Consider the following 71,074-nt stretch of genomic DNA (forward strand, 5'->3'; position numbering starts at 1 on the left):
CGTCGGTTCATTTATTTTGATTACTGTCTAAAAATATAAAAAAAATATTCCGTCTCTTCTTTTCACTCTGGATTTTGAGTTGAAAACTAGACTTCGACTGAGAAGTTTTTGAGCTCGCTGCTGCTCGAGAAGCTGCCTTTTGAAGTGCAGATTTTTCTTTGTCATTGTTGAAGCTGTTGTATCTGCATAGCTGAATTCTCTCTGATTTTTCTGACCTTTATTTGGTCCAATTTCAGCTGTGTTCTGCTCATAGATCTGCAGGTTCAAAGAGCTATTTGGTTTTCTGTTGATTTTGTTGGTTAATCCCTGGGTTTTTAAGAAAGATTAAACTCTCAAATCGGTGTCGACTGTTGCTGGACACGTTTGCTTCAAGTTACTGAGTTTCATTTCTACAATTTCAGACCTTTATTTGGTTGAGTTCATTCATTTTCTACTATTTAGGTATGTGGATTTTCATCTGTTATCCTTCATTTCGAGTTTGGAAATAAAACATTAGTTGTTCATATTCAGTGGGTGATTGATCTTTTAGATCTGATCTGTTTAGTTTCCAAATCTGCCTAAGTTTCCTTCTTTGATGAATATCTGATGATGTAATACATGTTTCAATTAAATGTCAAAATTGTTAAGTAATGGTTGATTAAATTGATACGGTTTGTTGACAGAACCCGCTTCCTAAAAGTAGTGATTCATGCTTAAGATGAACTTACAGGATTAAACTTATTCCAAGTGATTTCTGTTTTGAGCTGTATGATTAATGATAGTTACCTCCTTGTGAATTGTGAATCTGTTAGGGAAATAGAAAGACAGAAGTTGTAATTGCTTCTGTAGCTAGTTAGAACGTGAAGTTTGAATTACTTATTTGGTTATTGTGATGGGTTTATTTCATCTACAAAGTTATTCATAAGTGTTAAGAACAAAATAAAAGGGATTGGGTTCCAAAATGTTTAGTGCTCATCCGTCAGGAATAGGCCATTAGTATCGTTAATTGAAAGAATGCAATTTTTGTTAAATCCAAATAGTTAAAATTATACATCTTCTCCACAACCAATCCAATATTCATGACTCTTGATCTTACAATATTCTCAAACCTTAGAAAAAAATAAATAATTCATGAACAATCGTAGTATGCTTTAGGTGCGATTAATAATAAATCATCGTGACTATGGGTACGGTTCCCGTGACATAGAGATCATCGAGGCTATGGGTACGGTTCCCGTGGTATGGTCACGATAAGTAAATCCAAATTCGGGTGTGCATTTCATGTGACCCGAACGTAACTTCTCATATTAATAAAAGTAAACATGTCGTCAACCGCAGAGTGCATTTCATGTGGTGCGGTTTGTAATGTGTACCAAAACGACAAGTGTATGACATCGTGACTTGTTCCAAAAATAATTTCATAAATATTAAATGCGGTTCATAAGTAAAAAACACACAATAGGTTTCAAACATGCAATAAATCAGATAATTAGGCCAATTATTAATAGTTGAGCGACCGTGCTAAAACTACGGAACTCGGGAGTGCCTCACACCTTCTCCCGGGTTAACAGAATTCCTTACCCGGTCTTCTAGTTTCGCGGACTTTAAAACATAGTCAAATTTTCCTCGATTTGGGATTTAAAATAAACCGGTGACTTGGGACACCATAAATTATTTCAAGTGGCGACTCTGAATAAATAAATAATCTCATTTCGAATATTGTCACTTTAATTGGAAAAACTCTCATATCCCCATACCTCTTCGGAAAAAAGGAGGTGTGACAATTATGACTCAGTGGATTCTGTGGTACTGTGTAGTTACCAAATCTTGTTTCTATCTATAAAATATCTACGTGCTAGAGTAATTGAATTGTAATTCAGGTTAGAAACTATGTTTAGGCTATATGATTATTCTATTGGGACTCACTGAGGTCATTTGTGTTGTTGAGATACTTGCTTAAATTGTAATTTCATACTTAGTCATATTCATTCATTTGTATATCATATCCCAGTCTCTATTATCATTTGTTGTTACATCATGTATCATTGTTTAGGCTGATTGACATGAGATTTGTGAGCCCAAAAGACTGAAGAGATTGATGACCAAGTTGAGGCCGAGAGCCTAATTATGAATGATATTTATGGGACCGGATTGCACGCCGCAATAGGCTTTATTGATTCATGATAGGATCAGGATGCACGTCGCAGCAGGCCATGTTGGATTATATTAGCGCTTGGGCAGGATCTGTCCCTCCGGAGTCTGACATACCAGTAGTGAGTGCAGGTACCGAGTGTCGAGTGACGAGTGATTGAGTGTACCTTGTGATGGAGTGTACCAATTGATTGAGTGTGGGACAGTGAGATTGAGTACTCTGAGAGTGTGAGTACATGAGCTCACCACTGTGATGCATTACATTTGACATGCATACTTAACATGTAGGCATAGAGATGCATTTCCTCAATGCTACATGATTTTGTGACATTCATGACTTCATAACTTCACATCTGAGAATGAAATATCTTATCTGTTGTTGAAAGTTTTTTTGGAAAAAATCACAGTTTTTTGATTTACTCATATTTTGGTAATTTCAGTGAAAGATTTGGGTTTTACTGTTATATCTGAAAAGCATGCCTATTTTTCGTAACTATGAATGAGTTTATCAGCATCATATCTTTGAGTTATTGCTTGTACTGCTTTTATTATATTATTACGAGTTGTTCTTGGCTATTGGTGTTGAACTCTGACCGTTGTCCAAGTTCGCCATTGCTTTCAACCCAAGGTTAGGTTTCTTACTTATTGAGTACATGGGGTCGGTTGTACTAATACTACACTTCTATACCTTGCGTGCAAATTTTAGAGTTGATGTTGCTGCGAGTGGCGGGAGCTGGCATTGAAGATATACATGTGTTCCGGTTATAGCTGCCTCTTGTTCTTGGTAGCTTTAGATTTATAAATCTGTTTATGTACGTTTCGAACAGATGATGTATTTATTTCATATCACCTTTTGTAAACTCTAAATCTTAGAAGCTCATGATTTGTTCTACCAGTCCTTCGGGAGTTGTATAAAATTCAGTTATTTTATTTTTGACTCTTATCATTATTATTATATTGTATTTTTTTTGTTAATTGGCTTACCTAGCGAGTTGGGTTAGGTGTCATCACAACTACTTGGATTTTGGGTCGTGACATAAACTTTATTGTATCGTATCGTTAAATCCATTGTTATGTAACGACAAAAAGTACCACTTTATGGAACGACGGATTTGGTGTGGTGGCGTCTTTTCCTTGCTTTTTTCTCTCATCTTCCCCTTCTTTATTATTAAATAATTATATTTTATCATTTACCCTACCTTTTTATATAATAATTTTACTCCATATCCTATTTTTTTCTTAGTAATGTTGCAAGTTTATTATTCGTATTGTTGGTGCATGATATCATGAAACGACGGCAAACGATACAATCTATCAAATGATCATTATATTCATCAAACAATACAATATAATATAGTACAATACAATACGATATATCATGAAACGTCACATAACAACAATCCAAAAAGCTGTTAGTAGATCTCTATATGACTATATGTTTAAATTTTGGTGAGGATGCATATTTCTTCAACGACCATTTGTCTGAATTGTAGTAAGTTAATCGATTACGCCATGCATCCAATAGCTCAAATTAAAAATAGTCGAACGAATGTATAATATATCTATAATTATGTATAATTTATATATACTTACTAAAAAGATAAACAGTAAATTCCACCAATATTTATAAAAAAAATCCCTACAATAAACAAGGTTGGTAGGGAGGATGGTTTGGCTACACTTTCAAGTCGTGGAGGCCAATGTCATAGAAGGTTATCCTAAGACTAAAGACCAAGTCAAGACTGGAGAAATTTCTCTTTGCACGAGTCAAATAAGTACTAAACATACATCTGACTTTGGCGGCGAATTGGTTGCTGACATGCTACACATGCAAGGCAATGTTGCTGTCACCACCGCTACAACAATAATAACCCAATATAATCTCACTAGTGGAGTCTGAAGAGGATAGTGTGTACGCAGACATTACCCCTATCCTGGGATAGATTAACTATTTTTAATAGACCCTCGGCATCATTCCCTTCAAGAACTCCCACCTTACTTTTGAGGTGACTCGAACTCACAACTTCTTGGTTGGAAGCAGAGGACGCTTACCATCACTTGCTGTCACCACTAATGATAAGAAAACAAGGGAGGAACGTCCAATTTTTAAACAAAAAACAAGAAGCAGGCAGGAAAAAGTTTTGGATTTTTGCTTGTAATTTCATACTTATTTGATCCTTCGCTTAAGGTGTATACTAAATTTTTTTGATAATATCAAATAAAAGTAACGAGGGGAGTCTTAGAGCAATGATAAATTATTTCTGTGTGACTTATAAGTTACGGGTTCGAGTCTTAAAAACAGCTCTAGTACTTATATTAAGGTAGGCGTCTATATCACAACCCTTAAAGTGCGATTCTTCTATGGACAAAACACTTCTTGGGATGCGGTCATTTTCCGAACCCTATGTTAATATACGTACGAAATACTCTTTGCATCGAGTAGTAGATGCAAATGATCCAAAATTTTGATTGTCATACTTCAAATAGAAATCGTAGAGGAAGAGATGAATGCACACTTTGACCAATAGGTGTAGGCACGCCACAGTCTTTGACGTTAAGCATGTATCCTTTTTTAGACAAAATAGTAGTATAATTTTTTCTCTAAATTCTTATAAAGAAATTTTAGGTACAATGATAATATGGTATCAATCATCATGTATCTACTTGATATTTTCTTTAAAACAAGTGGAAAAAAATTATCAGAAATATTTTCAACATACATCACAGAAGGCTTTTGCAAAAACTTAAAAACTACTTTACATGTATTTTACAATTTTTGCAAAAAAAATGAAAAACTATTCTCTAATTTTGTTGGTTGAGAAAATATTAAAAAAACAAAAACATCTTTTTTATTTTGAAAGTAAGCGTCACCAAATCTTGAATCCACACTAAGAAGAGGGTCAACTTTGTCCTCCTTGTTTTTCAGTTTGCGTTGAAGATAATCTACTTAGGTTAAAAATAATTATTAAGCAAATGTCAGGACGCTGAATGAGAAAAATCAAAATCCATTCAAAGCTCTGATGAATCATCTAATTTTAGTGGCTGATTCTGAAAAATTGTACTGTAGAAGCTGTTGGATGGGAGATATTTATGAAACATAATGTTGGCTAAATCAATCCAAAGATACTCTTAACATGGTGTGATATTGTTCGTTTTCGGTCAAGCTCGCACGATTTTTTCCAAAAGGTCTTACACATTTAAGAGATCCATACACCTTACATGTAGACTTCCAATCTTTTCAGTTAACAATACGGGACTTTGTTCGCAAACCCAACACATAAGTTTAATGCGGGGCATCATTTGTAGATAACGCAATATGCACTGATATTTTATACTTCAATACCACACAATAGGGGGAGTGATTTGTGTGGTGTCTTCGCGTGCACTGGATTATCGAAGGACCTGGTTTTTCTATGCATTCCTTACACTACGATTGCGAAATTAATAATGTAGAAAGTAAAGAACACAATATTTTTACGTGGAAAATACCCGACTCAAAAGGTGAAAAACCACGACCTACTACCCAGTAAGATTTTTTTCAAACACTTCACTACAACTCTGAGCCAACAACAAAGTTTACAATCCCTTGCAAACCTAAGGATTAACTCTATCCCTTATAGTAACCAGCCAGAAGCTGTTGCGACTACTTCAAGTTATCTCTAACTTGAAAGATACAACTCGAGTTTACAATCTCTTGCAAACCTAAGGATTAACTCTAACCCTTGTAGCAACACGCCACATGCTGTTGGCACTACTTCAAGTTAATTATTACTTGAAAGATACAACTCGAGTTTATAACCTCTTGTAAACCTAAGGATTAACTTTAACCCTTTAAGCAACACGCCACAAGTTGTTGCGACTATTTCAAGTTAACTCTAATTTGAATGATACTACTCAGGTACCTAGTACAATTTGCTTCTAAGAAAGCTGAAAGGTACAACTCAAAACGCCTACTATACTTTGAACTAGAAATAAAGACAGACACATAAAACTCTTTATGGAACTGGTTCTTCTATCTGGTTCGTGTACCTTCAAGATCACACTCTTGAATCTCACAGAAATTGCTCACAAAATGCTTTGCTATTTTGCTCTCAATTCTGCTATTGCTCACAAAATGCATTGCTATTTTGCTTTCAATTCTTGCTTAACTACAGTATATGTGCGTCATCTTTAAAAGTAAACAACACTGATATTTATAGAGTTAGTAAATAAAGAGTAACTAGAAGTCTAATGCTTTACTCTTCCTTGGTGGAAGAGTTTTAGTTAACTTCAACTTCTAACTCTTTTCTTATCTTTGATAGAGTTATCTTCGAGTAACGAGTCCTGCTCCTTATCAAATTTACAATATTTTTGTTCAGGGACTATCAGAAATAGTCACTTATACTTAACCTTTACAATTGCATGTCTTTTACTTAATTTTGGTCGTAACTTGTGTGCAGTGTCCATGGACCTGATTCATGCATGTGTTCCTTTATCAATCATCAAAATCAAAACCGCTCCGGTTAACATGCACAATAAGTGGCACTACCTATTCCACTTTACTATTTATTGAGTATAATATTGATTAGCACTATTGATCAGTCGTTAGTGGTGTACATAAAATTTTGTGTAAATAGTGTCAATCAAATGTCACAATTTTATTAGTACATACGTATTCATGTTTGGAGCTTTAAGGTTTTAGTTCTTATCATAGATTATTGTTTACTTTATATTATATTTTAGGGGTATCAATCAAATATTGTGTGTATATGAAATATTTTAGAAAAATATTACCTACATAAATATATATTTTGTTTTTTGGTAACTAATTTTTTTTCCCACTTGTGAGATGATACTGAGTTTATTATTATTATTGTTGTTGGTAACTAATTTTTCCTATGAATCACCACAATAATCTTTACAAAATCATAGCTTAATTAGCTAAACTCAGCCAGCTACCTCAAAACAATACTATTAACCTTAAGAATCAGCAAATTAATGTATATATATATATCTCATTAACTATGGTTGAGTGTTGAAAAATGAATGATAACAAGTTAAACTAAAAACAATAGATTAGCGCATAAATCGTAAAATGAGAACTTACTTGTTCTTCGTGAAGCGGAAGCGAAAATGTGAAAAGAAACGCGGCTGGAATCACTGGTCGGTGGTGATTGTCACGATGTGACGGATCAACCCCCTAAATCACAATCTAAACTCTAATGATATGTGGTAGAGAATAGGATGCGTTGAGAGTCTGTCTCTTTGCTATATTCAATTATACACTTTAGATGTACTTAAATAGGAAATAATTAAGGTTAAGCTAATTATCCTAATGGGTCTTAGAGCACCCCTTATGGGTGAATCCGTAATTTTCTATAATATATATATATATTCATTAGTTTGGTATAAATACGACTAAATTTTTACTCCAATATGCCTCCATAATAATGTTGCTTGTTGCTCAAGCCAAGTAAATAGGATCTCGTGATCTTATAATAATGCCAAAGAGTTTGCTTGTAATCCGCTCCACCTGCTTAATTATGCATTTTCCTTAGCAACAAAACTTGTTCGGGCCTTTTCACCAACTACTCATGTTGTTTTTTAGCATGCTGGGAACACAATAGCTTTACGTATAAAAAGAAATAATCCGTGTGTGTCCTGAAAATAGTATAACTTGATCGAGGGGTAATAATCAACAATGGCGGATGTAGCGTAGTATCAATGGATTCAATTAAATTCATAACTTTTGATGCAGAGTAAATTTTTATATGTAAAAATTCACTAAAATTATAAAAATAGTAGATATGGACTCATAACTTTAAAATATAATGGGTTAAATACTAAAAATTTTAAAAGTTAAACCCATAGAATTTAAATCTTGAATCCACCTCTAATAATCAATGTGAATGATCGATGCGAGAAAAAAAAAAGAAGGAAAGTAGTAATCAATATGATAGTGCAGAAACAAAGTATTGTCTTTTACGTTTCGAAAGTATGAAATCAATCCATTTGTTATTATATGTTGTATTGGTAAATATTTATTAATATTTATATCACATCAAATAAAATAACTTTAATAGTTAAAACTTAAAGTGATAATACCTAACTTACCTTCATTAGTTTGATGCGAACATGAAAGTAAAAATTTATCCCACCCACGGTGTTCAAACTCTAGAAATTATTTTTGAAATTTGTGTGACTATTTCCTAACTACTTTTTTGCACTTCTTGTATATGCTAATTAGCAGCCCTCATAGTGGCTACCTAGCATCATTTCACCATTATTAGTCACAGTATGACCTTTTTAGGCCTTTTTTCAAGCCATGTTAGTCTATAGGGCTAAAGTTTGCCTTTAAAAGTAATTGGATGAATTATTCTTTTTATAGACAAAAATTACAGAAATATGATACTTTTTGGGATGAATTTTTAATTTTTAACCTCCACTTACCTTATGGACATAACTTAAAGGTTAAAAATTGGAAGTGTTGCTCATGAGCTTGGTGGGATATATATTATTAGTCATGGATTTAGTTTGGATATAGTACTTATTATGGAATAATTATTTATTTAATTTTAATAAAGTTTTAAAATAGACCATATATTCTCCTGTGTCTTTTACTTATATAGTAGATGATTTAGTGTATAGAGTTTAGTTTATACATGGAAGATTAAATAATCGGTTCTTATAAGTATCAAGATTATGTTCACAATCTAATGATAGAATTGGACAAATCATCAGGAATGATTGTAGCACAAGATTAAATATAATTTATCTTGATTATGAGAATGGTTTAATTCCGACTTCTTGTGCTAGTACATTTTGTATGTATTAAACAGACCAAGTAGAGATAAGTATTTTATACTGACTTAATAAAATAACTTCTCTAGCCACTAAACATACTTATACTCTTAATATTAATATAATTATTATTAGTTGTGTATATTATTTATTGTTTTGATTTATTAAAATGCGAGATTCCTTTGTGGGTCAATATGCCTGGTAAATTGGACAATGATGATATACATTAGCGTAGTAATAGTTAGTTGATGAAATTCATGTCTCGGTCTAGAGGTTGATGATACACCTTTATGAAAGCTTATAGGTTTTGATGTGTAAACCCTGCAGGTGGATTTTGTATTCGTCACATGAAATAAGTTAAGCGAAAGTCTAAAGAAAATAATCAATGAATTAAACTATCAGTAATTTAATTTATTTAATTAGTATATGAATCTTAACATGGAGAGTTAAATAAGGTTTAATGGAAGAATTTCGAAATTGAATTGAGCAGTGCAGTTATAAAATTTTTAGTGAAATAATTCATAATTTATTATGGTAGTATTAATTCGAATATTTTGAATTAAGTCCATAATAGGAAGTCTCGTTAATTAAATATTGTGGTCCCTGCTGTGACTGAATAATTAGGAATTAAATAGAATCATATTTCTTGGTGGAAAAAGAAGACCCAACATATTTAGGAAAAAGTTTTAAATCCTAAAACATGTGGCTATACAAAGAGATCTTATTCCATAAGGAGGCTATGGTTTTTACTACACGGTTTTTCTAGGAGAAACTCGCCCACGCGAGTTTCGCTAATTCAGGACATTATTCGGGTTCTAGTGGTGAGCACCCTCCACTTCCAACCAAGAGGTTGTGAGTTCGAGTCACCCCAAGAGCAAGGTGGGGAGTTCTTGGAGAGAGGGAGCCGAGGGTCTATCGGAAACAGCCTCTCTGCCTTAGGGTAGGGGTAAGGTCTGCACATAAACTACCCTCCCCATACCTCCACTAGTGGGATTATACTGGGTTGTTGTTGTTGTTATTGTTATTGTTGTTGTTATTGTTGTTGTTGTTGTATTCGGGTCACACAACAGAAGACCGTGGAACTGGAGAATGATCTCGTAGATGGTTTTTCTCATGCTTGAATGTCTTTTCGCAATCGCAGTCAGATTTCAAGAGATAAGTATCGATTTTATGTTCGATTAAACCCGTGATTATGTATTGTCTATATTACATGCAAGTGATCCTGGCTATTTGTTTCCGATGTTTATACATGTTTTTCATCAAGGCCAAGCAAGACACAACAATTGTTAAATTTAAAGTTCTTTCTATAGGGCAAGTGAGAACAAAAAATTAAAACCATCAACTTTGAGAGCTATTTATATACCCGCAAAATTCAGGTCATTGGACTAATGAGACAAAATTTAATTAGTGGCTTCCAAAAAAGCCATTTTTTAAAATGTCCCATGTTTCTTCCGTCGAGATGAACAAGTCAATTTAAATTTTTAATGTAATCCACTCAAATTTAAATATAAATGGACGTAATGTATTTCCATGAATTATCAATTCTTTCTGGTCCCAAATTTAATAAATTTGAGATATAGTTTACCCGAAAAACGGATAGAGTTGAATTTATACGTAGTTCTAAGGGTACGTGGTATAACTTGGCACAAATCAGAAAAGTAAGTAGATATATATCGAATATTGACTATAAAGAATGAAATACGAACCAATATTGAATAGAAAGCGATTTTATGAACAAACAAGATGAATCAATGTATAATGCTCACAAAAGGATAATCTCTACTGTATTTCTCTGTGAATGGTAATATTTGAATATGAGAGTGTATGTATGCCTTAATGTTGGATCCTCTTACACAGAAGTAATAGACATCCTTCTTATAGTAGAGGGATCCTACTTTGGATATAATTAAAAATACATAGTGGGGAACCTATGATAGATTAGCTTTTCCCTAATTCCCGCCGAGATTCTCTCCCTTAGTGCGGCTGTAACGGCTCTTGTCCCTTGGCTCGATCTTGATCAGACTTGATTTTGGTTGGTTTTCAGATTTAGAGCCTGATATTGACTCGAGCTCGATTTTGACTCGGGGCCCGGTATTGACTTGGGCTCGGTATTGGTCGATCTCTGGCTCTCAAGCTCGATAACGCCGCTTCGCATCATAGTTAGATTTGGATTCGAGCTCGATAATGACTTCGAGCTCGGTATTTGATCGGTCCCAGAAATTTGAGCTCGGTAACCTGGCTTCAGATCTCATACTCGATATTATAAAGATGACCTTCGGTCTATTATGTTCCAATCTTGACTAATCATACGAAGGTCGAAATCGGTTTTGACCATATATAGACAGTCCTCTCGTTTCTCGGGAAGAATGTAACAAGAAACGACATGATTTTCCAACGGTATGACTTGATACAAACTGACGTTTGCATCGAGCCCGACTACGACGTACATGATAGATGTCCCGCCGGTTCAGTTTACCAACGCTTTAAATGCGTGTTAGACGATGGTCGGCCATTGCTGACATTGAACCGTCATTGCCAACCCTATAAATAGCCCCTATTTTTACAACTTTTTACTTTTACATCTCCAAATCTTCTAAATTCCCTTTCGCATCTTCTGAGTTCTTCATATGTAAATTTGTGATTTTTACTGCAAAATCCCTCTTTTAAAACACCGAATCTTGTCATCTTCCTCTATCTTCAATCTTTAAATCCTAAAGGCGAAAACGTCAAAAACCGTTACTAAAAAAAAAGCTTTTTCTTCGCGGCCCGCCGGCGATAAAACGCCGGTGGAACCACGACCTGAGGAGTGTGTTCCCGGGGTGTGTGTTCTTACCTCCGATTTTAAGATCAACAAAGCTTCGTCGATCCCCGGTCGATGCGAGCCAGTATCGAGGTATATGTGCTCGATAACCGAGGGCCATCTTAAACAGTTAAGGAAAGATTGAAATTGGGAGGACAAAGAAGTGATAATCCCAACTCCCGGAGAAGATATTACTACTCCTGTGAAAGGGTTTTTAAGTGTTTATACTTACCATTTCACGTTAGGCCCACTTGACCCAGTTGTCATCGATTTTTATCACCAATACCAAATAACCCTCGGCCAAATCCATCCTTCTTTTTGGCGGATCATTATTCTGATCCTCTTCTTTGTGAACAAAGTCTAGGGGATATCTTTCACCCTCGACCACCTCATTAGATTGTACAAACCCCCACCTCTATCGAGGTGGGTTAATAAAACTCCAGCGTCGGGCTACCAAAGTGTTGTTCTCGAGCATAGACGAGGACAAGGATCGAGGCTGGATGGGCAGGTTCATTCGAGTGAAGACTTTTGACTTAATCTCGGCCGAGAAGATGTCGTTTCTCGAGGAATGGAACACGAAGCGTAAGTATAATTTCTATTGTTTTGCTACTTTATTTCTTTCTCACCGATATCCTTTTCCGTGATATAGTGGTTGCTTGGATGCCTGGTGTTATTCCTAACCTTAAGAGCTAGGTACATGACCTGGCTTCGACCTCTACATATGCTGAGCGTTCATGGGGCGACTTATCAAAGGGCCGATGGGAAGCTAAAAATCATGGTAAGCCTCTTTCCCATGTCTTTGATGATTCGAACAAAATGATTTTCCTATACTTAATTAATTTTCTTGTGTGTAGGCCTGGGAAAAGATGCGGTCATGAGGCCCCCGTCTGGTGAGGAAGCGACTTCGGCCCCAGTTCCGAAACCGGCGAAGGATAATAAGAGAAAAAGGGCCTCTACTTCCGAGGATCCAGAACTTAAGACAAGGACAACTCGTAAGCCGAGAAAGAATACCATCCCTCTGACCGAAGAATTAGTTTGGTGCCTAAGGGATGAAGACAAAGAAGAAGAAGAAGATGATGACTCCGGGCTAGTGTCCCGAGTGAAAATGAGCGCCGAGGCTCCAAAGGCTACTGAATCGATGAAGGCCGCAAAGGTTCAATTTTGTGATGAGGGAATCTCGGGAAGAGAATTGGTCAAAGTCCCCGAGTCATCGAGGATTGAGACTACCTCCCACCATGATGAGCCAATGGTGGGTACGACTGTGTGGGCTGGTCTCGAGGCCTCTCGATATGGATAGAATGTCCCAAGTGATTCACTTGGGGCAATAGAAATTGAAGGCTCCCCGTTGCTCCCCTCGTTTTCCGAGGAAATGATTCGAGAGGCTCGGGCCTTGAATACCCTTTCTGTCGAAGGAGGCCACGGAAGGTAAGATCCCTTTCGTGATTATTTTACTGGGGTCAAAGATTCTACCGGCCTAAGCGATTTGGACGTCTCGAGGAAGGACTTGGGTGAGGCATCAGGCCTTTTTAACAAAGTGTTACGAGCTCTAAATCGGGTAAGCTTTAACTCTCTTGGTTGGTATTATCTCTATGTTTGTTTTCCCCTTCTAACTTCTTTTCTTTATGCGTAGGCCTCAACGCTTCATCGGGAAGCATGTTCTCGGTCCCGAGCTGAACTGAGACGGTATGAGGCTGACCTCTGAAGGCTCATGGAGGAGAGAAATGCCCTCAAACTTCTTTGTGAGAAAAGAGAAAAGGAGACTAAGGACCTCTAAGTCAAGTTGACCAGGGCTCACCAAGATCAGAACGATCTGACCGAGCAGGTAATGAAAATCTTAAAAACACATGGGCTTGATTCGGGATCGGAGGCTAATATTTCAATCTTGCAGCTGCAGGAGAAGCTCGAGATGATCAGGCAGCTCCGTGAGGAGGTTGATATAATAAAAGCGGAGACCTTGGAGTGGAAAGAAGGTATGTACCACCTTGCTGTAGAGAAAGAGGCTGCTCGAACCCAATTATCATCAGTCGAAAGTCAACTTCAAGGCATGAAGGAGAGGAACTCGGTTCAAGCAAGAAAAATAGAGGAGCTCGAGGCTCGGTTGGCTTTCGAACTTGCCAAGGCCAAATCTGAAGCTGAAAAGCAATGGCCGAGGCGGATGCATTCGTGGTCGTCTATTGTGTTGATGCTGAAGCCGCTCAAGTACAAGTGAGAGAGGCAGTCGAGACCGCTCAAACTCGAGCATATTGGGTTGTTGAACTCGCCAAATGCCAATCTCGGAGGAAAACCCTGGAGGAAATCCATGCTTCAGGTTTCTATCTTACTGAAGAGATAAAAAAGGCTAAAGATCTTGAAGTCGATGTTGGAGCCCTCACTTCTAATGATGAAGATGAGAGCAAGAGCGGGCCTGAGAGCGGGGAGGAGCTCTATGGAGAAGAGAATACTCTCGGAGATAATCAGGAACCTTAGGGTTTTTTATTTTTGATCTTTTTGTGTAGGGTCCTGATCGGACCTTGTAAATACTCATATATACAGAGATCTTTTACTTTCCAGACGTGTCTTTGTTTCATTTTCTGCCTTGTGAAAATTTTATTTTATTTATGCCTTATGAAAGTTATCATAAGTTCGAGGCTTTAGGAAATTTGATCGAAGTCGGACCTTGTAGTTTTTATAACTGAGTGAGTGCTTGCTCAAACTTGAATTAAAAATAGCCCTTAGGCTTTAACGTCGAGTGAGTGTTTGCTCGAACTCGAAGTAGTGTAGCCCGTAGATTTTAATAGTCGAGTGAGTGTTTGCTCGAACTCTAAGTAAGAGTAGCCTTTAGGTTTTATGGTCGAATGAGTGATTGCTCGAACTCGAAATAAGATTATCCCTTATGCTTATTAGTCGAGTGAGTGCTTGCTCAAACTCGAAGTAATGTAGCCCATAGACTTTATAAGATAGCCCTTAGTCTTTAAGGTCGAGTGAGTATTTGTTCGAACTCAAAGTAATGTAGCCCGTAGGCTTTAATAGTCGAGTGAGTGTTTGCTCGAACTCGAAGTAAGAGTAGCCCTTAGGCTTTAAGGTTGAGTGAGTGTTTGCTCAAACTCGAAGTAATGTAGCCCATAGGCTTTATAAGGTAGCCCTTAGGATTTAAGTTCGAGTGAGTATTTGCTCAAACTCGAAGTAATGTAGCCCGTAGGCTTTAATAGTCGAGTGAGTATTTGCTCGAACTCGAAGTAAGAGTAGCCCTTAGGCTTTAAAGTCGAGTGAGTGTTTGCTCGAACTCGAAGTAATGTAGCTCGTAGGTTTTATAAGGTAGCCCTTAGGTTTTAAGATCGAGTGAGTGTTTACTCGAACTCAAAGTAATGTAGCCCGTAGGCTTTAATAGTCGAGTGAGTGTGTGCTCGAACTCGAAATAAGATTAGCCCTTAGGCTTAGTAGTCGAGTGAGTGCTTGCTCAAACTCGAAGTAATGTAGCCCGTAGACTTTATAAGGTAGCCCTTAGGCTTATATGGGGCTTGATCTTGTTGATTTTTCGGTTGGCAGTCCATGATTTAAGGGGTAATGGTCGGCCCTTCAGTCTATTTGCATAATAGATCACGAAATATATGATGGATTCTGAGATATGAGATATCGGTAAAAGAGAAAAATTTTATTTATGTCAATATACATGTGTTCATGTTTTGTACCAGGGATCGAGCAAACTACATGAGCATGGTTCGTTTTGACCATTTGGCTCTTACAATTTTTCCTATCGAAACCCTGTTGTCATGAAGTAACTTCCTTGCTTCGAACTTGATATATTCGACGGTAATGCCCCCAGTATTGGAGGTTGATTATAAAGAGGCCTTGGATACTGTTGAATTGTTCTAGTTTAGCACGATTAATGGTTGTATCATTAAAAACCTTGCCGAAAAGTGCATTTGGGATAAAACCGGTCTAAGGAAAAAATAGTGCAACGCGTGCTTTCAGGCCTAAAGGCTTCGGGTTGAATAATCCATCCTTGTTCCTGGTCGAACTCCTTCAAGGGTTAGTTTCAAAATATAAATGAACATGGGGGGATCGTACCTTAGCAGTAGTATTGTTTTTGGTGCTACACATTCCAATTGCTTGGTAGTTGTTTGTCGTTTATCACACCGGGCTTGTAGGATCCTTTACCTACGATTTCGAGAACCTAATACGGTCCTTCCCAGTTAGGACTCAGTTTTCCTTAATTTGGATTTCGGGTGTTGAGTATGACTTTCCTTAGCACTAAGTCCCCGATTTTAAAATGGCGAAGATTGGCTCTTCGATTATAGTATCTTTCGATCCGCTGTTTTTGGGCGGCCAATCGGACGAGAGCTGCTTCTCGTTTTTCGTCCAATAATTCAAGGCTCGTGTTCATTGTTTCGTTATTCGACTCATTTGTCGCATACCAAAATCTAACTCTAGGTTCTCCGACCTCAACAGGGATAAGGGCTTCGGTGCCATAAACCAACGAGAATGGTGTTGCTCCGATACTGGATTTCGATGTTGTTAGGTATGCCCATAAGACCTCGGGTAGTATTTCTCTCCATTTTACTTTAGCATCGGTTAATCTTTTCTTTAGATTTTGGATGATGGTTTTGTTTGTCGATTCAACATGTCCGTTCCTGCTGGGATGATAAGGTGTTGATAGGATCCTTTTTGATTTTGTGGTCCTCGAGAAATTTAGTTACCTTGTTGCCGATGAATTGCTTTCCATTAGCACATACAATCTCGGAAGGCATCCCGAACTGACATATGATGTGGTCCCAAATGAAGTCTATTACTTCCTTTTCTCTGACTTTCTCGAAAGCATGTGCTTCAACCCATTAACACAAATAATCAGTCATAAACAAAATAAACTGAGCCTTACCTGGGGCCGATGGGAGCAGGAGATGATGTTCATCCCCAATTTCATGAAAAGCCATGGAGATTGGACCAAGTGGAGAAGTTCCCCGGGTTGATGAATCATGGACGCATGCCTTTGGCATTTGTCACATTTTTTTACGAACTTCTTTGCATCCTTGTTCATATCGGTCCAATAATACCTTGCTCTGATTATTTTGTGGACCAACGAATCAGCACCTGAATGATTTCCACAAGTGCCTTCATGAATTTCATGTAAGATGTAATCGGTGTCTCCCGGTCCCAAACATATTGCCAGTGGACCATCAAGCGTCCTCCTAAATAGCGTTCCGTCTTCAGACAAGGTGAATCGTGATGCCTTTGTGCGTAGAGACCTCGATTCTTTTGGATCTGATGGAAGCTTCCTATTTTTGTGGCCTTCTTCGATTACTGATTTCATGAGTTGTACGACAGTCCCCGAGTTGAGTTCGTCATCCTCTACCGACGAACCTAAGTTTGCAAGAGCGTTGGCCTTGCTGTTCTGCTCTCGAAGTACATGTTGCAAAGTACAGTCCTTAAATCGATATAGGGTCACTTATAATTTATCCAAGTACCTCCGCATTCGCTCTTCTCGGACCTCAAAAGTCCCGTTGACTTGATTTACCACGAGGAGGGAATCATATTTAGCTTCCACGATCTCGGCTCCAAACTTCTAGCTAGTTCGATACCTGCAATCACGGCCTCATCCTCGGCCTCATTGTTAGTAAATTTTGTAGTTTTAATAGACTATCTAACTACATTACCTGTGGGTGATTTTAGTACGATGCCCAGTCCGGACCCCTTTGCATTCGAGGCACCGTCCGTAAAGAGGGTCCAGACTCCCGAAGAGGTACCCGATTTTATTAGTAATTCTTTTTCAATCTTGGGTACGAAGTCCGGTGTAAATTTAGCCACGAAGTCTGCTAAGATTTGAGATATGATAGCGGTTCGAGGTCGATACTCGATGTCGTACCCGCCGATATCTATGGCCCATTTGGCCAATCGACCTAAAAGCTTAGGTTTGTGTAAAATATTTTGTAAATGATAAGTTGTTACAACATGTATCGGATGACACTGGAAATATGGTTTTAGTTTCCTAGAGGCACTTATTAAAGCAAGTGCTAATTTTTCTAAGTGTGGATATCTAGTTTCGGCCTCACCTAAAGCTTGACTGACATAATAAATAGGGAATTGTGTACCTTGCTCTTATCGAATTAGGACTCAACTTACCGCTATCTCCGAGACAGCTAGATACAGATAAAGTTATTCGTCTACCTTCGGGGTATGAAGCAATGAAAATCTCGATAAATACCGTTTTAGCTCTTCCAAAGCCTGTTGACATTCCGGAGTCCATAAAAAATTGCTTTTCTTTTTAAGCAGGGAGAAACATCGATGGCTCCTATCTGGGGATCTTGAAAGGAATCGTCCCAAGGCGGCTATTTGTCCCGTTAGACTTTATACGGCCTTTACATTATCTACCACTATGATGTCCTCGATAACTTTGATTTTATCGGGGTTAATCTCGATTCCTCGATTGGACACCATGAAACCGAGAAACTTACCCGAGCCAACTCCGAATGCACATTTTTCAAGATTGAGCTTCATATTGTATTCCCTTAGTATGTCGAATATTTCCTGTAAATGCTTTAAATGGTCCTCTGCTCGCAGAGATTTAACTAACATGTCATCAATATAAACCTCCATTGATTTTTCTTTTTTTTTCTTCAAACATTCGGTTTACTAGGCGTTGATAAGTTGCACCAGTATTTTTTAAACTGAATGGCATTACATTATAACAATAAGTCTCATACTTAGTGTTCTACGAGGTCTTTTTCTGATACTCCGGATTCATCTGTATTTAGTTGTACCCGGAATAGGCATCGAGAAAACTGAGAGTCTTGTGGCCGGTCATGGCATCGATCATACGATCGATATTAGGCAAAGGAAAAGAATCCTTAGGGCATACTTTATTCAGGTCTTTATAATCTATACACATTCTAAGTTTGTTCCCCTTTTTAGGGACTACCACCACATTTGCTAGCCATTCGGGATATCTTACTTCTCGAATGGACCCTATTTTATGAAATTTGGTTACCTCGTCTTTGATGAAGGCATGTTTGACCTCAGACTGGGGCCTTTTTTTTTTGTTTTACCGGGTGGAACTTTGGGTCCAAGCTTAGCTTATGAGTGGTAATTCCCGGTGGGATCCCTGTCATGTCAAGATGGGACCAAGCGAAACAGTCTATGTTAGCTATACGAAATTGAATAAGCTTTCTCCTAAGCTCGGGATCTAACCCCATGCCCTGGTATACCTTTCGTTCGGGTAGATATTCGATTAGTATGACTTGCTCTAGTTCTTCGACCGTTAATTGGGTAGCGTCGAAATCATCGGGAACTATGAAGGATCGAGGGACCCCATGTTCATCATCTTCGTCAGTCTTTTGATTCTTTAATTGGGTCGAAGCTGACGTTTGTGATTGCTATTTGGTATTTCGTTCCTCCTTCGAATCTGATCCTTTTGCTGATGATAATGATGATATCAGAATCACTTCATCGACGACAAACATTTTTTTAGTGGTCGGTTGCTCCCCGTAAACCGTTTTGATTCCCTCCGATGTTGGGAACTTCAAAACCTAGTGGAGGGTCGAGGGTAGAACCCTCATATTGTGGATCCATGGTCTTCCGAACAGGGAATTGTATCTCATATTGCCTTCGATCACGTGCAACTTCATTTCTTGGATGGTCCGGCCAAGTTAACTGGTAGGATTATTTCGCCCTTAGCAGTTTCATATGCCATATTGAATCCGTTTAGTACCAAGGTTGCGGGCACGACCTGGTCCTGTAGACCGAGTTGCTCTACGATCCTCGATCGAATGATGTTGGCTGAACTACCTGGATCAATTAACACATGTTTAACTTGAGTTTTATTCATAAGTACAGATATTACCACTGCATCGCTATGTGGTTGCGTGATTCCTTTCGCGTCTTCATTATTAAAGGACATGGTTCCTACAGGTGCGTAATCCTGAGCTCGAGATCGCTTCTCTTTTATAACTGATGTCTTAGTGCGTTTAAGCGTCGGCCCCTAAGGGATATCGATCCCACCAATGATCATGTGGATGATGTGTTGTGGCTCTTCCTCTTTGTTTTTCCTATTGAAATCCCTATTTTTGAAATGGTTTTTGGCCCTGTCACTTAAAAATTCTCGAAGGTGTCCTTTATTAAATAACCGGCTACCTCTTCTCTCAGTTGCCTGCAATCTTCCATTTTGTGGCCATGAGTGCCATGATATTCGCACATTTGATTGGGATTCCTCTGGACAGGATCAGTCTGCAGAGGTCGAGGCCATTTAGTATCTTTGGTGCATCCGATAGTCGACACGATAGTGTATGCATCGATGCTGAAGTTATACTCCGATAACTATGGTGCTTCCTTAGGTCTGGTATGCCTGTCGAACCTATTTCTGTTCATCAGCCCCCGAGACCCTTGGCCTCGATCACTTATTTTATTTCCTTGTACGGGATTATGTCTTGGTTCGTTCCCCCTATGGTCTCCACTATATGGTCGATATCGGTCCCTAATCGGCATTGGTTCTCGATTGATGTCCCTTTTAACCACGGGCCCAGAACCCAACTGGGTCATCTTCGACTCTTATTTTGGATTGATACCGATTGTGCACATCGGCCCAAGTAATAGCTGGGTACTCGATCAGGTTATGCTTCAGCCTCCGTGAAGCCATTGAGCTTCGTTCGTTTAGACCTTGAGTGAAAGCTTGAACAGTCCAATCATCTGTGATTTGTGGTAGGTCCATTTGGAAACGAGATACGAATACTCTTAGCATCTCCTTATCTTTTTGTCTTACCTGGAACAAGTATGACTTCCTGGTCTCAACCTTTATGGCCCCAATATGTGCTTTTACGAAATAATCTGCAAGCATAGCAAAGAATCGATAGAGTTAGATGGTAAATTATGATACCATATCATTGCTCCTTTTGACAGGGTTTCACCAAATATTTTCAATAATACAGGTTCGATCTCATCGTCCTCTAGATCGTTCCCTTTAATGGCACATGTGTAAGAGGTGACATGTTTGTTGGGGTCGGTCGTTCCATTATATTTAGGAATTTTGGGCATGCTAAACTTTTTTGGGATCGGTTTAGGAGCCTCGCTCGGGGGGAAAGGCTTTTGTACTAATTTTTTGGAATCTAAGACCTTTAATATCGGTGGTGCCCCCGGGATCTGATCAACCCTGGAGTTATACGTTTCCACTTTTTTGTCGTTTGCCTCGATCCTTCTTTCTCCTGACTCTATTCGTTTTGTCAAGTCTTCGAACATCTTAACAATTTCGGGATTAGTCCTCGATTCTTGCTCATTTGGTCTTACTATAGCTGGGCCCGTTTTGTGGGTGACTTCTTGGGGTGGACTGGGCTCGAATCTGGTTGGTGCCTATGTTTGGATCTGCAACTGGGCTATCGCTACTTGTTGAGCTTGCAATATTTCGAAAATCATACGCAAACTGATTTCGTTTTCCTCGGCATTTTGGGTATTCCGAGCTACAGACCGAGTTCCACCTTGAATGCTATTTTCAGGGTCGGAACGTTGGTTCGCCTCGATGGCCACATGTGAATTAATGTCTATTGGCTCTTCGACCCAAGCTCTAATGGGATCAACGAGTGGCCTTCCACCCCCGGGGGTAAAGTTGTTGTTCTCATCTTGAAGGCATGCTTCGTTGTCGATAGGTATGGCCATTAATTGAGAGATCATTGTTTCTAACCTGAAATTAAAGACACTTCCGAGAGCAAGCGTAAAAAGGTATCTTTTGTAGAGATTCATACCAAACAACCACTGTTATCCTTAGCCCCACAGTGGACGCCAAATTGTTTACCCGAAAAATAGATAAAGTTGAATTTATACGTAGTTCTAAGGGTACGTGGTATAACTTGGCACAAATCAGAAAAGTAAGTAGAAATATATCGGATATTGACTATAAAGAATGAAATACAAACCAATATTGAATAGAAAGCGATTTTATGAACAAGCAAGATGAATCAATGTATAAAGCTTACAAGAGGTTAATCTCTACTGTATTTCTCTGTGAATGGTAATATCTGAATATGAGAGTGTATGCATGCCTTAATGTTGGATCCTCTTACAAAAGTAGTAGTCATCCCTCTTATAGCGGAGGGATCCTACTTTGGATATAATTAAAAATACATAGTGAGGAACCTATGATAGATTAGTTTTTCCCTAATTCCCGTCGAGATTATCTCCCATAGTGTAGCTGTAACGACTATTGTCCCTTGGCTCGATCTTGATCGGACTTGGTTTTGGTTAGTTTTCAGATTTAGAACCCGATATTGACTCGAGCTTGATTTTGACTCAGGGCCCGGTATTGACTTGGGCTCGGTATTGGTCAGCCTCTGGCTCTCAAGCTCGATAACGCCGCTTCGCATCATAGTTCGATTTGGATTCGAGCTCGGTATTTGATCGGTCCTAGAAATTTGAACTCGGTAACCTGGCTTCAGATCTCATACTCGATATTATGAAGATGACCTTCGGTCTATTATGTTCCAATCTTGACTAATCATACGAAGGTCGAAACCGGTTTTGACCGTATACAGACACAATTGCCATCTCACTTGTTTAAAGAATATCAATAGCCTCTGTCGCTGTTATAACTTTAAGAAAATTAATTTAAATAGTTATCCACCAATTGTTAAATTAAAAATGATTGACGGTATGTATAGTATATGTATAATTCATATATAATATGTGTAATAACTATATATAATCTATGTGCACCAACTATAAAAAATAAACAGTGAATTCATGTGACAATTTGTGTAAAATTCTCAACTTATAACGTGATAGAACGAAATAAAATAATGCAACATAATTGCATAATTAGCACATGATATCTAAATTATTAACCAAATAACTTCATAGTTCGTAGTACCTTTTAAGCAATAGTTTATAACACAAACATCCGTTGAGGTATTTCTTTTCTCTTCATATAATATTCATCTTCCAATAAGGACTATTATCTCAATGAAGTTGTGGGGACTTCAGTTATGTTTTTGAAATATCAACCTTTCATTTTCTTAATTTTTCAAATTGAACCAACGCCAAATCTTCATCTACTAGTACGATTTTCTTTCAAAAAATGTACGCTGTTTGCGCTGTCTCTCTCTCTCTCTCTCCAACACGACAATATCATGATCAAGAAAACCCGCTCCTCCTATTTCTATTTTATATTATAATCTATACATACACATCGGTTACATCAATTATATACGCCACAAAGCACTAATAATATTCTTTTCTTTTTAGCTTGTTAAACAATGATGATGTTTTTTTCATATTTATAAGTAATTTAATTTTAAAGTTTATATTTTATTTTTAATGAGATAATTTATATATATAAAAATATTTATTACTACTTTCGTTCTCACAAAAAATTTGTGAGGTAAAATATGTCATAACGTTTGTATGACTAAAGAATTTTGTGTATCCAATGAACCCATAATTTTCAGTTTAGACCATTTATATGTATTAAAAAAATTTGAAAAGTATAAAGTTAATTTTTCTTTTGAAATTTAAAGTGTATCATTATTTTAGAATAAATTAAAAAGAAAAATATACCAAAAAAAAATATTATTTTTAAACTCCGTACTCAACCGAGCATAATCACATAAGGGGTCGCGGTGTATAGGAATAGTAGTAAATAGGGTGTATTAGTAATGATGTGATTAGTAACGCGAAAATTAATTATGCTAGGATTATTTATTATCGACTATTTGATTTAGTGTATTAAAAATAATATGCATTACGTAAAAAAAAATTAAAAATATCTGTTTATAAAAATACCCTCCATATCTTTTGAAAAGGATTTGGAAAAGGTTTTGAAAGGTTGCTTCTCTCTTTATATATACTTATCTATATATTCGTTATACATTGATAAAAAAAATACTACCAAACAAGAGATTAATAATATTAATTAATATATATATATATATATATATATAAAACACGTATTATTTTCCTTAATACATCCTACCAAATGATCTCTTATGAGTCAATCTAGCCAAACACCATAACATAAGATTGAACTGAGTAAATAATAATGTGTACTTATTTGATTAGATAGGTAGTTTAAGAAGAAAAAAAGACTTTTGAAATTATGGCGTAAAATAAAACATATATATTTATGTGGTTATAAATTATTGCATTAAGGTAAATTGTTTCTAAATACGAAAAGAAATTTCTTTTTTGTACGGATTAAACAACAACAACAACAATAACGATCCAGGAAAATCACACAAGTGGAGTTTGAGGAGGGTAATGTGTATGCAGACCTTACCTCTTCCCCGATGGGGCAGAGAGGTTGTTTCCGATAAACCCTCGGCTCAGAAAAACGGGAATAAAATAAGAAGAGACAATTCATTAGTAACGTCAACAGAAATCATAAAAATAGTAGCAGAAATATAAAAACCAAAAAATAGATGACATGCAATAATAGTAACCAGTAATAAAGGCCCCGGGCTAAGAAAAACACGGATTAAAAAGAAACATAAATTGAAACGGAAGAATAATTACTACTATATATATATATATATATATATATATATATATATATATATATATATAATCAACACTAATATTTTTTTCCAACATTTACAAGTCCGAGCTCCGAGAGGTGATGTTTGTTCACCCGCTCTTCAAACTCCACTCCATGACTCATCGTTTTCAAATCAACCATTCTCTCATCTTTTCTTCAACTGTCTCTTCCTTACCTTCTCTTTACATTTTTCTTAAATTAAACCAAAACCCAGAAAACAAAAGCAATAAACAGAAATGAAATGCTTCTATTTTACAAAGGACGAAGAAGAAGAAGGGGCAACATTAAGTTCGAGGGAATCAAAAGTTTCATGGGTTCGTTCATTGAGCGTAGCATCGAGCAGTGCCACCGTTGATACGCGGAGGTCACGGTCCGAGTTGGACTCGGACTCGAGGGATTATACTGACTCGTTCGAGTTTTATGAGTTCTTAACTCAGCGACGAGCTAATGATCTGCGAGTTTTCGGATTTTATGAGCTGAAATTAGCGACGAAAGGCTTCAGTAGAGGTTTAATGATCGGAGAAGGAGGATTTGGGTCTGTGTATAGAGGAGTTGTTGGTGAAATGGAAGTTGCTGTTAAACGATTGAATCGCTATGGATTCCAGGCATGCTTTTCTCCTTTATATTAAATAAAATTAAGTTATATATACAAAGATCATTTTTTTTACTGTTGTTTACCCACAATATTTATACAGTCAAGTTACTTATATACTCCGTATAAGGTAATTAATAGTAAATTAAAATCTTGAAAATAAGGCATGTCGCCTGCCATAATATGTAAATGTGACCTGATAGTGTAAAAAAGTTTTGAGCCGTCCATGGATATTAGTTAAATTCTAATTGGTAACCTGTTAAAAATGGTTTGATATGCAATTACAGGCTAAAATTCACGTAAAAAGCTTTACATCATTAGCACATATAACTTAAAAATCTTTTTTAATCAGATTACCAATTAATGTTTATCATAGAAATATATGTTTACCTTGAATTATCTTATAAGGTACATGATTGTGGAAATATTTCTTACATTGTTAGGACTTAGATTCTATTGAATATTTTAGCTATTATGCTTATGGATGTTTTTTAGATAAAATTTTGAGTAAGGTGATTGGAGTGATTTAATTTGCAGAAATTTGATTTTGAGGAGAAAAAAAAAGATAATAAATTCATTATATGCTTATAATGTGAATAATTATTGGGGCTGATAAGCTAAGTGAATTTTGTCTTACATTATTATCATTTTGTCATTTGGATATACCTTGTGGAATAATCGATGTGCACGACAGCTGGCCCGGAGACCTCCATAAAAAAAGGAAATGGCATAAAGTATCTTTTTTTAATTTTATAAAAGATATTAATGTAATGCGGTTAATTCTGAAATTGATCAAAATAACCGTTGAAAAGTGTTAAATTGAAAGGGAATGATGATGATGATGTATTGTGGTTGTTGTTCGTTCTTGTTCTTGTTCTTGTTGTTCTTATTGTTATTATTATTAGGATGGGAGGTAAAACAAACTATTCAAGAAAAAGACCGATTGTTTTTTATAATCTGCCAGAAAAAAATTTAATTTGGGAAAAAAACTGGTGATTCAAAAACTAGGACCTCGGGATCATCAACTCGGATATGATAGTTTTGGTCTTCTAGTTTATTTCTTTACCTATCACCTCTCAGCTCAGTTATCTTATATATTTCATAAGATAATGCTGAGTTTCTCTACAATCATCTTATGTGTTTCATTTTTCTGTGGTCTAGTATTCAGGGGCATAAGGAGTGGATTAATGAAGTAAACTTTCTAGGTGTAGTGAAGCACCCAAATCTAGTGAAGTTAATCGGCTATTGTGCAGAGGATGATGAAAGAGGGATGCAACGTCTTTTAGTCTATGAACTCATGTGTAACAAAAGCTTGGAGGACCATCTGTTGGCCCGATCACGAGCTCCCCTCTCCTGGACTTTGAGATTAAAAATTGCCCAAGATGCAGCTCGTGGATTAGCATATCTGCATGAAGAAATGGATTTTCAGGTGATTTAGACTTCTTTCTTCAGAATCCATTACGTGTTTTCTCAATTGGTAGTTCATGCGTTTTACTTAATGACCTCACCCTGTTTCTTTCTTCAAGATTTCCTTACTAAAGAAAAAGCTTCGCACGTTACTGTAGTAGAAATTCAGTTCAAGGAAGAGGGTTGAAATCATCCCATTAATTTCTTGTCTTTCAGTCCCTTGATATTGAGTAAATGCAACGACTTAATCCTTTGAATCATGTTGGAAAGGTGAACTAGCTTACCGAATATTTTCCTGATTCTTATCAAAATGAAAAGTAATTCGCTTAGCTGAATCGTCAGTGATGTTAAAAACAGATTTACTAATATTTTGAGAAAGGTAACAAAAGGACAGATGTAGATTAATTCTTTATTGATCATCAACTGGAGGATAGTAGAATACATGAGATGAATAGAAGCAAAAAGGAACTTGGAAGACGAGCAAATGAGATAGGGTGGGATGACAAATAAAAGAGGGCATCCCAGAGCACTAAGCTCCCGCTATGCGTGGGGATCCGGGGAAGGGCTGGATGCCTGGACCACAAGGATCTATTGTATGCGGCCTTACCCTACATTTCTGCAAGAGTATGTTTCTACAGTTTGAACCCATGACCTCCTAGTCACATGGCAACAACTTTACTAGTTACGCCAAGGCTTCCCTTTTGGGATGACAGATAAGAAGCCAATACAGAAAATCATTTGGCTGGATTTTTTTAAACAAGACAAATCTGATGTTTATCCAAGCTTTTTATGTTTATCCAAGCTTAAAGCAGTCCCTTTCTTCAAACTGCTTCATATACCTAATTCGCCATTTATTTACATGGTTTTTGAACAAGTTACCAAAAGATAAGTCGTCTCACTAAGAAAAAATGGCTTAATGGATATGGAGCACTGCACGTTCTGACAATTCTGAAATTTGGATGGTAATTGCATTAGTGCTTCTACGGTTAGTCAAAGTTATGTCTTCTAGGATGAAATCAGATAGTTTTAAGTTTGTTGATTACAGAGTGAACTCACTAAAACTTTCTTATATATGTGTTTGTAAACTCCTATGAAAAAACATGACATTGTTGGTGCATGGAAGCCCAAGTCAAACTTCATTTTGACTATTAACAGAGATAGCAGCATAACTTGATATTGTCCGCCGTCCTTTGATATATTCAGGATTGCAGCCTCTTATCAGCACTACCAACTACTAACCTTTGATATTTCTGGTTCTAGAAGTTGTCCTTATGTTATTTTTCCGCTACTGTCTTTGGTTCAGTTGATATTTCGAGACTTCAAGCCATCAAATATTCTTCTGGATGAAGATTTTAATGCAAAGCTTTCAGACTTTGGACTGGCTCGGCAAGGTCCAGCTGCAGGACTAAGCCATATCTCAACATCAGTAAGTTTTTTGGCGTCAGTGGGTCTCAATCTGGAATTAATAAGTTTTTCTTTTCGTACTCCCACACTTTCCTTTTTAGTCTGTCCTAAATATAATGGCATTTTTCCTTTATTTAAAAATAATTTGAACTTAAAACTTCCCATTAATGTCTATGACTTGTGTTAGACCACAGGTTTCAAAAGTCTTGTCTTTTAAACCCGTGCCTACTCAAACAACGTCACATATGCTGGGATGGAGGGAGTATAAAACTTCAAGCAGAAAGATCATGATATTATAAGAACTGTGATTCATGTCTTTGATAATGTACAGTAGATATTGTCTCTTTGTGCAATGCCTGACATAGCAGTTCCTCAGGTTGTAGGTACGGTAGGCTATGCGGCCCCTGAATATGTCCAGACTGGAAGACTCACTGCTAAAAGTGATGTTTGGAGCTTCGGAGTTGTCCTTTATGAACTTATCACAGGAAGGAGAGTGTTGGAACGAAACCTTCCTCGAGCTGAGCAAAAACTACTGGAATGGGTGAGACCCTACGTTTCAGACTCAAAGAAGTTTCATTTTATTCTCGACCCTCGACTTGAAGGCCATGATTGTGTCAAGTCTGCTCAAAGACTTGCATCACTGGCCAACAAATGTCTCACGAAGAATCCAAGATCTCGCCCTAAAATGAGTGAGGTCGTTGATATACTCGGGAATATCATAACTGATGCAGCAGCTCAAGCTGAAGCAGTGCCTGAGACTGCGAAAGAAGCAGTAGATGAAAACGAAGAAGCTGCAGAAGAAGGTGTCGACACAAAGGAAGAAGGAAGAGAGGAAGTTGAATCAGGAAAACTGGAAAGCAATAATCAAAAGTGGAGTTTCGATTTCAAAGAAATGGTCAGCTTTAGGAACAAATCTATTGGTAAGTTAGATTGGAGGAATTGGACAGCAGGTTTAGTCAAAACATCATAACATACTGCCCCTCGTGTTCTGCGGACTCTGGCTAATGGAGCATTTTTGTTTTTTAAGAAAGGAGATATCGGCAGCTTTGCTACATATTTTCTGCAAAGAGGTGTAAATTTAGTAGGAGCATCTTCTCTTGTACAACAGAGAATGCAGGTACGTTTTCCCAATCTTGTATTTGGCCTAGGAAGTGTTAGTTCACAATTGGAATGTATTTTCACTTGTAGTTTGTATATACTGAACAATCCTCTTCTCTTTTAAGTGTAATCCTCCACAGAGGCAACTTCTTAGATCAACACATCCAGTTTCACCAAGTCACAGCAATGGTTGAGAGCTACTTAGAGGGCAATATGTTCTATGAACTTAGTTTGCTAGATTGTGTTCAACCCTTAAATTAATGAAAGAGGCTCCTTCTTCTTTTTCCTGCATTTTTCTTCAAGCCAACATCCAGTTTTAATTCATAAAGCCGCGGTCAAGGGGTGTCGAGCCTCGCTTTCCATGATGCTCCCCCTGCCAGTGTGTTGGCGTCGATGAAGGTTTAAAGTCTCTTTCCTTTTTAACCAAAAAGTTAGTAATTTAATATCTGCTTGAAGGAAACGAGAGTTTTTTTGCCTCCAAAGAGTATAAAGAAGCGGAGTTTCATCCCAACAAATTAGACTCACGTATCAAGGCGTTATCCCAACGAGCGACATTTGCTGGAATTCAAATTGTAGTGTCATTGTTGTCTAGCCGGGTCTTTTCTCGTTTCCAGTTAATTATGTGAAAAAAAGGAATTAGCTGAACATCTGACGGTAAATACTTATAGTTAGTCTGTGTTTACACCTTAATCATTTAACATTAAGAATCAACAAACTAAAGTGAAAATGTACATCACTTAACCATGGCTAAGTATAAAAAAAAGTATATATGTAAGACAACTTACACTCATTAACTTGGTGTAAACACTCGTTGCATGTAACAGCTTGTTTGGATGGTTGTTTTGTGTCATTTCATAATGTATCGTATTGTATTGTACTGTATCGTTTTGATGTATACAATATTTGGATAGATTATATTATTTTTCAGTTATTTCATGATATCATGCACTAACAATATGAAGAATAAACTTGTAATATTATAAAGAAAAAGTAAGGTACAAGGTAAAATTATTATTTAAAAAAGATAGGATAAAGGATAAAGGATAAAATACGATTATTTAATAATATGGAAGGGTAAGATGAGAAAAAAATAAGGTAACTATGCGACCGCTACGTAACGACGGATTTAACGATACAATACATTTAAATAGCAATCAAAACATATATTGTATTTAAAGACAATACGATATAATACAACAGATAACAACCATCCAAACAAGCTGTAAGTTTCTACCAACATGTAACTATGCCGCATCCAATCTTAGTTTGAGCTTTCCTCCTTATTTTTGTTGAAATATAATTGGTCCAATTGAATTACATACCACAATTAACTTAATGCAAGTACTTGATATGTTCAGGGGCGGAGTTAGAGATCGAGGTGTGGTTTCGGTCGAACCCAGTAGCTTTGATGCAAACTCTGTATTTATCTTTAAAAATTCATTTAATATGTATAAATTATTAATTTAGAACTCAGTAACTTAAAAGTCCTAGAATTCGAAACCCATAAGTTTCAAATCCTACCTACGTCTCATATGTTGGAGGCTTCGAAAGTGTTGTTGATAACCAAGAATTCTTCAACAAAAGCTACTCTTGTGAATAACGGAATAGAAGAATTAACCTAAATAGCTGCCCATTCAATCATTGAATTTATAAATAATCTTCGTAATGTGTATAATATATATATATATACATAATTGTATATAATAATTATATAATCTATGTATAAGAATATGCGACCGATTAGCCTTCTAACATTCTTAAAATTTGGCCCAGTGTGAATGGACAACGTTACCTGATTTCTGAAGCAATCTTCTTCCAGTGGCGGCCCTTTTATCAAATGTGGTTCCAGATAACACACCTTCTTTGACCAAGCAAAACGCACATGGTTTGAAGTCATGATGAATAGAACTACTACTCCCGGGCCTCGCACTAAAAGGGTAGTATACCAGATTCATATTATTTAAAGAAATTTTCATAAAGTACTATAGTTTAGAACCTAGTAATTATAGTTTGCCTAATTGTCATTCGTAATTATTGTTCAATTGTTACCAGCTTGTATTGCTTGTGTTCAAACGCACAACGAATACAACATGTGTCAACTGTATTCGTTCGTGCAACGATACAATCTGTATCAACTGTATTCGTTTGTGCAACGAATACAACATGTATCAACTGTAACCAAGGTGAAATACAAGGGCGTATACAAAGGATACAACCTGTATTGATTGTATTCGTTGACAAAGCGAAATATAGAAATACAGGGGGAAAAATACTCTTTTTGAGAGTCGAATTAACTAAGCGGGCGCTCTAACCAATTGATCTATGAGAGCTTGTTGCTATCTTGTTTCAGTTCAAAACAATTAATCTCTTATTTTATGAATTTTCTATAAAATTCAAATATAGCTACGAATAGTAAATTTATTGAAAGTATAGCTACGAATGATAAATATAGTGTATATGTTTGACGTATCACATAGTTTTTATTTATCTTTTGCACTCTTTATGAAAAGATACTCCATCCGTTTACTTCTACTTGTACGCAATAAATATTGTACTCTCCTTAAGAAATAATAAATGAAGTACATGGTCAAATGGTTTTGTGGGTCTTTACAAACTCGTTTTTAGTTCTATGACCCTACCTCTCTTTTTACACATAAAAAATTTACTTTTACACATAAGAGATCTACTTTTTACACATAAAAAAATCTAAAAAAGACACTTTCTTAATTTTAACATTGTAAATGACCATGAAGACCCATTTTCTTTAATTTACCATAATACATATAATAGTGATAGCACTTTAAATAATCTTGGGAAAATGATTTGAAAAGTAGTAGTTAATGATAAGGATAGAATAAATTTTTTTAAAGTAACAATGAACTTTAAAAAAAAATAAATGCAATAAATGCTTTTTTGAAAATGTCAAATATTTTGACATAAATTCGATTTTTCAAAATGACTCATCTCCCGTGGCTTCTTGATATGCAAAAATCTTGCGTTTCGACCCGGAAAAGTCCCAAATATTGATGGAAACTTTACATAACTGTCACAATTTAAAAGAAATATAATAAATTATTAGCATGAAATCCAATATTACAGTTGTGGCAGGAAAATATTTATATTTGTAGCACACATTTCCATTAAAATTGGAATATTAATTATTAATCTCTAAACATAAGCAATTTGAATGGAAAGTCAATAATTCTTTATACAAAAATCATGCCTTTTTTTCTCTTTATCTATTAGCTTTCCTTCTTTTTCTTCATCTTCTTAATTTTGTTTTCTGCCGAAGGCAATATATTTTCTAAATTCGTTCCATTCGTTTTCTTTTTAATTATCTTTCTTAAGTTTTTCTCATTCCTTCTTTCTTCCTTTCTTAATATAAAGATCTTACTTCGATAATAATATACGTTTATTAACATAAAGATCTTACTTCGATAATAATATACGTTAATATATACAAAACGTATATAAAAAAATATATATTGAATTAACACATATAAAATATACAAAACATATACATAAAAAATACATCTTCAATTAAGATGACACTTGGACATGTGAAATATACATAAAAAAATATATCTTAAATTTAATTAAGATGGCATATAAATATACAAAAAACATATATATAAAAAATACATCCTGAATTAAAATGGCACTTGACATATAAAATATATTTGAAATATACATTAAAAATACATCTTAAAATAAGATGGCACTTCACAAATAAATATACAAAATTATATACATAAAAATATATTTTAAATTAAAGTGATACTTGATATACAAAGTATAAAAGACGTATAAATCAATACATCTTGAATTTAAGTGGCATTCACATATGCATCAGATTTTAAAAAATGGAGTGAAGAAGATGAATGTTGGGCTTAATTTTTGTAATATGATAATAATGAAAAAAAGTGCTCTTTATGGAATAAACAATAAATGTTGCTATTTTTAAAAAAAATAATAGTTAAAAAAGGATCAAGTGCGTAAAAAAAACTCAATATTTTAGTATTAAAGATGTCTTCACTCTACAATCCATTTTCATACCTAAACTAGGCTTATAATCCAAATTTGTGTAAGAAAAGGTACATTATATCTCAAAAGGGAGGAAGAGTCCCCCATTAGTTATTGATTAAAAACAACCTCCTCTTCGCTTTGTAAAGAGTCATTCTTTTGGTTGGTTATTAAAGAGCTAGTAAATGGATTGGGATTTGCAGTGCATGAGAAACTATCACGACCCAAAATCCTAGCCAATAAGGGTCGTGATGGCGTCTAACATCGCTCGCTAGGCAAGCCAACACAATAAATAATACAAAGAGAAAAGCAATAAATATTTGATAGTTGGACAAATAACATAACGTAAAAATAATTTTGTGATAACATAATAAGTTCTAAAATCAATAACTAATGTAAAACCACCAAAAGATTTGGGGTCACGAGTACATGAGCTTCTAAATCCAACTAAATACAAGGTTCTAAAAAAAATATAACATTGTCCAAAACAAAATGGAAACGGTTCAACAAAAATAGGAAAGTGACTCCAAGGCCTGCGAACGTGTTAGCATAGATGGCCCAATTGATAAACTTGCTGAAGGCCCAACATAGTAGCAGGCCTAATATTTATTTGATTGTACTCATTTTGTATAAGGACCGGATATTTTCTCCTCTTAGATATTTCTCTCTCTCTCTCTCTCTCTCGAACATTCTAGGGTTTGTCCAAACTGAAATTCTTCAATTTTTCTCGTTCCATTTATAAATCTCACATGGTATCACATCAAACCTGGTTGGTTTCATCATTTTCTACGATTCTATCGGTTTAATTTTTTGATTTTGAAGGATTTTCACATCGGTGATTCTTCGTGTTCTTCGGGTTTTGGTTATCGATGTTGATTCCTTGGTGATCGAGCAATTTCAGCCACAGATTTGGAGTTTGTATATACGATTTGAGGTAGCGATTCATTGGTTGTTGGTCTTTCGCAATATTACTACAATCTAGGGTTTCCTTTCTCATATTTTGTGGTATTTCTCTCTACTTTGTTAATTTGCATTATTTTTTGGTACAATTTCGATTGTTCATTTGCATCATCTTTGATTCGAATAACTATGGTTGTTGATTCTGCCATTCCCACTACTTCTGAGTCTCCATAAATTAGTCCTAACTTTAGTGTTGATCCTTTCCATCCCATGTACCTTCACCCCTCTGATACTCCATAGACAGTATTGGTTTCAGTCCCATTCGCTGGTATAGAATATGGTGAATGGAGAGAGGGAATAATCGTATCTCTTTTTACAAAGAATAAACTACTCATAAATGTATCTTTCCCCAAACCTGACTCCAATTCTAGGCTTTACCCTCAGTAAGAGAGGTGTAACAATATGGTGAAAGCTTGGATTATGAATGCCCTTTCCAAGGAAATATCTAAAATTGCCCTCTATTACAAAACAACCAAGGTAGCTTGGGATAACCTAGAAGAACGTTATGGAGTTGCCAATACTTCTAAAAACTATAGCATCCAAAGGGCTATAACTACCACTACTCTGGGGTCTTCTAACATAGCTACCTATTTCACAAGGTTGAAAGGCTACTGGGATGAGCTTGGTACTTGCACATTTGGCAAACTATGCACATGTGGTTCTCTTCTTGAGTTTATTGAAGGCCAACAACTCATTCAGTTTCTTTCTAGGTTAAGTGATACATACTCTACTGTTCGAAGTAACATTCTAATGGTGATTCTTGTACCATCTATTGGAAAGGCATATTCTCTGCTGATTAGGGATGAGAAACAAAGAGAGATTAAGTCTGATGCTCCAATTTTTTCTTCTGATTCATCTTCCTTCCTTGCCAATTCACAATCTGCTCATGCACCTCCACAATATAATAATCCTAGAAATTACACTCAATGAGTTAATTTGATCCTAAGAAGTCCCTAATATCTTGCAAGTATTGTAAAAAGACTGGACATACAGTGCACAAATGCTACAAACTCCATGGGTTTCCTCCAGATTTCAAATTCACCAAAAACAGGCCTCCACATGAAAGCAAAGTTGTTGTTTGTGCACAACTGGAAACATCTTCTGAGATCTCCATGGGTCCTGATACTCAGAATGTTGATGTCTCTCCACATGGCTTCTCAAAGGAGTAGTATGCTCACCCCTTATCCATTTTCCAGCAGGCACAACTTACCTCTCATCCACAGTCTTCATCCTCAACTGCTTATGCCAACTTTGTAGGTCTGGTCAACAGTACTGTTTTTAATAAAGATGGTTCTTTTGCATGCAATGCTTCTAAAATAGATTTAGTTTCTTGGATTTTGGATTTTGGATTTTGGATTCTGGTGCCACTAATCACATGATACCACATAAATACCTATTGCACAATATTCAACCTCTGTTGACACCTTCTCTCATTACATTACCTAATGGTTACAAGGTTAAAGTCACATATGTTTATTCTCTTTCACTGTCTTCTACTATCATTTTAACCAATGTCTTATTAGTGCCTTCCTTTCAGTTCAATTTGATTTCTATACATCAACTCCTTACTCAACTCAATTGTTATGCTATTCTTACTACTGTATCTCTTTTCCTACAAGGCCCTTCTCTGAAGAGGCTATTGAAAATTGGTAAAGTGGATCATAGTCTCTACATTCTTCACATGCCTTTCACTACATCTATTTCTGCCCCCGTTTCTCTTTATCATTTAGTAACTACTGTAGCACCTATTGTTTTTGCTTTTCCATCAGTTTCTCTTATTGTTTCAAATAATGATGTGTCACCTAGTGCATGTTCTTTACACACTAGTGTTGATGATGTTTCTTCATCTTCTGTGTTTCCAACCTCATGTAATTCTATAACTATTAATAAAAATGATGTTTTGAGGCATCAACGAATGTGTCACATTCCTTTTGTGAAAATAATTTCTATTCCACATCTGTCTTTTAAGTTTTTAGCAAAATAATATTTTACTTGTCCAATATGTCCCAAGGCAAGACAACAGAGAACTCTTTTCCCTGATAGAACCACTCATTCTTCCAAAAATTTTCAACTAGTTCACATTGACTTGTGGGGACCTTACCATACTGCTACCTACAATGATTTTTAATATTTTCTAACCATTGTAGATGACTACAGTAGGGTAACCTAGACTCATTTACTCTCACGTAAAGGAAATACCTTTTCCCTTATCAAGGCTTTCATAAACATGGTCTCCACTCATTATGGTACCACTGTCCAGACTATAAGAACAGATAATACTTTTGAACTAGGATCGTATACTTCCTATGTTGAATACCTTTATTCCATTGGAGTTTCTCACCAAACTACTTGATCACACACTCTACAATAAAATGGTGTTATGGAATGGAAACACAAGCACTTATTGGAAACTGCTAGAGCCCACTGCCCACCAAATACTGGGGATAGTGTATTCTTACTACCACTTACCTAGTTAACAGATTTTTCTCTACTGTTATTTCTAATAAAACTCCATATGAAGTGTTAAATGGTCAACCTCCTTCTTATGATCATCTCCGATCTTTTGGTTGTTTGGCCTATGCTTCTGTTCCTATTTCTCACAAGGATACGTTACAGTCCAGAGTTATCCCTTACATAATTTTGGTATATCCCTCTGGGAACAAAGGATATAAACTACTCCACTTATATACCAAATCCATTTTCTATTCCAGAGATGTCTCTTTTGTTGAGCACATCTTTCCTTCCACTTCTTCTCCTTCTGTGTATTTCCCGACTTCCTCTCAACCTTCATCTGAATCTTTTGATATCACTTCCTTCACTTTTCCTTCTCCTTCTTCACCCACTACTTCTTCCTCTCCTACTCTCCATGTTCCCGCTTCACCCATTGTTGCCCATTCACCTTATCCTTCTTTCCTGCCTCCTCTTAGAAGATCTTCTAGGCCTTCTAATCCTCCAGTGCAATTAAAGGAGTGCAACTCTATTCCACACTTTGTCACTTCTTTACCCTATCTTCCTTCATCCAGTTCCAAGAATTCTACTGCAGCATGTATGCAAGAACCTCAACATTATTAATAGGATGTATGCTCAAGGATTTTCAAGCCCTTGAGGCTAATTAGACTTGGGACATTATTCCCCTTCCTCCTGGCAAGAAAGTCATTCCATACAAATGGGTCTACAAAAATAACAATCTGATGATAGTATTGAAAGATACAAGGCCAGGCTTGTTACTAGAGGTGATACTTACACAGCTGGCATTGACTACAATGAAATTTTTTTCTCTAGTTGTCAAATTCACTACTATTAAGTGCCTCCTTGCAATTGCAGCCAAAAGATCTTGGATTGTTTACCAACTTGATGTAAACAATGACTTCTTACATGGGGATCTTTCAGAAGACGTTTATATGAAAGTCTCCCTTGGATTGTCTGTTTTTGCTCCTGCCACTGCTTTTTCTGGGTCTCCTCTTGTGTGCAAACTCAAAAAGTCCCTTTATGGACTCAAGCAATCATCAAGATAATGGTTTTCCAAACTATCTTTTGCTCTTATCTCCATGGGATATCATTCTAGCCTCAATGACTATTCACTTTTTATTAGATCTTTATCAGCTTCTATAGTTGTTCTTGCAGTTTATGTGGATGACATATTATTGGTTGGGGATGATGTTGAGGAATTGGATTCTCTTAAGTCCTTCTTGGATAATTAATTCAAAATCAAGGACCTTGGTGATGTGCACTACTTCTTGGGTCTTGAAGTTTCCAGAGTTCCCCAAGGTTTTCTGTTGAATCAGCACAAATACACTAAGGAGTTGCTTGTTGAATTTCACTGTTCATATTGCTCTCCCTGTTGTGGTTCCATTGGATTTGAATTGCAAACTTAACAGTGAATCTGAGGTATTACTATCTGATCCTTCTCCCTTTAGGAGATTGGTGCTAAAATTGAATTTCTTTCAGCATACAAGACCTGACTTGGCCTTCTCCGTTTAATATTTGAGTCAATTTTTGCATGCTCCCAGGTCTACTCATATACAGGTTGTTCTGCACGCCCTTAGGTATCTGTTGAATGATCATGCTAAGGGTATTCTTCTTAATAATTCTTTGAATTTCTCTCTTAAGGCTTAATTAGATTCAGATTGGGTTGCTTGCTATAATTCTACGAAGTCTGTTACTAGGTATTTTATTTCTTTGGGTGGCAGTCATGTTTGTCTTAAAAATAACTTACCGTTTCCCTCTCTTCTACGGAGGTTGAATATCGAGCCTTGTGAAAAACATAGGCTGAATTGACTTGGCTTGTCCGTTTATTACATGATCTTGGTGTCACTGTTTCCAGCCTTGTGCCTGTTTACTGTGATAATCAAGCAGCCTTCAGCATTGCTAAGAACCCTATACAACACGAGTAGACCAAACATATAAAACTTGATTGCCACTTTGTGGGGGAGAAGCTTGCAAATGGTTTGATTTCTCTTCATTTCATCTCTTCTTTTTCTCAACTAGCCGATATTTTCACTAAATCCTTGTTTGGTGTTCCACACAATCTTCTACTGGGCAAGTTGGGAGTTCTCTCACCCCACAGCTTGAGGAGGGTGTTAGCATAGATGGCCCTATTGATAGACTTGTTGAAGGACCAACATAGTAGCAGGCCCAAAATTTATTTGATTGTACTCATTTTGTATAAGGACGGGATATTACACTTGTACAAAATATCTTTCAATAATGAGAATTAAGCTCATGTTCTCCTCTTAGATATTTATATCTCTCTCTCTCGAACATTCTCGGGTTCGTCCAAACTAAAATTCTTCAATTCCTTTCATTCCATTTACAAATCTCACAAGGATGCAGCTCTACCTCAAATCACTGTCTGGTATCCACTAAGTATCTCCTGGGACTCCGCTAGTACTAATATCAAAATCTGTACAAGTAGTATAGAAGTATAGTATGAGTACCACCGACCCAATTTACTCAGTAAGTGTCGAGCCTAACCCCAACGAGGTAGTGATGAGGCTAAGACAAAACGTCTATTAAACCTGTGCAGTTATATACATAAAGCAACGAAATAACAAATAAAGCATCAAAAGTAACAACATGGTGGGAATATGTAGAAAGGGCAATAAGTGGAATAATAAGTAAGAATCGCCAATAAACCTTTTTCAAAATAAGCACTGAAACCATCAAGTCAAGTCCATATTTTAAATATCAAGTCAAGCAATAAAGTCAACAATTTGCACGGCATCACCCTTCGTGTTGTTACTCTCATCCTCACCATATATCATAAATGTAAGTGCACGGTATCACCCTTCGTGCTTTAACCTCTCATGATAAATAAGCATGTGCATGGCATCACCCTTCGTATTTTTCACTTTTTCTCACCAAGCAACAACGACAACCCAAAGTATCAAGCAAGGTGAGAAGCAAATTTCAACCTCAACTATAGTGTTAGAATAAGCAAATCCAATTTTCAATATCACAACAATTTTAACATAAGCAATAAATACGAAAGCGGATAGTCAAAGAATAAATTATCTATCTACGGCATGGAAGGCATAGTAAATGAAACAACTTGGTGCAAATAGGCAAATTCCACCTGCATTCTTTAACCTATGACAACTCATATACACTCGTCACCTTGCATAAACGATGTCCCCAGACATAATTCATGTAGCAAATAGACCAAACAAGTCATAATTCCCTCAAGTCAAAGTTAACCACGATACTTACCTATTTTCGGAGTCAAATCAATAATCATCCATGGCTTTTTCTTTAGAACAAGCCTCCAGACCAATCGAATCTAGCCAAAATAGTTCAAACAATTTGAAACAAGCTTTAGAAACTACCCACGAGTGAACAATGTTCAATCTTTAATGAAATTGAAAAGGTCAACAAAAGTCAATCCGAGACGCACTTGGTTGAAATCTGAGATTCGGATCAAATCCCGATTACCCATTCACCCCGAGCCCGATTACGTGATATTTATTTCGAAATTCGACCTCGATTTGAGGTTTAAATCTTAATTTTATAAAATTCCTAAATTCTACCCAAAACCCCTAATTTATACCTTGAAATTCATGGATTTGATGTTAAAATTCATGGACCGGTAATTATAATTGATTGAAAACTAGTTAAAGTTGCTTACCAATGAAGTTGGGAAGAAAATCCTCTTCAAAAATCACCTCTAGAGAGTTTAGGGTTGAAAAATAGTGTAAAATGAGCTAAGTCCCGATTTTTTCAACTTTTACCCAGCTGCAGATGTAGCAATTGCAAACTCTTCTGGCAATTACGATCCTCAAAAGCGAACCACTGATCGCAAATGTAATCAGTGTCCCAATTATGTAGTAGTCGCAAATGTGACATTCCCTTCGCATTTGCGAAGGCCCCCAACTCGCAATTGTGGACATAGCCCAAATTCTGCAAATGTGAGCCTGAGTTCGCAAAAGCGAAGCTCGCATTTGCGAGCAGGTCTTCGCAATTGGGAGACCTGCAGCCCAACTGCACCATATATTGCATCAACAGTTCATTTCCTTTCCAAAACACATCTGAAACTCATTCGAGCCCTCATGCTCCAATCTGAACATGCACACAAGTAAAATAACATCATACAAACTCGCACCCGGGACCCCAACCAAACATGCGTACAAGTCCAAAAATATCATACGAACCTACCAAAATCGTCAAAATACCGATATGAAGTCGTTGACCAAAAATATTGACTGTGGTCTACTCTAGCCTCATTTTAAGTCAAAATTTATATTTTCTTCAAAATTTCACATAAAAACTTTCCGGAAAAATGACACGGACCACACACGCAAGTCATATAATATCACATGAAGCTATGAGAGGTCTCGGAACATAGAAATTAAGGTTAGTACTCAAAACGACCTATCGAATCGTCATAAAAATCCACGAACCAAGATGACAATTGAAATTTTATTAAAACAATATGATCTAATACGCTCAAACAGGTTAAATTACAATATGCCAAATTTAATTTACTTTAATACCTCAAACAGGTTAAATTATAATATGCCAAATTTAATTTTGCTTTAATACAACACCGCGCAATGCCAAATTTAATTTTGCTTTAATACAACACCGGCATCGCACAGATACTAATGCTAATTGATTAAAAATAACCTCCTTTTTCGCTTTATAAGAGTCATTCTTTTAGTTGGCTATTAAAGACCTAGTAAATGCGCCAAAAGGTAAAAGTAGTGGATTTGCTCATATTCCTTCTACTTAATTTTATATGACATGTTTGACTAGAGAAGAAATTTAAAAACGAAAGAAATAATTTTTGTGTATATATCAAAAATACCATTAGAACATATGGGCTTAAACATGTTATAACATTTTTGTGATTGTAAATGCACCTTATTTAAGGTAAATGGGAAATCTAAAATTAAAGAGCTTCCAAATATAAAAAGATATTCATATAAAAAAAAGATAACTGAAAAAAGCCACATAAAATAAAATATTTCTGTGTCTATCAATTTTATGAAGACTTTAGATGGAAGGATAAAATACCCCATGTTGTGGCGTACCTCATCATTGAAAAATTATACTATGTATACAAAAAATGTACTTATATAAGTCAAAAATCACTTTTAATACATGTAGGTTAAATCTTGAACATCCTTATTCACCACTGGCCCCACCTATGACACATTCTAGAAAGGGGATGTAACAAAGAAGAAAGCTGAAATAAACATAACTTGACTGTGTAAAGGTAAGAACTTTTCATCAAGAAAAAAGATTTGTCAATATCAACTATGCAATAGCACTTAGCACCCCCATATTGTGTGTTAAAAAAAACATCTTGTGACCTGTGAGCAATCCTCATGTTACAAACACATTCAATACATTAACCAAAACAACTATACAATCAGCTGATTCTGCAAATGTGCAGGTTCTTCAGCAGCCTCAACTACTTTTCAAGCTTGAAAAAACATAAAGACAACATGAAAAAGGCATCTTCCAATCATTTCTTAGAATTATTTAGCATAAAGGGGTGAAGCAGAAGGTCTTGGATAAGCAACTGAAGCATGTTTATTACCAACATCACCAGCACTCCGTCTACGTGGTCTAGGCCGGTTGTTACCGTGGCTGCGAGTATTACCTGCATCTTTAGATTGTTGATAAAGTTGCTCTAGTTCTTTAACAATGTCACTCATGCTTGATCTAAACCGAGGATCTTTGGATAGGCACCGCAATGCAAGGTTAGCTACTTTAATCGCCACGTCCATTGAATACTGGCCTTCAAGACGGGTATCCAGAACACGGAAGACCTTACGTTTGTTGCCTAGGTAAGGTTTAGCCCACTCCACTAGGTTATGTTCTCCAGAGGGTCTATTCTTGTCGATTGCCCTACGACCAGACAGCATTTCGAGGAGGACAACTCCAAAACTATACACATCACTCTTGCTAGTTAAATGACCTGTACCAAGCAGATGAATTAGAAGGGAGATGAGCAAATAAATAATCCAGGGTACAAGTGATTTATGATAACATTTGTTTGAACTCAAGGTGTAAAGTCAATCAACAAGTACAAGGGTTGCTGATTTGTCTTATATTCAGCTGATTAAAGTGTCAACATCAAGAAATCAATCTTTGTCAAGAGAGAACACAGAGGAACCGTGAACTAAGAGATGGAGCACAAGTGCAAATGGATTAGACATGAATGAGGTTCTTGAGAATAAGCAAGAAATTGAATCTTAAGGAACACGACTTAAAAAGTAAAAAAAGAAAACTGCACGTTAATGGATCTTGGATAAGAGCAGAATGCAGATGTTCCATCATAAAGGCAAAGATGCCCTGATCAGTATCTGTCTGTCGTTCCAAATTAATATGATACTCCGTTGAAGTTGACTTAAATGGGAACAAGAAATGAAACTAATGCACGAGTCAGAAGAAAAAGCAACTGTACCAGTTGCCATGTATTCTGGAGCTGCATATCCATAGGTCCCCATAACCCTTGTAGAGACGTGGCTTTTATCACCTGTCGGTCCATCCTTTGCCAATCCAAAGTCTGAGAGCTTGGCAGTGTAATTCTACAATGTTATAAGAGAAACATCACAACCAAGTAAGCGAAAGTTCGCTGGTTCGTAATAAGCAATTGCACAAAGATCTAATTCGCAGCGGACATACTGAATCAAGCAAAATATTCGAGGTCTTGAAGTCTCGATATATCACTTTTGTTTCAGCACTATGGAGAAAAGCAAGCCCCTTTGCAGCTCCAAGAGCAACCTTCAATCGCAGGTTCCAAGATAGAGGCTGGAAATAAGAACCTCCTGTTACAGAAGAATGTACACTTTTACTCCAAAGGCGTCGATGATCATAGTTTAGAGTTGAAATTACAAATGCCGGAGACAAAGAACTCACTTCTGAACAAATGGTTTTCCAAGCTGCCCCGAGGCATGAACTCATAAACCAAAAGCCGGTGTTCATCCTCCAAGCAATACCCGATCAACTTTACGAGATGAGGATGAGAAAACTGTCCCAAATAGTTTACTTCTGCCTATAAACATAGAGGCACAATAAAAGTTAGAACACAGACAACCTTTACAATTTTGTGACACTCTCAGATAAGAAAGTATTAGCACTTAAACAAGCGCTGTAATAAGTAATGACAGTTCATGGGATAATCAGTGCACTTAAATGGAACATAAGAAACTCACCAGCCATTCCCTGTGACCTTGAAAACCTTCTTGATTTAGCCTTTTCACAGCAATGATCACACCTGTCCCGGGCTTGGTAGCTGCAAACGTGTTCTCGTCGATCCACCCTTTGAAAACCGAGCCAAATCCACCTTCTCCCAGTACACTATCGGGACGAAAATTCCTAGTGGCCGTTTTGAGATCAGAGAAACTAAAGCTCTTCAAATTAGCAGACTGCAGTATCTCTCCTTCACTCCTTGGAGCCAGTGGCACGGTTGAGACCCTCGAGCTTGGATTGCTATCATATCCATCTGTACTAGCAGATCTTGAATTTAGCCCTGTTAACAATTATCTTAATATATTAGATAACTTGCTTTAAATGCCAGTATCCTTCAAAATTTAGCAACAAATAACCTCATTAAACCACAAACAGCTACTTAAAACCAGAGATAGCAACATATATACTAATTAGGAAAACTCTTATTACCTAATAGTAGGGGTTTTATAATAACAAGTTAAAGATTAGCAAAAAACTCCAACAACAACAAACTCAGTGTAATCCCACAGCTGTGTACGCAGACCTTACGTTGTTTCTGATAGAAACCTCGTCTCCAACTAGCCAATTTGCTGAAAGCCAAACTTATATGATGATGAAGTTGATTATATTTTAGTTATAAAAACTAAGACATGATCATCCTTAGATAAATTAATGAAAATTGAAAAAAAAAATCAATCAAATTTGCAAATTGTTCAAGCATTCAAGAAGTAGAAAAATCACACCTTTAGTAACAAAACAGTTTAAACTTAAAGAAGAAACTTTGAAATATGTTCATACCTGTATGAAAGGGGCTTTCAGCTTTAATTCTAGCACTCAAACAAATCCCCATTAGAAAAAAAAAAAAATCACCCCTTTTGAGCTTCCCTTCTTCTTCAACAAACTTCTCTTGCTCTGTATATCACAGAACACACAATCACTTGTAAAAAAACAGAGAGTAAATCCAAGTAGCTCAAAGCTGAAATATATGAATATAAAAGAGAAAACCCTTTTTACAGCTCCCACTAAATGACTTTTTTTTCCATCAAGAAACAAGATTATTAAACTAAGAGAAGCAAAATAAAAAATAAACTAAAAGTAGAGACTTTTCAAGAAAAGAAGCACCCACCCCACCTCTACTTTTTTCTTTTCAAGAAAAGTCAGGAGGTAGGAAAGATAAGAAGATGATGGCTGTTTGTTGTAGAGCTTTCTTTGAAGCTGAGAGGGAAAAAAAACCAAAGGAAAGGAAAGAGCTAAATTTGACTTATCTTTAGCATTGGTTTATAATCAATATAGTGACTTTAGAGAGAGGAGAGGAAGGTTGGTAGAAGGGGATATTAATGGCGGCATGGGTCCTACTTCCCAATCTTTAAGCTGTCTCTCTCTTTGGACTGCTGGTCTTTAATTCACACACACACACACAGTTGACAGTACAAAGAGGTTGCTTTGATTTCCATTTTACTCTACCTAGCTAGGTGAGGTTTGTAAAGCATGGCAATAATTAATTATTGAATTTTTATATTATTAAAAATATTATAGGTAAATAAAAAACACTCCATCATTTTAAAAATAAGATAGTTCACCTGTTGGGCTGCTACTACTGATAAAGATGATATAATGAGTGTAAATACTACTTATACTGACAATATATAAAATTTAAATTTTCATATTATTTACCTCAATCTAAAATAAGCTAGAATCAAATACATGAATTCGTATCTAAATTTATCTCTGTCCAAAGTTATATAGTATAAATATAGTAAAAATATTTTATATTTTATATTTTTTACTAGCATATAAGTTAGTGACAAGATTAAAAGAGTTTTTGAAAATATTAGATCTAAGCAAATGTATAAAGATCACTAAAATTTAATCGCAACAAATTTTTATAGCTCATATAAGAATTTTCTTTATACCCTATTTATTTGTTAAATATGCATTAATTCCAAAAAATTGTAAGTCATTCAAAATATTGTAACGAGTAATATAAAACTAATCTTATTAAAATAAATTATATATTCAACAGACTTGAATATAGCTAAATACTGTAATAGCTAATTTGAAATTGAAACATAATTAACATGATATACTATAAGTAATTTTAACCTACAAGTAGTGATATTTCGTCCTTTCAACCCTTCTACAAACAAATGTATACGAATTTAACTTAAAATAAAAAGTGCCAATCTTCTTAACATGAAAGATGAACAGCACGTGTTTAACAACTAAAACTAATTAAGTTTATTTGTTGAAAATTTTAAACGGAGGGTAAACAAGTGCTCCATTTCACTAAACAGAGATTAAATGTGTATAATTTTGATATTACAAGACTCAAAATGAGAATTCGTCAATGAGTTTATTGAGATTGTCGGGATCTCTTTACTCTTAACTAAAAAAACTTGAATTTGGATTAAAATATTACGTGAAGTGACCCCTTCTTAATTAATTTACTCGATACTAACTTTGATTAATCAGCAATAAATTTTGAATACTACATAATTTTTAAATAAATAAATAAAATAAAAAAACTGTGGATCTAGTTCATAAATATGAACACAACACAAATAGTCAAACACTGTCACATGGTCACGGCAAAACATATGGAGAAGTCTCACTTTATGGTTGCCACCGATTCATCACTTTTTTGGTGGTTCACCTCATGCTTACACCCGTACTATATAGTATACCAACAAACAAGTACCATTTGTCATTAAAATTAAAATAATTCGAGTCACTATCAGAATATAATCTATAGCATATCTTAATTATTGAATTCGTAATTAAATATTTATATATATTTAATAGATTTTCAAATATATATAAGATCTAAGCAATTAAAGCTACTTAGTTAAAATCGGACCTGTAAGCATTATCCTATCTTCGTCCCTAAAAGCAACATTACTTTTTTTAGTTTTACTTTTATATTTGGTGTTCGATACCTATAGTGCAACTCATTTAAATTAGTATTCACATCGAAAAATTTTACTTCAAAAATAAAGCGATTCCTAACAAACACGGTTTATATCAAAATCTCTAATTAAAAATAAAGTAATACTTACCATTCTATCTCGGACCTCTATTGATAATACAACATCACATTTAAATCCACCGACTAATGGATAGGAATTAGGAATCTCCAAATAGTTATTAAAACAAACAAAGATTATTTGGCAACTTAGCAAAGAGTTCAAGTCAAAGGAAGCAACAATCTCCAGTTTTCTTGGATTATAATCATATAAGGAAACCAAAACAAATTCGTGATTCACACCCAATCAACCGACATTTCTGATTTCACGCATGTTCCTACATATGCTATCCAATATACGTGGATGCTAAAAAAAGTAAACAAGCTAAATCATGAATTAATACATAGAAAGTAGAGAGAAAATGAGGATATAATCTCCTACGTTTGATAACAAATTGAATAGAAGAAAATAAATAAAAAATACGCAGTGTGTTGCACAAAATATTATGTATTCACGCAGTATGCAGAAAAACGTCATGACCTAAGAGATATGATGTAGATCGCATAACATAATGCAAGCATTAATAGTTATTTTCGCGGTTCGACCCGAAACCTAACGGTCACGCGGAGACAACACTCCTTTCTTTAATTCACATGCACAAGAACTTTATTATTGCTTCAAGATTCCCTTTCAAATATAGAAGAATTTATTCTATAAAAATTATATATGTTTTATTTTTAGTTTTTCTATGTTATTTTTTATTATTTCCCATAAAAAAGATCATACGACTAACTAATCATAACACAAATTCAAATGTGTTCAAACTTTTTGGATTTCTACATATATAGTATCAAATTTAAGAACCTTTAAAATGAAAAGAGAGTTATATATATAAATTGAAAAATAGAATAATAAATTCGAAAGTAGCACTATTGAGTTGCTTAAACATTAGAATATCACATAGAACTTATTTGGTCCTATCAGAAAATAGTTACTAAAATAATAAGGCAATTCTAATTTTTTCGGATCTGGATACGTGAGCGTTAGGATATGACAGATTTTGATTAAGATTTAAGTGATAATAAGAAATAAATAATAAAATAAAATGTCGTAATGGGTTCTCAGCAAAAGTACGTACGTCATAGGAGGCAAGAGTCAAAGGGTTGGCATCATTTGTCAGCATTTGAACGAGATTGACGCTCACCATATTCCTTTCTATTTTATTTTTAGTTCGTATAAAAAATAATTCTTTCCATATTTAAAATTATTTATATTTATACAAGGGGAAAATGTCAAATATACCCTTTTACTTTTATATATTATCTACATTTAACCTTCGTTATACTATCGGGTTAAATTTACTCATATTGTTATACTATCGGGCTAAATTTACCCCTACAATCAACAAACTTTTAAAAATACTCCTTGATCTATTACGTAATCCAAAATCTCCCAAATTCTTTTTATTTAAATCACTTGTTGTTCTTCTTGCTCCATTATTTTGAAAAACTATTATTGATGTGAATGTTAAAGTTACTAGACTATATAAATTATTCATAATTTTTTTTAATTACCAATGCATCAATTTCTCTTCTTGTAATAAATAAAATTGGTTTAGAATTTTATTTATTTTTCAGTCATATACGCACAGTAGAATTTAACGGGTCTATTTATTGTGTATTATATGCAGTTGATCATCATATATGTACATGTATATTTAAATATATTTAATTAAAGCAAAGTTGAATTAGGCAATGTAAAGTCTCTAAGGAACTTCAACTTCAATCACTAATACTTGCAAAGTCTCCATACATTTGGTGCAACGATTTCATTAAAATTAGGATGTTGTAAATACTTTTAGAATTTTGAAAAGCTACATAATTTAGACTTTTCAATTTACTATACTTTGTTTATTCGATTGTAATATTTAATATCTTTTTCTCTTATTTTTTTTCTCTAATTCAGAAAGCAGGTAAATGTCAATTATTTCAAAAATATTGGACCAAGAAGAACAACAAGTGATTTAAATAAAAAAAATTGGGAGATTTTTAATTACTTAATAGATCAAGGGGTATTTTTAAAAATTTGTTGATTGTAGGGGTAAATTTGGCCCGATAGTATAACGGTAAGGGTAAATTTGGCCCGATAGTATAATGGAGGTTAAATGTAGATAATATATGAAAGTAGAGGGGTATATTTGACCCTTTTCTCTTTATACAATAATTGAAGCGGAAGAAATATTATTTAAGTGATTGGGAATTATGATGTCGGGTTTAATATTTAACAGAGATAGAAATATCAGATAATTTATTTTTATTTGGTTGAATTTTGATGAATAGAATTTTTTTTGATAGCAGTCAACCCTCTCTATAATAGTTTCGTTTGTTCCGATAATTTTTGGCTTTTATAGTGAATGACTGTTATATACCTATAATAACATTTTATATTTAAATATTTTTTGGCCGTTATATATATATAATTATCCAAGTATCAATTATTTATCCTTTACTAATGTTACATATAAAAAATAAGAAAATTATTGAAATTCAAAATCTTAAAAGATATGGATATTTCACTAGTTAAATACTGAAGAAAGCTAGCATATTATTAATAAATTCATAACTAAATGTATACAGATTTAAACTCTAAAGCACACATTTAAAACTACTTAGAAAAATAAATTCTTTTAGGTTAATGGAAGAACTTCGTAGTTGTATTTCATAGATTTCATTCTCTTACTAGCGATATAACGCTTGAATTGGCGAAGATTCATCCAAATTTTCAGCAAAAAAGTATCCAATAGCTCTCACTTGAAGATAATCTAAGAGCTTAACAATTAAATTTTTTATATAAATATTTTTTGGCGTTTGTCCAAAGAAAAAGATATCATGTGCAAATCTTCAAATCTTATGCCTTATGTAAAATAGAAACTTTGTGCAATGGAAAAGATTGTGTGCATATATTTAGAATTATTATTAGTAACCTTGAAGATTCTACATGGTTGTTATAGAAGGGTGATTTTACAAAGAACGTTCTGCTATAAACATAGTTGTTGTTGTTGTTATAGGTAAAAAGACTGTTATAGGGAGGTAAAATATTACACAAAAAATTGGCTCTGACAAAAACTTGACTTTATATTGAATGATTATTATATAGGGATAATGTTATAGAGATGTGTGACTATATATACAGATAATATTCCGTAAAATTAACCAAGATACACACTACCTAATCCGAAACACCACATTTATTGAACAAAAGTTATTCATGACCTTTCAATTATTTTTCCCATTAGTTTCTTTTTTCCTTATGGACTAAAAAAACGACAGATAGGATTTTAGCCGTACCAATAAAGAATGACACTTGCTAGTACTACTCTAAATAAATGCTTAATTCAATGAGGTAGGCCTGACCCACATTTATTCAATATTTGTGCTAATAGACGGTAATAAAAAAAATTCATTTATTTGAATTTTTTTTATTTTTTTCGAAATCATTATTTGACCGTAAAATTTTTAATTTTCACTTGAAGATAAATTTCGAATTTTTTTGAAAAATTAAAAAACTTCAAAAAGTTATTTTTCGAAAATTTCCACTTCAGATCACTCACAAAAATTTCAAAACAGCCCATAAGTATCATCCGAAATTATTTGGGGTATATGCATGCTGCTTTAAATACAACAGTTATAAAAAAATAGAACAATAACAAATTCAGTATGGTCTCACAAGTGTGATTTGGAGAAGGTAGATAGTACGCAGACCTTACACCTACAGTAAATATAGAGAGGTTGTTTCGAGTAGACCTTCGACGTGAGGAAAAAATAAGAATAAAACAGTAACAACAAGAAATGACGAGAACTAAGGCAAGTTATAAAAAAATTGTGGTATTTAAACTAGTAGTTTTAGTACCACAACTTCCGATCTCCTTATCAGTAGTTTTAATATGACACCGTATTAGTAATCTTGGATGTTTATCATTATAAGATGTTGCTTTTGCTTCAATTTTGCTATTATTTTGTTGTTGTCGCTGTTTTTTTTTATGACTCTTTCATTACCTTATCTCTGTTGCTTTAATGTTGTGACTATGATGGTGTGAGTCGGGAGCTTATTAGAAACATCATCTTTACTGTATAAGGTATAAGTAAGATTGCGTACATATTATTCTTCCCGGACTTTACTCGTGAGATTACACTAAATTTTTTATTGTTGTTGTTGTGGTTGTTATTATAATAAAAATCATGACATGTTGTTGTAATTTTGCAGCATTATTGATTTATTATCATAAACTTAATTTGTATATGAATTTGCGTTTAAAACTGTAGAGATTATCAGAATTTTTATTTTTCAAAATTACTATTTGATAGTTTGATTTACATAATATTAAATGAGAGGTAAAGAACAAGAATAGTGCTTATTACGGGAATCTTACAAAAATGTACCATATAAGTTTCAACTTACCAATCTCTAGTAATTAATCATAAACTTATCAAAATTAGTTAAGCACATATAAAAATTAAAAACTCAAATAAATAAGGTTCTTTCTTTCCATGAATCACACGCAAAAATCTCCTTTCATATATTTAAACGTGATCAGCAATATTATGTGCAAGACGGAAAGAAAATTTCATGGATGAGATAACAAATAAGGTGATGAATATATATATATATATATATATATATATATATATATATATATATATATATATATATATATATAATATTTTTAAAAATCTAAGCTAAAATGACCTTTTTCAATTGGTATGGTTGAAATGCATTGGAAACATATAGATGAGTCAATATACAAATTCTGAGAAAGATTGGAGGGGATTTGGACTGATTTGATATCAAAATTAGTAGTTAAAATCGAGTTCAAAAACTAATTAAACTCAAAATACTAATTTCTAAAACCTATTATGCTATTTCTACTTAAACTAAGTTATTTCAACTATCTTTATTAGCAAGACACAAAGTATTCTGGCGATTATGAGTAGCAAACTACAATGTATTGAATATGTTTCCTTTCATATAATTTAGATTCTTGGTTTCTTTTACGTTGTTGTAGAATAGTTGATGGATCTATACTCTAGCCATCTTTTATTTTTTTTAAATTTATCACCCTTTAAACAATAAAAATGTCTAGAGAGTTTTGCTAAGTCTTATAAAAGAATGTATGTTATTACGTTCTACTTCTACTGGTGAGTTTTACATGATGTTTAAAAAAATACCGAAAATTAACCGAACCGTATCGATACCGAAGAGAAACCGACGTGATTGGTACGGTTTCGAAAAGTCTAATTTTGGTTATACATAATAGAATAACCGAAAAATTGATATGATACAAATTTTATAAAATAACCGGCCGAATCGAACCATTGACACCCCTATTCAGAATCACAACTCTTTTAGTTAATTGAATTCAAATAAATATTTATATATATTAAAAAAAATCTTAATACAAACTTAGGATTTGCCCTAAATCAACTAGGGAATCCGTAATTTGGTCATTCCTTATTAATATACATAGATATCCACGTGTACTTCGCAGACTTAAAGATACTATTAGGACCTTCGAGAAAGAAAAATTATTATTTGGTGCCTATCAAGTTTGAAAACTAATTTTGCTAAAAGTTAGAATGGAATCATATTGTGGGGACTATATCTTCAATTAGCTTCAAAACTTCTTTGTTTTTTGAAGAAGAAACTTTAGGGAAGTTTCTTGTAAACTAATAAAAGGAATTCACATGCAGACATCTTTACATTGTAATTTAATAATGTAAGTTTACAAAAAAAAATGGACCTCAAGATTTTAAATGACCAATGCCGCCTTAGAATGTTACAAAACAAGACCCGACCATTCTGCTGGTCCAACGTAACTCCTCGTCAACTTTATCGAATCTTGCCATTTGAGGTTGCTACGAATTCATAAATTTCAAATTCTAGATCCACCTTTAAACTTAGGATGGGTGTCAATTTTGTAGTCGATATGTTAAGAACTTAAAAAAATTATCTTCGACTAACTCAACTCTAAAAGTTTTGAATATAAGTGGTTATGATTATTTTAAACCATATAAAGACAATAGCTCATCACCTAACCAATGTAAGGTTCCAACATCCTCAGAGGACTAGAGAGGGATATTTAGAGTATGGAAACATATCATAAATTACCCAAGATTGGATAGTGTTGGATCAAGAATGCGCCTTGCTTTAATATCATGTTAAGAAAATGAACTTTAGACATGATTCATCTCCGAATTTAGCATGTTAAGTGCCCTGTATTGGTTTAGGGCATGCGTTTTTATTTCTTTATATGATTTTACGTAATCCTCACATCATGATATTAGAGTTAGAGACCTCCATATTTTTGGTTAACCTAATGTTGGGACCCTGTGTAATGTTGTTCATGATTCAAATGTCTATCCATGGGTGTGCGTTGGTGTTAGATATCTCATGCTAATTAAGATAATGAAATATTGTCTCCTTATATCGTAATGAATAATTTTCACTTTATGAATCAACTTTTGGAATTGAATCTGACCCAAGCTCCATTAGTGAGAATGTGCAAAACCATGTGAAAGGCAATAACACATTCACTTTACTAGTAACGTGGGATTCTGATAGGGTTCATACTCAGTTACATTGTGATAGAAACTAAGAGTCCACCAAACTGTATAGAGACCCAAGTTCTCTATCAGTCCCACAGTAAGCAACAAATCGTAAAACCAAATGGTATAGGGAACAAGGTTCTCTATATGTTCCCACAGTAAATCAGCAGCAAATAAAGAACACGCGATATTTACGTGGAAAACTTCTTGCTCAAGGGATTAAAAACCATGACCTACCCTAGTAGGATTTCAACTCCACTAAACCGAGCAAACTTTAGATTACAACCTATTACAATCTAGGAATTAAACTCTCAGTCCCCCACCCCTTCTAATAACTCTATTGTAAGCCCTTTCTAATAATTCTATTACAAAGCAACAAACCTTGATGAACTCTAGTCAAGAAACTAAACCAAACAGTGGTTTAAATCTGTCCTACAAAGACACTTCTTGAAAGTAATGTACGATTAGAAATGAAGAACAAAGTAAGAAAGATTCAACAAATCTAAGAACTTAAGGTATCTTCATTCTTTGGATCTGGTCCTTGAGGTTGCAACAACTTTGTTTTTTAGAGAGGTGGTGACTAACACTTGAGATGATATGATTTTTAGATCTGCAAGTGTTAGAAATGAAATCCCTTGCCTCATGTTGCTAATGTGTGTGTGTGAGGTCATCAAAGATGATACAATAAAGTGTCCTTTGGTTTGGCCTTAGCAAGCTACAGTTGTGTTGCTGTACTGCTGCCAGACGACACAGTGCAACAGCTTTTACAGTTATAGAGTTGACTTCACGATGACTAGGAAAACGGATCCCTATCTGTTCCCTATGTTGTTCCTTATCTGGTTTCATTGAGAATTGAATCAGACATATGGCTAGTTACTCTGAACGCAAGGGAACTAATTGTATCAGATTCCTTATCTGGTTCTCTCATGAAGTTAACCAAATCATCAAAATAAAAGACGCATAAATTACCAATTTTCCCCTTTTTGATGATGACAAACTTAGAATTGATATTCCCCCTAAGAACTAGATATCCACATTGTTCCCCCTACGAATCAGCCATATTTCCCCTGAAAACAAGACCAAAGGAACTGGTCACAACTGGTTCCTCCAGGCTGTTTGGCAAATCATCAAAACAGAAAATAGTATAACTTATCAATTTCATGCCTTTTGATGATGACAAACCCATAATTGATATTCCCCTTCAGAATCAGATTCCTTACATATATTGATCACATCTGGTCCCTATCTGGTCCTCGAGAATGTTTGGCAAATCATCAAACCACGAAATAACGTAACTTAGAGAAATTTTTCCCTTTTTGATGATGACAAACCCAAAATTGATGTTCCCTCTGAGAACCAGATTCCTTACGTGTTCCCCTATGGATCAGACGTATAATCAACATGTTAACAACAACGTTCCTTCTGCGAAGCAGACCTATCTTTCATGCACAACATATCATATCAATTCAATTTTGTTCCCCTCCCCTTTGTTGACACCTATGTAACTTCCCCCTTTTGGCATCATTAAAAAGAATAATAGAAGAGGCACAACCAAAAAGAAGTTTAACAACATTGACTCATGCCACTTGGACAACACAACATAAATAGTAGCAGGAATAACAAGTGAATATCTTTACATAAAATAAAGTGATTTCCCATAGTAGATTAATTATAACAAAAGCACAACAGTTTCAATCAATACATAATATGACAATTTAAACAACTAAAGTACCAATGTTATCAAACATAGGGATCAAAAGAAGATATGAATTCGAGGGAATTTGGAAAGAGTGGAAGACATGGATCACTAGGCAGGAAGAAAAGTAAGGGGCTAAGGCCTTGATAAGCGTGTCCATTCGTTCATTTACAATTCTTTGGTCAATGACCTTCTGCTCTCTCAGGTCCTCCACGTGTTTCCTCAATTTGTTATTCCCACTCTTCAACTTAGCATTCTATTCTGCCAAGGGTCCACGGGGACCTGGTTCTCTACCTATCTGAGCAGTCTGAACCATCAATCAGATCACCAAGAATCTCCCCAAACTTTTCCTCATCAAGAACAAACTCAGTCCCATGCACATATAGCATCAGAGTATCACATACAACATAGAAGTTTTTACTTCTATTCATAAACGTTGGGACTTGGAGGAACAAAGAGGTAATTCTATTTTTGGAACTCAACAATGTCAAGAAGTTCCTCCATTTTCAGCAATATCAGAGTCAAACACTCTGCCTAACAACATTTTTTGAGACTTCAGATTCTCATTCCTCTCCAACTCCGATAACTCAACATTTTGCTTCTTTAAGGAACCAGGCTTCTCACTCACGCTACCATTTATTTTCCTGAGCGGTGATGTCTCCCTCTTCTTTTTTTCAATCTGTTCACCCTTATCATTTGTTGCATCTTTCTCAGCTGACTTTATTTTCTCCATTTTGCTTTTCTTTGTGTTCTTTCTCATAAGTGGAAATTTTTCCACTTCATTCTGCTCATCCTCCAATCGTTTTTACTGGATCAGAAGCTCATTTAAACACAGAGCTCAAAAAGAAGTCAACATCAAAATTAATATCCTGAGACGGACTAGAGGGATCAAGTCCCTCATTTAGTTCGCATTTTCCGGCATATTTACTAATTCCTCCATCCTCCAAGGCTTCTAAGAACCCAACAACAATTTCAGCCTCACTCTTTAGAATATTAGATCTATCCCGCTCCCTTTAAGTTAAAGTCCCATCAAAATATACCAAAGACTTCTTGGGTTTTGATTCAGATGGAGTAGGATTTTGAAAAATGACAGAGTTGGGTTCACTTCTGGCATATTTGGAGAGAAAGATTCTTTTTAAGACAAGGTTGATTTTGGTTTTGAAGAAAGTAATCAGTTTTAGTTAGGTGTGAGGGAAGGAAATAGTTTTTTTGGGCAACGGGTGAGTTCTGAAAATGTTTAACATTTTTGACTTCAACGATTAAGAGAGAGACGAGAATAAATAAATGACATGATACTTCAACAGTTTAAAAAGGCATATAAGTATTGAAGAGACTACTAACCTGAATCATAGGAACCAGGTTTCTTGACGATTTTCGAAAATCTGAGCAAAAACTTCTAGAAGTGCAATGTCACTCTTGTTTTGTCCTGAAACTGCCATGTGTGTATACCTGTAACAATATAGAATTGAGTTAGATATCGCCAAAAAATACTTTTTAGCATTGTACCTTTCCTTCTTGACATGGCCAATCATCGAGGGACCAGGTCCTTAGTTGAGCTTGATCAACTCCAACTCCAGACGATTTCTTTCAAAATGTTCCCTGCTCAACGCCTTGGTGAAGATGTCTGTTGCCTGGTCCTCCGTCTTCCAGAACTTCATACAAATCAGACCCTTTTCAAAATTATCCCTCAAAAAGTGATGCCGCACATCAATATGCTTTGTCCTCTTGTGCTATACCGGGTTCTAGCGGTAAATATACCAAAGTCTTCAAGTTGTTGCTTGATCTATAGTAGTTGAGCACAACAAGAAGCAACAAACACATATTCAGCTTCAGCAGTAGAAAGAGCCACAACGTTTATTTCTTTGTACCCCATGAGATCAAGCATGACCCCAGAAAATGTGACATTCCAGATATGCTCTTTCTATCAACCAAATATCCAACATAATCAGGATCAGTATATCCAGCCAAGTCAAAATTATCTCCTAAAAAATAGACGAGGAACAAGTCCTGCCTTCTATTAGGATACCTTAAAATTCCTTTGGCAACCTTTAAGTAAGATTCTTTTGGGCCAGGTTCCAATAATTGTTTTGTCTCAAGGCCTAGGGATAAGGTGCCACACTTTGTTCCTCTCAAACTGATGTAGTTCTTCTTGCATAGCAGCTATCCAGATAGAATTTTTCAATACTTCTTTGATGTTCTTAGGCTCGAATTGAGACAAGAAGGCTGAGAGGGAAAACATGTTCCTTGCCTTAGATCTAGGTTGAATACTAGAGTCTAAGGGTGTGATTACATTTTGAAGGGGAAGTTAACTCTTTTGCTTCCAGTTGGATCCTTGAACTTCAGAATTTGGAGGACCAGGTTCCTCAATATTTGAAACATCATGGACATCAACGGAATTATGACTTTCACTCTTTTTCTCTGCATCAGGAGTACCTAATACAACATCAACAACCCTATGTTCAGCTTCAGTCGAGGTGATAGTGGGACCAAGTTCCTCTATGCCTTTTGGAGATTTTGCTGCATCTTCTTCATCGCTGCTTGACTTGACTCATCAAATCAGTCTTTCCACTGGCAATATTTATGGCTTCTCCAGGAACCTTTGTGAAATCTCCATCTTCATCTTCTTTGTTATGTGACCCTTTGCCACCATTGTTGAGAATACGACATTTCCATTCAAAGGCTCTCAAGTAAGTCAGCTTGGGTTTTCTAGAATGTCTTCTCGAGATGGGACCTGATCATGCACATGCTTATCAAGTAACATGCAATATTGACTGCTTCAACCCACGAATCAGGTCCTCCATGACCAACTTGTTTAGTAAAGAAAGACTCCCATGCCCTAATCGTATGTGCCATAACTCAGCATCATCATCAATCGCACTTAGGCATGTTATATCACCATCATTCAGTGAATCAATGTCTGCAACATAGATGTTCTTGAGCCTTTTGGCTATCAACACCACTTCACCATTTTTTAGATTGGTGAAAGTGCAAGATTTGGACAAGAACTTCACTTTTATTTTTCTTAACACAGATTTGAGACACACTCAACAAGCTATATTTCAAGCCATTCACATAGTACACATTTTCAATTGCATGTGAGAGTATTTGCCAATTTTTCCAACACCAAGAATATAGCCCTTCTTGCCATTTCCAAAGGACACACTCATACCTTGAAAGGGCTAGAGTGAGAGGAAATCATCCATTCTTCCAGACATAGGCTTAGAGCAACTGTTATCCATGTACCATTTTTTTACTGCTACCTCTCACCCCAGCTTGCACACAAAATCACTTATTAGACTTAGGAACCCAAGGCAACTTGGGTCCCTTATAATGACATAACGGATGGATCAAACTTCTTGTTGCCCATGCAGGCAACACACGTTTTTCTCTTAGAGGACCATGTTCCTAAATAGTATGCTTCTTTTCAACAAAAACTTTATTTTTCTGTAAAGACTGAATTTTAGCTTTACAAGAGTCTTTGTAATGACCAATTTGACCACAATGAGTACACAACAAATTATCATCCACAGTTACATAATTGCTATGGGAATTATAGGAGGTTTGAGTCTTTTGGAACCCGATTCCTTGCATGTTTTCACCATTACTCTTGTACATAGACGTTATTACATTAGAAGACCGGGTCCATTTAAGTGACTTATCAAGATCATTTTTAACCCTTTTCAGATCCTCATGAAATTGTCTATTCTTTTCAAGCTCAACAACAAGACTTGTTTTAACTTTCTTAAGCTCACTCTCAAACTCAAGTTGAGCCTCACTAGCCACTGCTTTACCCTTAGGGGTGTCCATTCATTTTTTCATTTGTTTTTCAACAAGGTACTTTCTCTAGTTACATCTTCCACTTGTTCCTTCAAGTCTACATTGAAAACTACCATATCATCCCTCTCTTGTTTATGTCACCAATATTTTTAATTAAAGCATTTTTCTCTTTAATGAGGCTATGATAGGCATCAATCAACACATTTGCTAAGGTCATCAATTTTTTCTTAGAGTAAGTTTTCAAATTTCTTTAAACATCAAGAAATATTACCTCATATTCATCATCTTCCTCCTCATCATCAGATTTGGCCATGAGTGCAAAGATTGACTCATATTCTGAAGATCCATTGTCAACAACCATCATAGATATATCTCCTTGGTCATCTTCACCTTGAGATTCACTGAAGGAATCTCCCCAGGCAATCATGACTTGCTTCATCATGTTGTCAGCACCATCATGTTTTTTAATTTTTTATCAGGGACCTGATACCTCTTAGCTTTATTATTAGTGTTGGTTTTGTGATGATCCTGCTTATGAAGAGGGCAGTCTTTAATGAAGTGTCAAGGCTTTCCACACTTATGACAACAATAATTTTCTTTGAAATTTATGCTGGAACTTCCTTTCTTTAGAATTCCACCATTTCTTTGAACTATCTTTTGGAATCTTCTAGTGAGATACGTCATGTCGAATTCTTCACTACCCGAGTCATTGTTGGCAGACTTGAGAACCTGGTTCTTCTCCTTCTTGGGCTCTCTTATTTCAAGATCCTTCTTTCTCTTCATCTCATAAGTTTTGAGATTTCCAATAAGCTCGTCAATAGTCAGCTTCTGCATGTCTTTGGCTTCATTGATAGCATTGACCTTGCTCTCCCAGGAACCTAGTACAACACTGATTATATTCCGAACCAGCTTGTTGGTTGGAATGATTTCACTAAGTGAATGAAGATCATTGATTATGGAGGTGAAACATGTATGCATCTCTTGAATAGACTCATCATCTTTCATTTTAAAGAGTTCATACTCAGTTATAAGCATATCTATTTTAGACTGCTTTACCTGAGTAGTTCCCTCATGAGCCGTTTAAAGAGCTTCCCAGATTTTCTTGGCAGATTCACATGCCGAGATACGATTGTACTCATCTGGTCCAATACCACACACAAGATCTTCGTCACCTTGAAGTTCTTCTCAATAGCTTTTCGGTCAGCACCATTGTAATCTTTTCTTGTCTTTGGAACAATCCCTGTTCCCTCTCCAACATCCTTCATAGGGACAAATGGACCATCACAAATCACGTCCCAAAGATCGGAGTCCTCAGCCATAATGAAGTCATGCATTCTTGTTTTCCACTAATCATAGTATTGACCATTGAATCTTGGAGGTCTATAGGTTGATTGTCCTTCCTCGAAGTTTGGTGTAGCAGCCATGATAAAGATCCTTTGTAGGTGTTAACCTTTTGGAAAGAACCTGCTCTGATACCAATTGATAAAAATTAAGAGTTCACCAAACGGTATAGGGAACCAGGTTCACTATCTGTTTCTATAGTAAATCGACAGTAAATAAAGAACACACGATATTTACGTGGAAAACTCCTTGCTTGAGAGATTAAAAATCACGACCTACCCTAGTAGGATTTCAACTCCACTAAACCGAGCAAACTTCAGATTACAACATATTACAATATAGGAATTAAACTCTTAATCCCCCACCCCTTACAATAACTCTACTACAAAGCAACAAACATTGACTAACTCTAGTCAAGAAACTGATCCAAACAGTGGTTTAAATCTGTCCTACAAAGACACTTCTTGAAAGTAGTGTAGGATTACAAATAAAGACCAAAGTAAAAAAAGACTCAACAAACCTAAGGACTTAAGATATCTTCAATCTTTGGATCTGGTCCTTGAGGTTGCAGCATCTTTGTTCTCGAGGGAGGTGGTGTCTAGCACTTGAGAGAATATGATTTTTGAATTTACATGTGTTAGAAATGAAATCCCTTGCCTCATATTGAAAATATGTGTGTGTGATATCAAAAATAATTCAATAAAGTGTCCTTTAGTTTGGTATTAGGAAGCTACAACTGTGCGGTTGTACTGCTGCCACACAGTATAGTGCAACAACTTTTACATCTATAGAGTTGATTACACGGCGACCAGGGGAACTGATCCCTATTTGTTCCCTCTATTGTTCCCTTATCTGATTTCACTGAGAATTGAACCAGACATTTGACTAGTTACTCTGAATGCAAGAGAACTAATTGTATCAGGTTCCTTATTTGGTTCTCTCATGAAGTTTGCCAAATCATCAAAACAAAAGACACATAAATTATCACGTTGTTTTGATTTAAAAGATTATATATGTAGTTAAGTAATTTTTATAAAATATATTTAACCATTAATTCATTAAGAATTATTATATTTATATTTTTACCCTATATGTATATAAAGTATCTCTTTCACTATTTGAAACTCTAATTTCTTATTTCCTTAAATCTCAACAGCACCCCGCAACATTCTCTATTTCTCGCAGGAATCCTTAGGAAATAACTACACCAATCAGACTTACAATGATACAACTTTTTAGCAGACTAAGCTTCAATATCATTATAACTAGTTTTTAGGATAAGACTAGGCATATCTGGATAGTCGTGATACCTTTCTACTCAAATGAATTGTATACGGATAAAACCGAGCTCGTTATTCGATCGAGCTGCCGAACTCCCTAATTAGGCAAGGGTCGCAATATCTGTGATCAGGTGAAGTCGAGCTCGAAGATCGAAATAACGTCTAACACCATCAGCCAAGATCGACACATGGTGATTATGATCGAACCCAAAGCATTGTCAAAGTTAGCCATCGAAACCATCTGATTTACCCTCGAGTTTACCAAAGGCATAATCGGTCTTATTTCTAACAGTCTCGAAGAAAGTTTTGCCAACTCATCCGACATGGGTCCGTAATTCTCGCCATTAACCAATCATTATAGCAGAAATCACGAAACGAGTCAAAAAGGGAACAACGGTCAGCAAATCATGGACTTTTTCCTTTTATAGTACAATAAGATAATATCTTAAAAGGTAGGTCTATCCTAATATATAAAGGGGACTTAACAATTCACGAGATTCATTGTAACATATACTCGTAAGCAACACATTACTATTGATTCTTAGAATTCTTATCCTTTGGTATCTCTGTGTCAATAAAAGTGCATTCAACTCAAGGCTGACTTAATTTCCTAAGCTGAAATCATACAATTCATGTGGTTTGTAGTTAATTTATCGTTATTTATTTCAATTGTAATATAATTTATTACTTTGTATTAAGTTAATCCGCATATCCTTTAAACCACTAACAAATTCAATTGTTATTCGATTTTGAGGGTAAAGAGTTTGGCGCCCACCGTGGGGCTAAGGATAATAGTGGTTATTTGATACAAATCTCCATAACACACACTGCTTTACACTTGCTCTTTGAAGTGTCTTTGATTTTAGGCTAAAAATGCCAAACTCTCAATTAGCACCCCTACATATCGACAACGAGTCATGTCATTAAGGTGAGAATAACAACATGGCGCCCGGTAACGTAGGGCCACCCGCTGATCCCGTTGGAATTCTGATCGCAGATCCGATTGATGTTCATTCACATGTGGATATTGACGCAAACTTTCCTACCGACCCCAAAACAATGAAGAAGACGGGATCATCCTACGAATGATCTTCGAAATGCTGCAAGATCAACAGGTGGCGATAACTCAGTTGCAGAGCCAAAGCCAGATGCCGAGCAGTGTTGAACCTGATCCACCCTGTGAAGTCACCCACAAAGATGAACCGGTCGTAGTAAGGTGGAAAAGAAAATCGAAGCGAACAACAAAAAGGTGGAAACCTAAAATTCCAGGGTAGATCATATCCGAGGAGCACCTCTAATATTGAAAGGATTGGATTCCAGGAAGTTCGTGCAAAAACCTTTTTCTCCGAGCGCGGCTCCGAAGCCGTTCCCCAAGAAATTCCATATGCCCGAAATACTTAAGTATAACGGAACGATCGATACGAATGAGCATGTAACCTCTTACACATGTGCCATTAAAGGGAACGACTTGGAAGACGACGAGATCGAGACTGTTCTACAGAAAACATTTGGAGTGACCCTGTCAAAGGGAGATATGATATGGCATCACAACTTACCTCCTAATTATATTGACTCATTTGCTATGCTTGCAGACTCTTTCGTAAAAGCACATGTTGGTGCCATCAAGGTCAAAACCAGGAAATTAGACCTTTTCAAAGTCAAACAAAAGGATAACGAGATGCTCAGGGAATTCGTGTCCCATTTTCAAATGGAACGAATGGATCTGCTGCCAGTCGCTGATGATGGGGCTATTCAACATTTCACTCGGGGACTCAATATTCGAAGCTCAGTGGCTTCACAGCAACTGAAGCTGAATCTGATAGAATACCATGCCGTTACCTGGGCCGACGTACATAACCGGTATCAATCGAAAATTAGAGTCAATCTTGATTAACTCGGGGGCCCTTCAGAGTCTGTTTATCCCGTCAGAACCCTCGACTGAGTCAAGAGACACATCGATCATGAACCAAGATCAAATAGGGATCGATATCTTCCATATAATGGAGATCGGATGAGTAGTGGGTTCGAGCGAAACCTCATTAGAAAAGAAAGGAGAAATGACCAAGGTCTAAGCAACCGGGGGCTCATGACCAAAAACAGCTTCGATAGGTCCATCGGGCCTAAAGAAATGCTGAGGCTATCGGAATACAACTTTAATGTCGATGTTGCCGCCATCGTATCAACTATCGGGCGCATCAAGGATACCAAATGGCCTCGACCTTTACAATTTGATCCAGCTCAAAGGGATCCTAACCAGATGTGCAAATATCATGGGACTCACGGTCATAGAACGGAAAATTGTCGACAACTGAGAGAAGAAGTAGCCCGACTTTTCAACAATGGGCATTTCTTGAGTGACCGAGCCAAGAATCATTTTAGGAACATGGATTCTAACAAATAGACAGAACAAAAAGATACCGAACCTCAACGCGTCATTAATATGATCATCGGTGGAGTCGATATCCCACAGAGGCCGGTGTTGAAACGCACCAAAGTATCCATCATTAAGGAGAAACGAATTCGAGACTATATATCGAAAAGAAGTTTATCTTTCAGCGGCGAGGATGCGGAAGGGATCATACAACCTCACAATTATGCACTGGTAATATTTGTACTCGTAAATAAAACTCAAATTAAACGTGTGTTGATTGATCCAGGTAGCTCGGCCAACATCATTCGGTCGAGGGTCGTGGAGCAGCTCGGTCTACAAGACAAAATCGTGCCTGCAGTCCGAGTTCTAAACGGGTTCAATATGGCATGTGAAACCACCAAGGGGGAGATAACGTTACCAGAATACCACCGGAACCATACGAGAGGCCAAGTTTTATGTGATCGAAGGAGACATGAGGTACAATGCCCTTCTCGGGAGGCCATGGATCCACAACATGAGGGCAGTACCCTCAACTCTTCACCAAGTGTTAAAGAGGGGGGAGGGCTAAGACAATCTACAGGGAACAATCGACCGCAAAAGAGATGTTTGCAGTAGAAGAAGTGATTCCAATATCAACACTCGCAACATCGAATGAACTGAATTCGGGCGCAAACCAAGAAGCCAAATAGCAGTCACTGATATCGACCACGACCAAACCGGATAAGCAGAGGACTTATGAAGATGATAATTATGGGGTTCCCTGATCTTTTATTATCCCCGACGACTCCGACGCAACCAAATCGACGGTCGAAGAGCTGGACAGGTTATATTGATCGAACATCTACCCGATCGGAAGGTATACCTAGGCACGGGGTTAAATCCCGAGCTCAGGAAAAAACTTATTCAATTTATTGTAGCTAACATAGATTGTTTCGCTTAGTCCCATATTGATATGATAGGGATCCCACCAGAGATAACCACTTACAAGCTAAGCGTGAACTCGAAAATCAATCCGGTCAAGTAGAAGAGGAGACCCCAGTCCGATGTCAAACATGCTTTCATCAAGGACGAGGTATCTAAACTCCTTAAAATAGGGTCCATTCGTGATGTTAAATACCCGGATTGGTTATCAAACGTAGTGGTAGTCCCTAAAAAGGGGGGCAAATTAAGAATGTACATAGATTATAAGGATCTGAACAAAGCATGTCCCAAAGACTCTTTCCCTTTTCCTAACATTGATCGCATGATCGATTCCACGGCCAGCCACGAGACCCTCAATTTTCTCGATGCCTATTCTGGGTACAACCAGATATGGATGGACACGAATGATCAGAAAAAAACCTTCTTCATCACTAAGTACGGCTTGTACTGATATAACGTGATGCCATTCGGATTAAAAACTACTTGTGCCACTTATCAACGCCTAGTAAACCGAATGTTTGAGGAAAAAATAGGAAAATCGATGGGGGTTTATATTGACGATATGTTGGTTAACTCCCTGCGAGTAGAGGACCATTTAAAACATTTGTAACAAACCTTCAGCATATTGAAGAAGTACAATATGAAGCTGAACCCGAAAAAATATGCGTTCGGAGTCGGATCAGGTAAATTCCTTAGGTTTATGGTATCCAACTAAGGAATCGAGATCAACCCTAACAAGATCAAATCCATTAAAGATATCACAGCCGCGGACAATGTAAAGTACGCACAAAGGCTAACCGGGTGCATAGCCGCCCTGGACCAATTTATTTTGAGGTCGTCCAATAAAAACCACCGATTCTTCGTACTATTAAAAAAGAAGAATAACTTTTCATGGACTCCGGAATGCCAACGAGCTTTGGAGTAGCTAAAGAGGTACTTATCGAGCCCGTCGCTACTTCACACACCAAAGACAGATGAATAACTGAACTTGTACTTGGCGGTCTCGAAGATAGCGGTAAGTGGAGTCCTAGTTCGGGAAGGACGAGGTATGCAATTTCCGATTTATTATGTTAGTAGGACTTAGGTGAGGCCTAAGCTCCTCCAGGAAACTAAAACTATACTTCCAATGTCACCCCATATGTGTCGTAACAACTTACCCGTTAAGGAATGTTACGCATAAGCCTGAACTCTCTCAAAACAACGAAGCTGATGCCCTCGCTAACTTGAGTTCATCGGTCGAAGATAAGGAGATCAACTCGGGAGAATTTGTACAGCTTATGAGATCGGTGGTGGAAGAAGTCCACGCCGAGATCAACTCAATGAGCCTAACTTGGGACTAGAGAAATAAGTACGTGGAATATCTCAGGATCGGAAAACTGCCCTCGGACCCGAAAGAATAGAGGGCCCTGCATACAAAGGCAACCCGATTTAGCCTATCCGAAGACGGAACCCTGTTCAGAAGGACGTTCGATGGACCACTTGCAATATGTCTAGGGTCGGGGGATACTGAGTATGTTTTGAGGGAAATCCACGAAGGTACCTACGGAAATCATTGGTGCGCCGAATCACTAGTTCGAAAAATAATTAGAGCCGGTTACTCATGGATAGACATGGAAAAAGACGCAAAAGAGTTCGTTCGGAAATGTGATGAATGCCAAAGACACGCTCTAATGATTCATCAACCTGGGGAGCTGCTGCATTCGGTTTTGTCTCCATGGTCGTTCATGAAGTGGGGAATGGATATCGTCGGCCCCCTTCCATGGGCACCCGATAAGGCTCTATTTATATTATTTCTGACTGACCACTTTTCTAAATAGGTGGAAGCCCAGGCATACAAGAATGTCAGAGAGAAGGAAGTCATCGATTTCATTTGGGACCACATCATATGCCGATAGAGATTAATGCGATAATGGGAAACAATTCATCGGAAGCAAAGTAACCAAACTCCTTGAAGATCATAAGATCAAAAGGATCCTATCGACACCTTATAACCCTAGTGGGAATGGACAAGCTCAATCTACCTACAAAACCATACTCCAAAGCCTTAAAAAGAGGTTAACCGACGCCAAAGGAAAATGGAAGGAAATGCTACCTGAGGTCCTATGCGCGAACCGTACAACCTTGAAGTCCAGATCGGGGCCACCCTGTTCTCTTTGGTTTATGACACCGAAGCTTTAATACCAGTCGAGGTAGGAGAACCAAGCATCAGATTCTGATATGCAACAAAGGAATCAAATGATGAGGCTATGAGTACGGGCCTGGAGCTACTAGATGAAATGCACGAAGCCGCCTTTGTCTGGCTGGCCGCCTAAAAATAGCGGATCAAAAGATATTACAATCGAAGAGCCAACCTTCGACACTTTAATACAGGGGACTTGGTACCAAGAAAAGTTACACTGAGCACCCAAACCCCGAACGAAGGGAAATTAGGACCGAACTAGGAAGCAACGTACCAAATTATCGAGATCATCAGAAAAGGATCCTACAAGCTTGGAACAATGAACGACGAGCAATTACCGAACAACTGGAATATAACTCACTTAAAGCGATATTACTGCTAAGGTACAACCCCAATTCTTTCTTTTATTTTTATATTTCAAGCTAACACTAACAGGTAACCAACAAGGGATGATATGAGATCCTAGGTCTGAAAGCACGCGTTGCACTCTTTTTTCCTTGAACCGGCTTTGTCCCAAATGGGTTTTCCGGCAAGGTTTTTTAACGAGGCAACAAGTAAATGGTGCTAACATAGAATTGAAGTTCGACTACGAACCGGTGATAATGATCACAATAGAATTCGAGGCATCTCTTCGGTCAGCCCTGAACACTGAGGGCAATACCCTCAGATATCGACTTTAACAAGGAAAGAAACTTCATAATTGAAGAGTCTTGATCAATAAGATTTATTATAAGGACCAAACAGTCAAATGAACCATGCCCACACAGACCTCTCAAGCTCTGGCACAAAACATGTATACATGTACAACTATTGTGCACAAGAATAAAAAAATAAGACTCTTCCTTGCACATAAACATCTTGTCCTTTAAAATATTTCTTGCATTTTTCAAGGAATTTACTAAAGCTATCGAGCCCAAGGGCCACCTTAATCCAAGTTCTAACATTCACTGTCACTCGGGGACTGCCGACCAAAAATAATCTCGGGCGGTCCGAGATATCAACTCTCGGGGTCATAAGACCTATTAGGCAACGCCCGAATTTCAAAGGCCACGACCACCCCCATTCGGAGACTGTTATCTTAGGTATGCCATGATAACTCGGGATAGAAAGCCCATTGGGCGACGCCCGAACTAAAAAGGTTACGGCCATATTAACACTGCTCAGAGACGTTTGGGACTCGTAACAAAAACAAGGCCTTCAAAAAATTCTTTTTTATAACCGGTCATAAAGGCTACCCTCGGCAAACCATAAACCTAAACTATTTTGGGAAAAGTTTTCGGTAACACTGAATCCCTCCGATGCCTAAATACAAAAATAATGTTAAAGGCAAGGTTTGTTCGAACCTTAGAAAATAACCTAATTATTTCAAGCTAAGGCATTTCGACCTTTGCGAATAAAAATAAAAAAGCAAAGGAAAAATCCAATAGATGTGAAAGGGAAAAACCTTAGATATATATATCAAAATTTCTTTTTACAAGAGCTGAATATCACTGATACATATTTTTACAAATACCGAATGGCCTCAACAAAAAGATAGTACAAAAAACAAAAGGCAAAAACGCCTAAAAAGATCCTAAACGGCCTAATCTTCATCGGGGGCCACGTCATCACCTGTGGGGTCTTCGTCACCATCGGACTCACCCGACTCTTCAGACCCCTCAGAATCTTCCTCGGGATAAGCCAACTTCCTAGACTTGGCTTCATATATCTTGGTTGTCTCGATTTCAGCCAATAAGTCAAAATTTTGAGCATGGACTCCCTCGATGGCATTCCTTTAGGATTGCCACTTCGCATGCTTCACCATGTTTCTCGCTTGGTCCTGAATTGACTAGTCATCGGCCTTGTGCTGGGATACCATATCATCGGCCTCAACCCTGACCACGGTAACCTCTGACTTAGCCGCCTCAAGCACCTTGGCCAGATTCTCTTGACCAGAGACAACCGAGTTCAGCTGAGATTGAAGCCCCTCGATCTTTTTGGCATGCACCAAGTTTTTCTCCTTTGCAACCCGAAGCTGAACCTTAGCCGAACCCAAGTGAGCATATACAGTCTCCTTCTCTGAGTCCAGGTGATCCATGTTCTTCTTACATTCTTAGGCCTCGGCTTTGACCGTATCCGCCTCTCCTCGGAGCTGCTCGATCTGGTCAAGCTTCTTTTGAACCTGCAGGTTCGGATCGTTAGCCACTGTGTCTGACTAATCATGAATAACTTCAAAAACTCTTATTACCTGCTCGACCAGGTCGGCATGCTCCTTCTGAGCCGCTTCTAGCTCAGCCTGGGATTTCTCACTAAGAAGCTTGTAAGCATCCTTCTTCTCAGTAAGCTCCCGAGTCTTGACCTCGTGACGTTTGAACTCTTCCCGGTATAGAAGAAAAACCTCGTGATGAAGTATCGAGTCCTGCAAGCACAAAGGAAAATGTTATGATTATTCACGACTAATTCTAAGTACATAACAAAGGGACATTCAAAGTTACTCGATTCAACGCTTCTTGAGCTTCGTTGAACAGGCATTCGACCTCATTCATTTTGGCCTGATCCTCTTCGGTCACCAAGCACCGAAGGTAACTGGAAATCCCCATGGGGGCAGAGAGAACTCGGGCATCCTCCAAAATGGACATAAATATTGCTCGCTTCCGAGTAGGATCAACACTCGTAGCTGGGAACCGATTCACTAATTTTGGACTCGAAGAAGACCCGCCAACTCCCGAAGACGGTATCTTTTTTGGTACCAGTAAGTCACCTAACCCGTTGACATCCTCCAAGGCGGTAGAATCTAAGCCATCGAAGAAGTTGTGAAAAGAATCTGCTTCTCCTTGGGGCCCCTCACTGAGGTGACCTTTCAACGTCTGAGCCTCGTTTATCATAGAATCAGTAAACAAAGGCGACCCAGAGAGATCTATCAGCCCGAGTGCATCCTTCGAAATATTATCTTCTGACCGAGAATTACCGGCCATGGTTTCTTCGTCGGCCTCCCCAGCTCAGGGGAAAACGGCCTCAACCCTCCCTAGTTCGGAGGCCTCAGCCATTGCTTCTTAATCGGCCTCCCTTCTTTGAGGCAGTTCGGAACCGCTTCTCACGCGGGCCACCAATTCAGATTCTTTTTCTTCTTTTTCGGACTCATCCCTCAACCGGTGGACTGAGTCCAATGGGAGTTCTTAGGCGCTGGTATTTTCTTTAGGTTTGTGCGCCAGCCGCTTCCTCGGTTTCTTCTTTTCGGGGCTCGAGGAGCTTAGAGCTTTTCTTCTTTTCTTCTCTTTATCCTACTTCGGGGAAGGGGGATCGGTGAATATGTCATCATCGTCGGACATAGGCCTCATTTCGACATCTTTTGGTAAACCTGCAAAAGGAAAGTAAAATAATTCAGAAATCTATAGAGTAAGAGTAAGGTCGAATGTAACTTCAAAAGCTCACCATGAGAACGGGCCTCCCATCGGCCATTCGAAAACTCATGCCATGAGCGCTCAGAATAAGATCTATGTGTTGCGATACCCTCGACCTACTCCTTGAGTCAAGGAACTACATCCGGCATCTGGGCAACAACTGCACCATCACAAAATATCAATGAAAAGGGAGGGAAAATAAAAGCAATAAAATAAATCTTAAAGGCAAAGTTATACTTACGTTTCATGTTCCATTTCTCAGGAAATGACATATCCTCGGTCAGGATTAAATCTGAGGTCTTCACTCGAACAAATTGGCCCAACCAGCCTCGATCTTGATGCTCATCAATGCTAGATAATAGGGCCTTACTGGCCCGACGTGCAAGCTTGATTAATCCCCCTCGATAGAGTCGGGGATATGCATGCTCATAAGGTGGTGGATGGTAAAGGGACACCCCTCGAGTTTGCTCATGAAAAATCGAATAAGAATTACAATTCTCCAAAACGAAGGATGAATATGCCCGAGAGTCACCTCATACCTTTTGCAAAAGGCTATGATAACTGGATCTAAAGGACCCATCATGAAAGGGTAAGTGTAAACACTTAAAAAACCCTCCATGTGGGTGGTGATCGAGTCCTCGCGGGCAGGGACCACTACAAGCATATTGGTCAAGTTGCAATCCTCCTTGACCTTCACGAGGACACTGTCGGTGACTGAACAAATGTACCTCGAGACCAGCTCGCACCGACTCGGTACCAAGTGTCACACCTCCTGTAACAAAGCTAAAAAATATATATTAAATTTCTAAAATTATTTACATAGTAGAAAGTGATAAAAATTCAAATATAGTCAAAAAATTAGGTGCTCACACCGAGTAGGTTTTATCAATCTTGAAATCGGCTCCGGTTGGATACCCCGCAGGGACAAACATCTTTAGAGGGGGTTCTGGTGTCGGTTCTTCAGTGACAGCAGGCGAAACGTTCCCAGACGATCTCGAGGAAGAGGGGTTTTCTTTTTGAGGAACGGATTTTGAAGTCTTTGCCATTGCTTCTAAATAGAGGAGAAAAGAAGATGCTGATAAAAGAGGAGGTGTAATTAGCAGATAACTTATGAAAGCTTTCAGAAAACCAGAAGGGAAGAAGTTTTAAACTTACGTTTTCAGAAAACCAGAAGATGAGAGTGATGAAGTTTTCTTAAAGCACAAGAG

At 36.5% G+C, this 71,074-nt stretch overlaps 4 protein-coding genes across 7 annotated transcripts; 3 read left to right on the forward strand and 1 right to left on the reverse strand.

Moving 5' to 3' along the window:
- Window positions 1–24,239: 24,239 nt before the first annotated feature.
- On the forward strand, window positions 24,240–30,897 carry LOC107780774 (serine/threonine-protein kinase PCRK1-like). Of its 3 annotated transcripts, none has more exons than XM_075234055.1 (6): window positions 24,240–24,799; window positions 25,955–26,215; window positions 27,497–27,619; window positions 27,974–28,517; window positions 28,625–28,714; window positions 30,469–30,897. In XM_075234055.1, the coding sequence occupies exons 1-6, from the start codon at window positions 24,431–24,433 to the stop codon at window positions 30,471–30,473; spliced, it is 1,392 nt and encodes a 463-aa protein (XP_075090156.1). In that variant the 5' UTR covers window positions 24,240–24,430; the 3' UTR covers window positions 30,474–30,897. The 3 variants fall into 3 exon arrangements, with proteins under 3 accessions (XP_075090156.1, XP_016456844.2, XP_016456843.2); XM_016601358.2 differs by lacking the exon at window positions 30,469–30,897 and adding an exon at window positions 28,821–28,986; XM_016601357.2 differs by lacking the exon at window positions 30,469–30,897 and having other exon boundaries at window positions 28,625–28,986.
- Window positions 30,898–34,080: 3,183 nt separating this feature from the next.
- On the forward strand, window positions 34,081–34,608 carry LOC142171705 (uncharacterized). The gene has a single exon (XM_075235396.1). The coding sequence runs from the start codon at window positions 34,081–34,083 to the stop codon at window positions 34,606–34,608; it is 528 nt and encodes a 175-aa protein (XP_075091497.1).
- A 445-nt stretch (window positions 34,609–35,053) lies between these two features.
- LOC142171706 (uncharacterized) lies at window positions 35,054–37,659 on the forward strand. Its single transcript, XM_075235397.1, has 5 exons — window positions 35,054–35,546; window positions 36,200–36,724; window positions 37,003–37,132; window positions 37,271–37,360; window positions 37,464–37,659. The coding sequence occupies exons 1-5, from the start codon at window positions 35,054–35,056 to the stop codon at window positions 37,657–37,659; spliced, it is 1,434 nt and encodes a 477-aa protein (XP_075091498.1).
- A 3,760-nt stretch (window positions 37,660–41,419) lies between these two features.
- Window positions 41,420–44,807, reverse strand: LOC107780773 (putative serine/threonine-protein kinase PBL9). Of its 2 annotated transcripts, none has more exons than XM_016601355.2 (7): window positions 44,483–44,807; window positions 44,155–44,268; window positions 43,341–43,657; window positions 43,045–43,180; window positions 42,811–42,953; window positions 42,590–42,713; window positions 41,420–42,100 (listed from the first exon to the last, which is right to left on the reverse strand). In XM_016601355.2, exons 2-7 carry the CDS (start codon window positions 44,204–44,206, stop codon window positions 41,658–41,660), a joined length of 1,215 nt encoding a protein of 404 aa, XP_016456841.2. In that variant the 5' UTR covers window positions 44,207–44,268; window positions 44,483–44,807; the 3' UTR covers window positions 41,420–41,657. The 2 variants fall into 2 exon arrangements, with proteins under 2 accessions (XP_016456841.2, XP_016456842.2); XM_016601356.2 differs by having other exon boundaries at window positions 44,488–44,625.
- Window positions 44,808–71,074: the final 26,267 nt, after the last annotated feature.

Source organism: Nicotiana tabacum, chromosome 17 (assembly GCF_000715075.1).
Source record: "Nicotiana tabacum cultivar K326 chromosome 17, ASM71507v2, whole genome shotgun sequence".
NCBI lineage: Eukaryota > Viridiplantae > Streptophyta > Magnoliopsida > Solanales > Solanaceae > Nicotiana > Nicotiana tabacum.

Excerpts from the sequence above, each read along its gene's own strand:
- LOC142171705 (XM_075235396.1), top strand. The coding sequence starts at position 34,081 with ATGGTGAAAGCTTGGATTATGAATGCCCTTTCCAAGGAAATATCTAAA.
- LOC142171706 (XM_075235397.1), top strand. The coding sequence starts at position 35,054 with ATGATACCACATAAATACCTATTGCACAATATTCAACCTCTGTTGACA. Across the intron at positions 35,547-36,199 it reads TTCTGTGTTTCCAACCTCAT|TGTTAAATGGTCAACCTCCT; the intron begins GTAATTCTATAA and ends CTCCATATGAAG. Across the intron at positions 37,361-37,463 it reads GAGGAATTGGATTCTCTTAA|CACAAATACACTAAGGAGTT; the intron begins GTCCTTCTTGGA and ends CTGTTGAATCAG.
- LOC107780774 (XM_016601357.2), top strand. The coding sequence starts at position 24,431 with ATGAAATGCTTCTATTTTACAAAGGACGAAGAAGAAGAAGGGGCAACA. Across the intron at positions 26,216-27,496 it reads ATGAAGAAATGGATTTTCAG|TTGATATTTCGAGACTTCAA; the intron begins GTGATTTAGACT and ends TCTTTGGTTCAG. Across the intron at positions 28,518-28,624 it reads CTTTAGGAACAAATCTATTG|AAAGGAGATATCGGCAGCTT; the intron begins GTAAGTTAGATT and ends TTGTTTTTTAAG.
- LOC107780773 (XM_016601355.2), bottom strand. The coding sequence starts at position 44,206 with ATGGGGATTTGTTTGAGTGCTAGAATTAAAGCTGAAAGCCCCTTTCAT. Across the intron at positions 42,954-43,044 it reads GGAAAACCATTTGTTCAGAA|GAGGTTCTTATTTCCAGCCT; the intron begins GTGAGTTCTTTG and ends CTTCTGTAACAG. Across the intron at positions 42,714-42,810 it reads CGAATATTTTGCTTGATTCA|AATTACACTGCCAAGCTCTC; the intron begins GTATGTCCGCTG and ends ATAACATTGTAG.